The sequence below is a fragment of the Elaeis guineensis genome, chromosome 10, assembly GCF_000442705.2.
Source record: "Elaeis guineensis isolate ETL-2024a chromosome 10, EG11, whole genome shotgun sequence".
Lineage (NCBI taxonomy): Eukaryota > Viridiplantae > Streptophyta > Magnoliopsida > Arecales > Arecaceae > Elaeis > Elaeis guineensis.
Genome location: NC_026002.2, coordinates 25,533,104 through 25,605,192, shown reverse-complemented (window position 1 = coordinate 25,605,192; position 72,089 = coordinate 25,533,104). Strand labels below are relative to the sequence as shown.

Genomic DNA, 72,089 nt, shown 5'->3' with positions numbered 1-72,089 from the left:
ATTCAAAATTTGAAATTTGAAATTTGGTTGAAATCTCAAATTTGAAATTTGAAATTTGAAATTCAAAATTTGAAATTTAAAATTCAAAATTCAAAATTTGAAATTTGAAATTTGGTTGAAATCTCAAATTTGAAATTTGAAATTTGAAATTCAAAATTTGAAATTCAAAATTCAAAATTTAAAATTTAAAGATTGAAAATTCGAAATTTGAAATTTGGTTGAAATCTCAAATTTAAAATTTAAAATTTGAAATTTGAAATTTGAAATTTGAAATTCAAAATTTAAATTTTGAAATTTGTATATTTAGATATACATGATCCAAGTAGCAAGTAATCTAATTGGGTTGGTTGCCATAGCCGTCCGGTCATAGGAGAAAAGTAGGGTTTAAAGGCCCTCTCTTCCCATTCGATGGGGTCTCCTATGGCGGTAGGGGTGCCGATGCAATTATATCCCATGTCGATGAAGCAGCGAAAGGACTTAATTAAGAAATTTATCATGAATGTGTTAGATTAGATCTAAAAGAAAATTTATGATTTATTTTGAGTTATTTTCTGTTATGAAATGAGCAATAGAATTACTGTTTATGAAATGTGCTGACCCGTTTGTGAAATGAGTTAACACATTTGGTGAACAGAAAATAAAATCTTTCAAATTTGAAAATTATTTTCGAAATGCCAAACCCTGACCCATCAGCCCAAGTACTTAATTAAAAGAATTAAGTGTTGTCTAGTAGGTCTAGAATTGTGAATTAAGACCTAAGACAATTGCATAAACTTTTGGGTCAATGGATTAGATGAATTAGGTCCATAATTGGGTTAGACCTAAGGTTAGTTTAAAAAAATAGACTAATTGGAGTAATTGGTCAAATCTAATCAAAAGTTGAATTAGATTAGGTCAAGGATACTCTAGACTCAACTTCAATAGTTGTAGTTGAATGGGTCCATGTCTTTAACTAGACCAAGATGGACTTAATTCATGGCTACGCGGTGGAGCTCTATTTACTAAGTTGATCAAAATTAAAACTAATGAACCGGTTGGTGTCTAAGGTAAGTTCGGCAGTTTTGACCAGTGGTTCTTAAGCGGGAGCTACTCGCATTGATTCGATCATTGACGAGTTAATGGCAAATCCCCACCACTGATCTCACTTACCTGGCCAATCTGGTAAGTTAGATTTTGATTAGATCACTTGGTGATTAGAGCTCACCCATGTCATTAGGTAAATCAGTATGACTGATTTAGGTGCTCCTAATGCTAGCTTTAATTAAATCCTTTTTAATCTGACTTGGTGAAGTCAGTGGGAGGATTGAAATTGACTGGATGATTTCTTCTCTACTATTCTTTAATAAAATCCTTAAAATTATTAGGTCCCTAAAATGATTAAGTTATAATGATAACTAAGTCATAGCCTCCCATTAAGTGAATGATAATGAGTCCATTAGTTCAATGATCATTGGAGGCCCAAAGGCCTGGTGCTCATTGGCTAATGGAATTATTATTCATAATATGATAATTTGATTGAGTCTTTCTGATGGTGGTTAGGTTGGCCGGCCAAAGTCGGGCCTGATCATTTATTGGTCCGATTCACTAAATTAAGTCATGTTAATGGTTGGACCTAACCAGATCTTCTCAGTGGAGGCCAAAGCCTACTGATTAGGTTCTGGGGCAAAATAAATTACTAGAAGTTGTTTAGAGAAACAACTGGTTAAGAACCTACCCATAGATGCACATGGGTTGACCAACCAAAGTTGGGCTCGTGTGTAGTCTGTGTGGATTCTAGTACCCATTAAGGAATTAAAGTAATTCCTCGAATTGGAGGATGAGGCTACCAGTTCGTAAAAATATTAGGAAAAACTTTAGACTAAAGTCCAAATCTTTAGTATTAATTTATGTACTAATAGAGGTCTCATTTTCCTTTAAGCAGCTATGGCCACTACCCTATCGCTCCGGTCATTATTAGATAATGACAAGCTCATGGGACCCAATTTCGATAGCTGGTATCGAAAATTAAAAATCGTCCTTGAGCATGAGCGGATCCTTTATGTAGTAACGGATCCAGCACCTGAGGAGCCAGCTCCGAACGCTAGTAAAGCGATCCGAGATACTTACTTGAAGTGGCTCAATGACCGCACCACCGTTCGATGTATTATGCTGGCAGCAATGAATGATGAGTTCAGTCGAAGGTTTGAGAACGCCCAACCACAGGAGATGCTTCAAATGTTGAACGACTCTTTTGGCACGCCTGACGACGTTGAAAGGCACAAAACTAGTTGTGCTATTTTCAATGCTCGGATGAGGGATGGGGCCTCAGTCACTGATCATGTACTGTATATGATCGAGATGATTGAGCGCCTAAGCAAATTGGGCTTTCCTCTGCACGAGCAGCTCGGTAAGGATGCGATCCTTAATTCCTTGCCCAAGTCCTTCCTCCCATTCCTTACTCATTTTCGAATGACAAAGCCTGCAGTAAACTACCACGGATTGTTGGGGTTGCTGCAGAACTTTGAGAAGGATCACCAACTCCATAAGGAGTTGGTGAATGTAGTGGGAGGGTCTTCTTCTCGTCGTCAACCCTTTGGGAAGGGGAAGAAGAACAAGAAGAAGAAAAATAAGAAGGTGCAATCTCATGCTGGGACAGTAGCACGGGGTCAGACCAAGAAGCGCAAGCATGACCAGAGCCAGGCGGAGTGCTTCTTTTGCAAGAAGCACGGGCATTGGAAGAGGAACTGTCCTCAATACATTGCCTCCCTGGACCCGAACAGGCCAAAGAAGAAGCAAGGTAATTATATGATAACTCCTTGCAACTTTTCGATTTGTGATACTACTGCCTGGATATTGGATACCGGAAGCCCTTATCATATTTGTAATTCGATGCAGGGTCTGCAGGTCAGTAGGAGATTTGATGAAGGCGAGAGGTTCCTGAATGTTGGAGATGGAAGCAAAGTTCCAGTTCTAGCTTTAGGAATCATGAGTCTTGTAATCAATTCTCGTAATGTAATTCTGAGTGAATGTCACTATTGTCCAAGTTTTTTATTAAATATTATTTCTGTAGGCCTTTTGGCCATGTACGGTTATGATTTTTTAATAAAAAGAAATATTTGCAATATCATTTTGAATGGTGTTACAATATTTGTTGGACAAATAAATAATGGAATTTACTTACTATCACAGCCTGTTAATGTGGTTCAAAAATTCGGTAAACGCTCTAGAATAGATAATGTGTCAGAAGTCTACCTTTGGCACTGTAGGCTAGGTCATATCAATAAGAACAGGATAAACAGGTTGGCTCAAGAAGGAATTCTTGAAGTTAGTGATTGTGAATCACTTCCAACTTGTGAGTCCTGTCTTCTTGGAAAGATGACCAAGTCACCTTTTACTGGAAAAGGTGAGCGAGCCAGTGAACTCTTAGGTCTGGTACATTCTGATGTATGTGGACCCATGAGCTCAAGTGCAAGAGGTGGATTTTTCTACTTCATAACCTTCACAGACGACCTATCTAGGTATGGGTATGTCTATTTAATGAAGCATAAGTCGGAATCATTTGAAATGTTCAAACTATTCTGAAATGAGGTAGAAAAACAAACTGGGAAGTGTATTAAAACTCTTCGATCTGATCGAGGAGGTGAATACCTTTCCAATGAGTTTCTGACGTATCTAGGGGAGAATGGGATTCTCTCTCAGTGGACTCCTCCTGGAACACCACAGCATAATGGTGTGTCTGAAAGGAGGAATCGGACCCTATTAGACATGGTTCGATCCATGATGGGGTTTGCTGGTCTGTCGATCTCTCTCTGGGGATATGCACTCGAATCGGCTTGTTACCTTCTAAATAGAGTTCCGAGTAAGTCTGTAGCCAAAACGTCATATGAGATATGGATAGGACGTAAGCCAGTACTCTCGCACCTTAGGGTTTGGGGGTGTCCGGCTTATGTTAAACGTTTAATTACAGATAAGCTTGGACCTAGGTCTGACAAGTGTAATTTTATAGGGTACCCAAAAGAGACCAAAGGGTATTATTTCTACCTTGCTGATGAGCAAAAGGTGTTTGTCAGCCTTAAGGCAATCTTTTTAGAAAAGGAGTTCCTTAGTGAAGAAACTGTTGCCTCTAAAGTCGAACTTGACGAAGTTCGACAGGTGGAAAAACCGACACATGTTACTGAACCTGAACTGAATTTGATTAGATCAGATCCGGAGCCCATTGATTATGCACCCTTAAGGCGGTCTGGTAGAGTACCACATCAACCGGACAGATACTATGGTTTCTTGGTCCGGGATGGTGATCCTATCGAACTTGATGAAAATGATGAGGATCCGATCACCTACATGGATGCAATGCAGAGACCTGACTGTGAGAAATGGCTAGAGGCCATGAAATCCGAAATGGAGTCCATGAAGGTCAACGATGTGTGGACATTGGTTGACCCACCCGAAGGAGTAAAACCCATAGGGTGTAAGTGGGTCTTCAAAAGGAAGAGGGGCGCAGACGAAAAGGTGGAGACCTATAAAGCCCGTCTGGTTGCCAAGGGATATCGTCAACGTTATGGTATAGACTATGACGAGACGTTTTCTCCTGTGACAATGCTCAAATCCATTCGGATTATGCTTGCGATAGCTGCCCATCTGGACTATGAAATCTGGCAGATGGATGTGAAGACAGCTTTCCTAAATGGAGAGCTGGACGAAGAGGTGTATATGATACAACCTGAAGGGTTCACATCCACAGATGAGTCTAAGGTGTGCAAGCTACAGAGGTCCATTTATGGACTTAAGCAGGCATCTCGGAGTTGGAACATACGTTTTGATAGGACGATCAAAATGTATGGCTTCGTTAAGAACGGAGAAGAACCCTGCATTTATAAGTGGGCTAATGGTCCAGCAGTAGTATTTCTTGTATTGTATGTGGATGACATTCTCTTAATCGGGAATGATGTCCCTGCATTACAGGGAATAAAGATTTGGCTATCGTCACAGTTCTCCATGAAGGATCTGGGAGAAGCTTCCTACATCCTAGGGATGAGGATCTATAGGGATAGATCCAAAAAGTTGCTTGGCTTATCCCAGTCCACGTACATTGATACTATGCTGAAAAGGTTCAGCATGGAAAATTTCAAGAAAGGCTATCTACCGATAGGCCATGAAATTTCTCTCTCGAAAAGGGATTGTCTGACAACACCTCAAGAGAGAGAGCGTATGGGTAGGATTCCATATGCTTCGGCAGTGGGATCTATCATGTACGCCATGACATGTACACGACCAGATGTGGCATACTCACTAGGGGTAGTGAGTAGATACCAATCTGATCCAGGAGAGAATCACTGGAAGGTTGTTAAAACCATCCTGAAGTATTTGAGAAATACTAAGGACCAGTGGCTTATATATGGTGAATCGGACTTGAGACTTATAAGGTTTACAGACTCTAGTTTCCAGTCTGATCGAGATGATAGCAAGAGTGTGTCAGGATTTATTTTTACCCTTAATGGTGGGGCTGTCTGCTGGAAGAGTTCCAAGCAGCACACTGTGGCTGATTCAGTATGCGAGGCGGAGTATATTGCTGCATCAGATGCTGCCAAAGAAGCGGTGTGGCTGAGAAAATTCATCACCGAGCTCGGAGTAGCACCCTCCCTTGTTGGTCCAGTTCTGCTCTACTGCGACAGCTCTGGAGCCATTGCTCAGGCGAAGGAACCAAAGGCACACCAGCGGATGAAGCATATTCTGCACCGCTACCATCTCATCCGAGAGATCGTGGATCGAGGTGACGTCGACCTTCAGAAGATCGACGGAAAGGAGAACCTGGCCGACCCATTCACTAAAGCCATTGCGGTGAAGGAGTTCAATGACTACAAGTCGAAGATGGGTATTAGATACTGCACCGATAGGCTTTAGGCTAAGTGGGAGATTGTTGGGAATAGTGTCCCAAAGCCAATCGTCAGCCTATTGACGGTTGTGCTCCTTTTGTATTAGTACATGAATTATAAATAAATAAAAATTATTTTGATATTTTTTCATCATAAATGTTTCATCTTCTAATGAACTCCTGTGTTGTGGTGAAGTCCTTAGGACTATTTAGACTCGACAAAGGAGGATTTGTCGTTTAGTCCTTAAACATGTTCGCGATCAAATGATACGTTGTTACCAAGGACGACAATATTTATCGAGCATAGGTCGTTGTGTGCCATATGGGTTGGTTGTCCTCATAACCAAAGAGTGTGGAGACACTGGTATGGCATACAGGTGAGATGTAATGGTACATCTGCACTGAATGTGACCAACTCCGGAGCTATTTCTGCTGTCAAGATTTGCTCCGATGGGATATGGGTATAAATGTCCCTCCGACCTGAGACCGCCACGGTGACTTGCAAGCAACTCACTGCACTTAGGCACTGGACTACCTGAATTTCTAATTCAGTGACGGAAGGTTGCTGGGTGTAGTCAAGTACTTGACTTGTCGGTGCGTGTGTCAAGATGGGATTGACCACTCCAGTTTAGGAGCTGTGTACAGTCGTGTTTCAATTTAGCAAAACCTTGGCCAGGGTAGTCCTAGTGAGGAGTCACAGGACTAATTGAGTTGAGCATGATTTGGATGATATGATCAGGGTTGACAGTTTAACTCTGAGTCATCCTAAACACAGGGGTCAAAAGGGATAAATTATACGGTAACCATATTCACGTAGGTTCTAAATGTTGCGATTGTGATTATTCGACCTATCCGGTCATCGGGTACCATTGCTAGATGGTCACTTTGATTAGTACAAAAATTGGTTCCTGTGCTACCGACTTAGGTTCGAACCTGCGGGGTCACACACATTAGAGGTTCCTTTCTGATCTGATGGCTGATTATGAGTCTTATCTATCTGGAACTCTATGATTGAGAATTAGGATTCTCTAATCATGAGTTCCACACATTTTGGGTACCGGGGTCAAAATTTTGAATTTCGAATTTTGAATTTGAAATTTGAACTCTTTGATCAGGTTTTCATATCGATGGTCTCTGATGCCTGATTGCCCATCGGATTTGGACTCAACATTTATGAGAGATTTAATTAGTAATTTAATCATTAATTAACTCAATTTGATTGAGTAATTATTTTTGGATCAAGTCCAATTGAATTGGATTCAGTTTGGATTGACCCGATTAGGTTAAATGTTGACCTAATCGCTAAGGTGGTTTAGTCCCTGATTTGATCAGGGGTTAGATTTAGTTAATTCCTGATTTGATTAGGATTTTATTAAGCCTAATTAAGCCTAATTATGTTGGGTTTAATTTGATCTAATTGTACTCAACCTATTTTAAACTAGGTTGGCTCAATTTGAATCAAACCACCTTGTTTTAAATTCCCTGCGTCACCCAACTTCCTTGCACCCATTTGAATTCACGAGAAGAAACTTCTCGTGAAATTTTTCTCACATAAAACCCTTCCCCACATCCTCATTTGTGCGCCATATGGATGGATAAATTAATTAGTTAGCCATTCAAATTCAAAGCATGTTTGAATTTGAATGGATAACTTATCACTTGCCCTTTCATCCTTATCCATTTTGTGCGCCACATTACTTACACGAGAAAAGGTTTCTCGTGAAACTTTTCCACGCACAAAGAGCCACGCCCCTTCTCTTCTCACGCCCAAAAGGATAGGGATAAGTTGGTTTTCATTTGAATTCAAATTTGATTTGAATTCAAATGTGTAACCTCTTGTCTTTATCCTCTCACGCGGATAAGACACGTTCGACATTGTTTTAAAAAGAGGAGAAAGGTGGGACGTGCGTAGAAAAATTAGGAGAGAAACTTTGGGGTGTGAGGAAGGCTTCTGCATAAGGTGAAGGTCCAAAACCTTCCGAGAGAAAAAGAAAGAAAAGAGAGAAAATTGGGCATAGGGTTTTTGGTGTGTACCCTAGGGTTTCTACCTAGGGTTCGGGAAGTGAGATTGGTGTGCCACGAGTATCGTGAGTCCACCAAATTTCAGAGAGAGATCTATCAGCTTCTCAAGTAACTGTGCAGATGATCTGGAGAGTCTGAGAAGTCGGCACACATCGATCGAAGGAGTTCGATCAACATCTGCCATCAAAAGGGTGAAATCACGAACTAGCATTCGTGAGGAGCTGATCAGACGGGAGCTTCGTGTGGACGATCCGCAGAGGCCAGACAGTTGGGTGGCTGCGACGTGATGATCAGAGCCCTCCGACGGTGATCAGATTGCGATGATCGACTACCCGCAAAAGGTGATGTGTTCTGAACACAGTACTGTAAAACGTTTACTGATTCAAATTTGAATTTCAAATTTAAATGCATGCTGTTGTATCATATTTAGATCCTAGTGTAGGGTTAATTAGTATTAATTAATGAGATTAATTAATAATTTCGCTGTAAAATAGTAATTTTGAAAAAGTTTTAAAATTACCATTTTGCCCCTGCACTAAATTTTCGCTTCAATAGCAACATGAAGATGAAAGTAAAGAACAAGCTATGGCTCTAGTTGGAGTGGAAACTAGATGGGTTAGGTCGGGTTAGAGGTCAACCCATGTCCAACCCGAGGCTCTAAGATCTTTGCATAAGATCAAACCTAACCCAACCTTCAACCCAAGCTCCTGAACCGAAAGCCAAGCTCATATCATTTTTTGAGGTGAGGATCAAAATTGGATCGATTCATGTTGGGTTGGGTCAGTTGTTTCCGTATAACATGTGCCAATTAAACGAACCATGTGTGAGTATAACATGGATCTAATTTCATATGATTACACAAATTCTAGTAAGATTTGTATATGCAGATGTATATATACCTAGGCTCGAACCCATCTTAAATTTGAGTTCAGTCAGGATTTTTGACCTAAATGGATTTTCAACATCAAGTTAGATTCTAAAGGCAATGTTACAAGGTATAAGGTAAGACCTGTAGAAAAGGGGTTCGCTTAAAGGAAAAGCATTGATTGTAATAAAATGTATGCACTAATTTCCAATTCAACAAATTTTTTCAGAATTATTGTACTATTAGCGGACCATTTTGATTTAGAAATATGTTAGATGGTAGTAAAAACTACATTTTGAATTGGGATTTAGTAAAGAGACGTATATATGGAACAGCTTGAGGGGTTTGTAGTGCAAGACAAAGGCATGCAAATTGAAGAAATCTGTACATGGCCTTAACCAGGGTTAATGTTAGTGGTACTTTAATTTTAATAAAATGATTGCATCCATCAGATTTGCAGAAAACATTATTGATCAACATGTATATCAAAATGTTTATGAGACCAAATTTTTTGATTATATATATAATTGATATACTACTTGTCAATAGTGATTTAGGTCTCTCGTATGAACCTAAAGTTTTTCTAACTTGACATGAAAGATTTAGATGATGCTTCCATGGTAATAGGTTTGAGCAATTACTTGATCTATATCAGAGGGCATATATTTGTAGAGATCCAGAAAGGTTTAAAATATCTAGCTGCTTATAAGGTGAAGTTTCAGTGATTAAGGATGATATATTCGATCTATTTTAGTGTCGAAATAATGAGATTAAAAAAAGTTAGATGACAACCATCCCTAATGCTATTGCTATGGCTAGTCTGTTGCATAACATGCTTATCTATGTACTCATACTAGGAATGTTGGTGACATATCAGAGTAGTTTGGGCATGGATCTCTGGAAGTCTACCAACAAATTGATAAGATATCTCTTGGGGACCAAAGATTATAAGCTCAAGTATTGATCATTTGATCGATTGTTATGACATATTGATCCATGATTTACGATTTCTCTTTCAAGTACAATTATTATGCATTATTTTTTGGGTTTTCTTGTAACGACTAGTCTTAATGGGATTTCTTGAATAGAATCAATAGATTATTTTGCTATTTGCAGAGATTTTTTTTTTTTTGACTTCTCAGGAACCAATCATATCCAACCTGATATTGATTGGATGGGTTCAGGTTGTTTCCAATATGGATTGTGTCAGTTCTAGTTCCAAAACTGAGAACTGGTTGGGATGGGTCTGATACTTAGCTGGCCCCTAACTTGAACTAACCCAAATTGTGTGCACACCGAATTCAAACCATCTAGAATGAATCTGATCGAGGTCTTATCATCCAGAATCTTATACTTGGCGCATGGAACCCACATTGAATTATCTTCAATAGTTTGTCTTTCCAACCTACTTGCAAGGTTCTTGATTGTTTTAGTAACCTTGACCTCGATGTGTCTGCTTCTTTGCAGCCACACGCGAATCCTTCGGTTCCCTATTTAAGCAGCCATCTCTTGCAACTTTTCCCTATTCAAGCAGTAAAGATCTAGAATGTAGAATTCAGAAAATAATTTTTTTTTTAAAACAAAGCTGACCAAAATCTAAAAGAATAGGTGGACCAAAAAAAAAAATTCCCTTTTCCCCCTTTAAATTGGTCAAGGAAAAATTGTGTACTAATTTGTAGATATATCTTTGTATACAGTAAATTTGAATCATTGGCTTGGGTATCTTGAAGTGGGCTTTCTGGCAGGTGAGAAGCAAAACTGGCATCGCCCTTCTCCTTAGCACTAATATTTCTTTTCTTTATTGCGAAGAAAAAAGAGGTTACCATCTTTATGTATGTCAATATTTGATCTTTTCAAGTGTTATCAATAACAAAGCCCAGTTGGCAGTTGGCACCAACAAAAAAAAAGAGGTAAAAAGCATGATCCAGTGTAAAGCATGTGGAGATTTTTCAGTTTCATTTTCTTCTAAATTCTCTTCTAACACCAAGCTTTCTTTTTGTACAAGGTAGGAAAAGGTTTCATCCTGAAGCAGTAAAGTTGCACCCAATGTTTCACACCCGTTGCCACTGGAGGCTCTCAAGCAAGTAGGAAGCTGTTTCATCGAAGTCTCTCTTTTTAGATGTAAAAGCTTCAACTGCTGGTGGTCTTAACATGAGGATCAAACTCATTACACGACCTAGAATATTATAAAAATAGTTCGGAGAAAAGGATTGTCATACATCATATCCCATTCGACTTTAGAAAGTTAGATCCATTAATTGTGACCACTTAGACTATATAGCCCAAGAGTCCATTAATTGTATAAGCTAGATAGTACTCTAAGAGGATTTAATGTCAACCTAGTCATAGTTAGAACACATCTGATGGCATGGTCCACCATTAGAACTGATTTTTATTTTAGAAGATTGATGATAGTGATATTACTTATTTTGGTGGATTAAGACCTCTTTTTTAAACCTTAGTTGAACTCTAAGGTAACCTACTTGTCCTTACCAATATGAGAATGTCTAGAGCCTATAAATCCCCTTTCATATATGCTAGTATTTGTCATCTATTTAATTAAAATTTTTTTCGAGTACCTTTTCACTCATGGATGCTTTTTAAAATTCTTCTTTTTTTTTGGATCGTGAATTCTGCCCTAGCTCTAGTGGATTTTAGGATAGAAGTAGCCAGTTAGTGGGGCACTTTCCTATTGTGTTTTTCAAAATAAACTAGTAGATTTTAGGGAAAATTTTTTTGGGTATTGAGATAAAGAACTGCTAGTTATCCTTAGCTTGTAGTTATTTCATAAGTTTTAAAATTCATATATACTATTGTATATCTATAATTAATTTAGTTACTTGCTTATGGTAGTTTCATCTTTTATATTTGCTTTGAAACTCATATCAAACCTCTAGCATGTATCAACAATCTTTTTTTCCTTAAATGACAATTTTTGGACTTTTAAGAAGTTGGATTAGGTTTCTTTGGATGGCTCAAGGTTGAAGGAGTGGGGGAAGAAAGGGAATAAGGAGAGTTTTTAATAGAAATCTAGCACAAGTAAGGCTTAAAGAACAATAATGGTGGCTCTAGATTTGTTTTTTATATTTCCCATCTTTCTACAAATTACACTTAAAAAAGAAAGGGGACAGAGAGGAACATGAATTGATTTTGAAGAAAATCTAATTAAAAAAAGAATATGGGACAAAAAGATGGTTCCCCCATTTTCCTTCATTTTTTAGACTTTTGTTGAAGAAAATTTGTATAAATATAATAAATTTATTTTTAATATGGTCCCCTTTTTTGCCTATGTTCTTCAAGCACCTAGCTGAGAGAAAAATAATTACAAAAAATCATCTCTTTATCTTCTATCCCCTATCTCAGAAAGCAAACTAATGTAATTAATAGCTCTTTTGAAATTTTCACCTTTTAATTCCAATGTAATATTATATCACTAAGATAATAGCAAAAAAGATAAAAAATATTAGTCTATTGCAAGGTTCCTCAAGTTGACTATGAAAGCCATTGATGGTGATTAAGGACTTGATTTTAAGAAGAGACATCCCATGAGAGATCAAATTCTTTATTTTCGATCTTTTTCAATAGGTAATAGAGGAGAATCATGACATTTAGATGATTTTTTTTAATTTTTTAAATAATCAGGATCCTATCTTGTTGAAACCTCATCTTAAACTAAGAGATCTAGTTGGAAAAAAAAAATAGAGAGAGAAAGCAACGAGAAGATTAAAGTAAACAGCGAGCTACAAATCTAGTAGGGTGGAAATTAGATGGGTTAGGTGAGGTTAGAGGTCAGCCCGTGCCCAACCGAAGCTCTAAGTTCTTTGCATAGAATCGAATTTAACCCAATCTTTAACCAAAGCCAACCTCACACCAGTCTTTTGAGCTAAGGGTTGGCTTCGATCAGTTCGGGTTAGTTGGATCAGTTTAGTCAAGTTATCCATATATGTTTCCATACCATATATATAATATATGTGAATTAAATAAAATATGTGTGAATATAATATAGATTTTTATTTCATATAATTAAGCAAACACTAGTAAAATATGTACATGTAGGTGTATATATATCTAGTCTCAAACCCATCTCGAATTTGAGTCCAGTCAGAATTGTCAATCTAAATGGATTTTCAAAACCAAGCCAGAATCCAAGGGCATTGTTAAAAAGGGTAAGGGAAGACTTGCAACAACGAGGTTCATCACTTAAATGAAAAAGCATTGATTACAATGAAATATATGCTCTAATTTCTAAGAAAACATATTCTTTTAGAATTATTATCTCATTAGAGGCCCATTTTGATTTAGAAATATGCCAGATGGCAATAAAAACTTCATTTTCAATAGGGATTTAGTGGAGAGATGTATATGGAGTAGCTTGAGGGACTTGTAGTGCAAGACAAGGTATGAAAATTAAAGAAATACATTTGGCCTTAACCAGGCATCATGTTAGTGGTATTTGAATTTCAACAAAATCATTACATCATTTGGATTTATAGAAAACATTGTTGATTGACATATATATCAGAAAGTTAATGGGACCAAATTTATATTTTTTATTTTATGTGTGAAAGAATATTACTTATCAATAGTGATTTAAGCCTCCCGCATGAACCTAAAGGTTTTTTCTTAGAATAGCTTTTGACATGAAACATTTATGTATTGCTTCAATAATAAAATGTATGAGCGATTACTTGGTCTATATTAGAGGGCCTATAATTCTACAAATCTAGACAGGTTTAAAATATCTAGCAGCTCGTAAGGTGAAATTTTGATCATTAAGGATGATATATTCATTCTATTTTAGTGCCCAAAGAATCAAATTTAAAAGAATCATATTAAGGCCATCCCTTATGCTTTTATAGTGGGTAGTCTATTGCATTGCATGCCCATATATGTACTTATCTTGGAAATGCTTGTGAGATATCGGAGTAAGCTAGTCATTGATCTCTGGAAATATACCAACAAATTGATGAAATACCTTTTGGATACTAAAGATCATGAGCTCACATATGGATCAGTTGGAAGTGATCGATTGTACAAATGCAAAGTTTGCTAGGGGATTTGTTACCACATCACATTATACTTTTGTTTTGATAGGTGTAGTCTCATAGAGGAGTGCCAAATAAATACTCTTATTGCTACTCGTACCATGGGAGCTAAATTTATAGGCTGTTATAAGCTAAGATTTATCACAAGCATTATAAATGAAGAATTTTATCTTTCACATTCTCATTTTCAAGTACTTTCAATGCAACAAAAAGGCATCATCTAAATATTAAAATTTAAGCACTTTAAAAGTATAATTAAAAAAATAGAGTCAAGATTTCAAAATTTGAAAACCCTCACCTAAAATTAACCAAATAATGCCACAACAACCTTATAAAGAGTTTGCAATCAAAGGAAAAATATTCCATGACACTAATCTACATCTATGCAAATCTAAGTTCTCCATGCTACTTCCACTAATGAGACTGTTTTCAGCCAAGAATGTGCTTTTTCTTATTACGGCTGCAACATGGGTTGTCATGTCATACAAATGGTAGGCTACTATATTACCAAGAAGTGTGAATTGATAAATAGCTTCCATTTTATGTTCTCAAGTTTCAAGAGCTTATATATTTTGAAAGTACATATAGAACCATATTGGTAAAAACCAAATTGCTCTAGTTTTGGAGGGTCAGTTTCCTTTATCTCAAACTTGAAGAGACAATTAGCCCTTAGGCTTGGTCATCAAAACTAAATGGAAGGTAGTTTTTCAAAAGATCATCAATACAAGTTATATAAATCTTGATGCCATTATGTGACAATGGAAACCAAATGAATTACTTTAGTGCAAAAATGCTAGCAATATTTAAGACACCATTAAAATTTAAACTGAACTATAGAGATATGAAATATTCTTTACATACCATTAAATTCTCCATGTTCCTTCGTTCCTCCATTTTTCTTCATTCAAGAATCACTTAATTGATGTTATGTTTCAAGGACATTCAATTAGTATTAAGATGCCACTAGGGAAGGAGAAGAATTATGTTTCTATTTCTATTAATGTAACTAAATGTGAAAACTACTATGAGATGATCTAGATTTAGTGGCCAATGGCAACTAAAGGAAAAAAAACTTCTTCAAGACACCCGTTACCTACTATGGTTATTACTAGTTTGAAATGACCTATCTTAGATGGGTATAAATTTAAAACTTTGGAGCAATATTCTCAAACCAAATGAAGAACTTAGAGAACATGTCTTCCACCTTCTCTTCCACTGCCATTAAAATCTTCATCACCATTGCCATGCTCAGTTTGCCCATGGCTTATGGTATAAACATTTTTTTTCTAATTTAGTCAGCAAAATAGAAAGAAATTGAAGAAATATTAAAGGCCTAAAACACATCATTCTTTCTCTTCTTCTTCTTCTTAATTATCATTTATGAAGCATATTGATATTCTTGCATGTTAATCATGATTGGATTCTATATGTATTTATGAGCATGCATGTCAATTTATTTATTTACTTTATTTTGTTGCAGCAAAAGAAGATCTTGTTTGCATTGGATTATGTTCAACCAAATGCCACGAGGAATGCACTAATTTTGGATTTCACAAAGGAATATGTCTCAAGCCAAATGAAGATTGCTGTTGTTCTTATGATTTCACAAACGCTCCTAAATCTCACCAATTCCATCCTACCACCTTGGAGAGCAAGGGAATGTAGTGGTTTTGCATGGCATTAATGTCTACTATATTAATGAACTAAAAAAATTTCTGCTATGTTAAAGTTTCTATAATAAGAACATTTGGTAGTCACTTTGTCCGATCTTATTTATATTTGACAATTTCGTGGAATACCATTCATCGTAAGAATTGTATACAAATGCCGGTATTTCTTTTATGTGAAACTTCTATTTTACACCAATAAAGGTTTTAAAGTTTTAGCTGATTCCTACTAAATACTAAGAGACCTACCATTGCCAATTAGAAGTAGCTTATATTTATAGAATATTTATAACATCTCAAAATTTATGTTATTCCCAAAAGTATCCATGTAATGTTTCAAAGTATACCCTCATTACTCGTAGTATGAAATTTGAAAAGTGCTTTAAAAATCCAGTATGCACATATGGGCTTCCTCTTCTTTGCAGTTTCATCTATATCTCATAACCTCTTTTCAAACAAGACTTTGCAATAAAGCCTACAATACCAATGACATGAAGTTTAAAACACAGATGACCTATACTTGGTTCTAACCATCAATTTATCAAGTCAACATTGACCATACTAATTGATCATCAGCTGCACCCAATAGGAGTTTGGAATAGGAATGGAAATGAGTTTATTCTATTTAGGGGCATGTTTGGCTGGGAAGATTTGGACTCTAGAATAGGAATGAGAATAGGTGACTCTTTTTCACTATTTTATTTGGTGAAGTCCCATTCCAATTTCAGGAGAAATGAGAATTCTCCAATCCCCTCAAATCTAGTCTCTACTCTCATTTAGTATTCAAATTTTATTTTATTTGATTCTAGTTCTGGTTATGAATCAAATGCATCAGAGCATATGACTATTCTAATTTCTATTTTAATCCATTCTGATTTCAATTTTGATTTGGACTTTGATTATGAACCAAATGTGCCCTGGAGTTCCCATTCTCCTCGTTACTGATGGCATATCTATTTTCTTATACAATTTTAAAAAAGAAAATGCAGCAAAGACAGCCACATGTATGCCTCTAAACATGAGAATTATTTCCTTTTTCTCTCTTTTTATGTTTGCCAAGGATTGTGCACCGCTAGCCCCATCCCAGAAAGTATCGCTAAGGATTGCTAAGGGTATTTACTGATAATCCCAAAAAAAAAAAAATCATCTTCTACTTTTTAGAATTTGAGTCCTATTATAAGTTCTTTTGTTAGATATAGGGACTAGATTAGAAGATTTCTAAGTTAATATTATTTGAGCACCTAAGCATTTAGCTTGCAAATGGTCACAAACATAGCTAACGATTTGGCTATTATAAATTATTGATTTTTTTATATTGTATTCATTGCAATTTTTCTTCTCCTCTAATAATCTCTTCCAATATTTCTTCTCTCTTATTCGGTCTCAACATTTTTCTCATCTCAAATCCTCTAGTTTCTTGCTGTGTTAATAACAAAACTAGGTGCTCAAGAACCTAAATAAGACAGAGGCATGCCAGATTGAAAAAAATGCAATATGAATCCATGGCTGATAGAAAGAACTATTGCCAATCATCTTGAGAGCCTCTTGTCGACCTTGTGGATCAAAGGAAGCCAACCATTTTTTTTCCAAATCACTTGATCACAAATAAAGACCCAAGTACTTCTCCGAAGAAATATATGTCCTATAATTCGGTAGTCTAGATAATACTACATGGTCTACTATATATTTTCTCTGAACTAGGCTGACTCAAGCTAGAGTTGTTGATGCTTAAGCTAGAGGGTAGATTAAAAATGTAGAGAACCCACTTTAGGATGGATAAAATCCTCCTATGATCTTTACTGCACAAGGTTGTACTAGAGAAGAATAACGATAATACCCTAGCCCAAATGGGCCAATACTAAATTGAGTCGGGTCTGCTGACCAACCCAGCAATCAAAAGTAGCCCAAAAAGGTGGCATTAGTTTAAAGCATTAGCCAACGAAAAAAAAGTTAATGACGGATAAGACCCGGGGAGTCTTCTTCCTCCCAAATTGATGGAGTTCGAATTCGAGAGGACTTAGTCTCTCTCTCTTCTGCATATTTAAAAGGCTCAAGTCTCTTGTAAAACCCACCACCACGTCTGGTCGAAATGCTGTCTAATGTTATCGGAAGAAGAGGAAAAGAGAGACGAAGGAGGGCCGACCTTGTGCTTCGGTGATCCGTCCAACTCAATTTCCGATGGGCACAATAATGGCTTCTATGAAGAAATTCCTAGCGATTCTCGATGATTTGAGCCTCAGATCTTAAGGAAGAGAAAAGACCCTCCCCTTTAATAGGACTGAGGGAGGAGTTTGACTCCTCTCCTATGGTGATGATGAGTCATTCGAGAAGGAGTCTTCTTTTTAAATTTTTTTTTCTTGGTACTTCAAGATCCGTGCATAGGGGTGGGGTATTACATTTCTCCTCTTAAAAAAAAATTTCATCCTCGAAATTTTTATAACTTAAGTTCTCAAAAATTTAGGATTAATTTTTACCTCAAATCAGTCATCCTCTAATTTCAAAATCGAATCTTTCACCATAATATCTGTCAAATATATTACTGTTCTAATCAGTTTGAAAATAATTCCAAATCACTCTACTTTCATTGCGCACTCTAATTCAAATCTATCAATGAACTGTCAAATCTAAGTTTCTAAGTAATCACATAATTAATATAAGTCATCATCCCAATATTCTTAGTGTCTACCCACCTACACTCATATTTAATTCAATATATATAATTTATCCACTTATGCTCTAACACCATATTAATTGTCATACCTCCGATCCGAGATCATAGATCAGAGATCACGGCAACTGCCGCACATTCATAGAAAACTCTCTCCACAACAATACAAGGCACCTCATCAGATATCAATGCATCACAGTGGAATAAAATTTAATAATTATTATTCAACTTTAATTTAAATAATTAAATAATTCAAATATCTTACACAATAAAATTTTATTTTTTTTGTTCAACTTTCAATAAATCCTGATCTAAATAAAGAAATCAAAGACTATCTCTAATTCACTTTTCCATATCGAAATCCTGAGTCAAACTAATCCTTTAGATATGTAAAAAAATAGAAACTCATCATGAACAAAATAGCTCAGTAAGTAATGTCCTCTTTGACTAGATAAACCAGCAATAATAATATAATAAAAATAAATATATAAGGTGCATCAATTTAAATATACAATACTATCAAAATAAGATCATTCAAATTCATCTTTTCAAAATTCATTTTCAAATTCATAAATCAATTTCTTTCAAAATATCCTATTCACCTTGACAGTCATGAACTAATCACAGTACCAGTGCATAACTCTCACTAACAGAATGTCGATATACTAGCATATAATTTCTACTGACAGAATATCTATACTAGCACATAACTCCCACTGACAGGATATCATATACCAACGCACAATCTCTATTGACAGGGTATTGATATACTAGCATATAACCCCCACTGACAGAATATTGATGAACCAGCACATAACTCCCATTGGCAGGGTGTCGATATACTAACATATGATCCCTATTGATCGGATTTCAATATATAATCAAACTGCGAGTCAAAATCTATCTCAATTTAAATTTTTTTGATAAATTTAATTTTCTATTTCAATCGAACAAATACAAAAGATCATTTAAAATCAAAGTCAATCGATCACAATCAACACTTTTGATAATGCGTCAATAGTATTTATAATAGATTTAACCAATAAATATCATACTTTATATTCATAAATCACAAATAATATGATTCAAAATTCAATGATGTAAATATTATATAATTTATCGATAAATCTGAAAAAAAAATCGCATTACTTACCTTGTGAGCCAATCCAATCAATGTTGAATTAATTCTAAGAATCTTTCTTAGAGTCTGTTATCCTTGTATCAGAAATCTATGTATCTTATTGTGTAAGAGCATAGACTCTTCTTTGGATCCGAGGTTGCAAATTTTCATCTTTTTCTTGTTCAGCTAGCGAGGTAGTTCAATTCTCCACATTTTATGGACAATCAGCTATTTTGAGACCTTTTTTACTACAACCAAAGTATGCATCAATATTCCAATGACAATCACTTGCTGCATGATTTCCACCACATTGAAAACACTAAATGTTATCAGACGATCCATAGTTATTACTCACTAACTTTTATTTGCACTTCCAATATGTTTACCACTCTGTTCTTGGGATTCGTTCGATCTGTTTCTTTTCTTTTGATTCCTTTCTCTTTCTGTACACTTTTATTCATTTTTTAATTATTAGTACTTTATTTATTACATCAATATAGATAGTCAACTCATATGGTACCACTTACTTTTGGATTTCAGTCTTCAACCCCATCTTGAATTTATGAACTCGTTCTCGCTCACCATTCACTAATCTCAAAGCAAATTTAGCTAGTTCTGTAAATTTAGCTTCATATTCAGCCACACTCATACTCCTTTGCTTTAGATAAATAAATTCTTATTCTTTTTGAATTCTTATACTTTAAGAAAAATACTGATTATTGAATGAAATTTGAAATTGCTCCTGAGTCGTTCCCGGCTCATCTTGTTTATATTTGCGTTCTAGTCGTTGCCACCAGTTGAATGCTTCTCCTTACTGTAAATAGGCTGTAAACTGAATCTTCTCATCATTGTGGCACCTTGGACAGCAAAGGCTTTCTCCATTTTCATTATCCAACTATCATCTTCCAAGGATTCAGTAGTTTCCTTGAAAGGTGGTGGAGCTATCTTTTTAAATTCTATGATGTTATTTCGTTGCATCAGTTGCTCTCCATGACCATGCTATTGTGGTATATCTCGATATGTCTGTTGCTGTTCAAGTAATTGCTGCTATCTCTGTATCATCCCAACTAGAATTTACATCAATCGAGCTATGTCCGATTCTTGATGCACTGTCAGAGTAGTTCTGACAGGATCAATGACTCCCTCCTACTGGAAGATGCCACTAATGGGTTGGAAAGTACCATCCTTTTGTTAGTTCGATGTCTCTTCAGTAGCACCTCGAGCAATCCTCTTTATTTGACGTGGAGCCATCTTAACAAGCTTCCCAAAATTTTATTTTTTAAACCTAATATCAACAAGTATTTAATCATGATTATTATTTTCAAATTAGAACTCTAAATCCTCATAGGACCAGCTACTCAATAGTTAACGGTTACGATCCCTTCATTAAGACCTATCAAAATCATTAAAGGATCTTTCTAAGAATCCAAAAAATCTTAGAAGAAAGAGGCTATCTAAAAAGATGTACTTTTAAAAAGAGATATTGAGATTTTTTAGGGAGAGAAAATCAAACTTTTTATAGAGAAAAAGTGGAAGTCTAGAAACAGAAAAGGAAGAAAATGAAGAGGGAAGAGAGAAAATCTCTCTTTTTTTTCTTTTCTTCTTTTCTTTTTTTTTCTTTTTTTTTCTTCCTATTTCTTTCTTCCCGTTCTTAGCAAAAAAGGAGACCGAGTGGTCCCTTCTTGTTTCTCAAGTCAGAGGCTATGGCTGATGTGTGATGGCCAGCAGTAGCTGGGGCTGCTGCGCCACGGCCCATCCATCCCAGACCAACGGTCGATGATGATCATTGGCGTCGGAAAATCTCAAAGAAAAAAAGAGCAGAACAAGGAAAAAGAATAGAGAAGTTATTTTTCCTAATTCTTTTGGTGAATCTCTGGTCAGAGATGCTGTCTAATACCATGAAAAGAAGAGGAAAAGAGAGACGAAGGAGGGCCGATGCTTACCTTGGGCTCCAGCGGCCTGTCCAACTCAATTTTCGATGGGCACAATAATGGCTTCTACGAAGAAATTCCAGCGATTCCCGATGATTTGAGCCTCGGATCTTGATTTAAGGAGTCTTCTTTCTCAAATTCTTTTTTGTTGTTGCTGCTTCAAGATCGGTGCATAGGGGGTAGGGTATTACAGAACCAATCTGATCCAACCTGATTTTGGTTGGATGGGTTCATTTTGTTTCCAACATGGATTGTGTCAGTTCCGGTTCCAAAACTGAGAACTGGTTGGGATAGGTCTAATACTAAGCTGGCCCCTTACTGGAACCAACCCGAATTATGTGCACGCTGAATTCAAACCATCCAGAATCATTCTGATCCAGGCCTTGTCATCCAGAATCTTCTACTCGGCGCATGGAACCCACTTTCAACTCTCCGCAAAAGTTAGTCTTTTCCCACCTACTTGCAAGGTTCTTGCTTGCTTCAAGTGCCCTTGACCTCGATGTATCTGCTCCTTTGCAGCCGCACACAAATCGATCAATTCCCCATTCAAGCAGCCATCTCTTGCAACCTTTCCCTATTCAGGAAATTAAGATCTAGAATGTAAAATTCAGAAGACATTTTTTGTTAAATCAAAGCTGACCAAAATCTAAAAGAATAGGTGAAAAACATTTCCTTTTCCCCTTTAAATTGGTCAAGAAAAAATTGCAAACTAATTTGTAGATATATCTTTATATATGGTACATTTGAATCTTTGGCTAGGGTATCTTGTAGTGGGCTTTCTAGCAGGTAAGAAGCAAAACTATCATCACCCTTTCCGTTAGCACGGACATTTATTTTTTTCATTATGAAGAAAAAAGAGGTTATTTATGCATTGGGTGCATATTATATTTTATGTCGATGTTAAGAAAATATATTCTAGACCCGAATCATATGACAGAATATGAGCCGTAGCATTTTCAGAAAAATCTGACCTATGAGGAGTATCTGATATAGATTGTCAATAAAAAGGATCAGATATTATAGCATCGAATCATACTTTATGTGAAGGTACAGTGGAGCAACTACAATAAAAGAGAGGCTACTTGGAAACTCGAAGTATAAATGATGATCAAGTATCCATAGCTTTTCGAAACTTCAGATATATTAATTTTGAAGATGAAATTATTTTAAAAAAGGAGAATGTAATAGACCAACCTTTTTGGATTCTTGGGGCAGCTTGAAGTGAAGCATGCCCAATTTCAATTAAAATCATATACTTGGCACATGAGAGGAGGGGAGGAAGAGGACTCCGACCATGAGTCTTCTTCTCTCTCGATTCCCATTAAAGATCGGGATTTAGCCTATCTAATTTGGAGTAAAACAACCCTAAAATGTATCTATAAATAGTGATCCTCTCTTCCATAGATTTCCATCATCAAATTTCTAGGAAATTGCCGTCGATTCTTTATTAAGTCTTCTTCTTGGGATTTCATCAGAATGATTGTCGATTTTTCTCATCTTACAATGTTGAACTTAGGTATAGGACCGAAGCCTTCACCTTCTTTCTTTTTTGGGCTTATTGCCGCCATTTGGAGCTGGCAAACCACCGATTTTGGACAAGAACAGGGTATTTCTTGTTCCAAACCTTCTTCCTTGTTTTGCCGACCACCGATGGCTATGGCCGTTGTCAAGGTCATCTCCTCATCGATGTCGGGCACTGTTGTTGGCTACTAGCATGAGTTCTACAGCCATGGCTGGATGAAGAGGGGAGAGGAGGGGGTTCAGGTGCCCTATTTTAAAGAAGAAGAAGAAGAAGAGAGAGTGAGAGGGCTATCTGTCTTCTCTCTCTCTCTCTTCTTTTATTTTATTTCCTCTCTCCCTAGCTAGGATGATGAATTTGTAAAAAAAAGACAAAAAGGAGGGATTTCAATATTTGAAAAACTTAAAATACCCAAAATAATGTCACAACAACCTTATAAAGGATTTGCAATTAAAGAAAAAATATTCCATGACTCGAATTTACACCTATGCAAATCTAAGTTCTCCATGTTACTTACATTAATCAAATTATTTTTGGCCAAGAATATGCTTTTCTTTATTATTATTTACAGATGCAACATGGATTGTCATGTCATACACATGGTAGGCCAATTACATTACCAATGATAAGTGAATTGATAAATACTTTCCATTTACTCTTCTCAAGTTGCAAGAGTTTGTATGAAAGTACATGTAGAACCATATCATCGAAAACGAGTCCGAAAACCACAATACACATAGAATGATACCATCAAAAACCTAATTAGGAGCGTGAAACCACAACCAACCGACCTAGATCTATCATGTTACCTTGTTTAAACCTTAAGCGTGTGTTTGGTTGACAATTGGAATCAGAATTGGGATTGGAATAGATTAGAATACAAATCAAAATGGCCATATCTCTCAATATATTTAGTTTGTGATTGGAATCGAAATGAAATTTAAATTTAAAGAGAGAGTAAGAATTGGATTTGAAAGATTAAGAAATTCTCATTTCCCCTGAAATCAAAATGAAAATTGGACTCCTCTAACGAAATGGCTAAAATGTGAATCACTCATTCCTATTCCCTTTCTACCTACTCATTCTCGTTCCAGAGTCCAAATCCCTCCAACCAAACATGCCCTAAAGCACTTGTTTCACCTTTTTACACAATAAGGGTTTCTTGCTGTAACTGATGAAGATTTGAACATGGAACTGCCTTCCTGCACCCAACTTGCCTCCATTTTGACGAGATTGATTAGTTGTTAAAACATACAACATGTTGAATAACGATAAGCATACATGAAAAATATAAATTACTATTGGTGAATAGAAGCATAACCAATGCTTGCTTTACCCCAACTGGTGGCTTAACCTGATGGTCGACAGCCTAGCCTTGAGACTTGGTGAGACAACTTATTCTTGAGGGTCGGTTTACTCCATTCAACTTTTGTAGGGTGTTGATCAGAAGATTTAATGGATCCTATTATTTTCAAACATGTTACATAATATGGCTGTCAAATCACTTAAAACCAATCATAGCAAAGAAGATGCCGTGGAGGGGTGAAGCATATATTATGTTTCCATTCAATTAAAGCAATTGATATATGAAATTCATATGAACAGAAATCCATTAAATAGTAGCTAATGGCAATTAAAGGAGATAAAACCTCCTTGAGACAGCTGTTACTGATCCGTAGTTGTTGCTTGCCAAGAAAGTATTCATCTTATACAAATATAAATTTGAAGCCTTGGTGCATTCCCTCCTAATTAGACCAAGAAGTTCCACGTAGCTGCCACCTCTTCCACGCGGAGAAATTTTTCATGGCTAACACAATTCTTGCTATAGCGTTCACATGCGGGACATGAGAAATTTTTTGTGCACCACATGCGGTGCGCGAATGCGTGCACCACGTGCGATGATTAGCTCATGGACAGTGCGCAGAAAAAAAAAAAAAAAATCACCAACCCCGCACATGAGCCAATCACTGCATACAGTATACAAAGAATTTCTCATGGGACATCTTTTCCTATTTCAGAAGTGCAGGAAAAAATTAAGCTACGAAGGCCTCTAAACAAATTATTCCTTTTTATCTACAATTTTTATGAAAAAATTTGAAAATCTTGCACCTCGATTGTACCCGATCCTCTACATATTTACGCATGCAGCTCTGTGCGTGCATGTTAAACCAAGGATTCGTTTTTCGTCACAGCAAAAGCGATGTATGTTTGCATTGGACTGTGCGAGCACATCCCAAAGTTCGATGCTGCATGCTGCAAAAATGGATATCATAAAGCAGGATAATTAATGTGTTGCACCACTTCACAAACTTTGTTGCTCTATTAAACGATCAATATTCTACATTGATCATTTAACACACTACTTGGGCTTTTCCTAGTTGTGGATGTTAACATAAGCAACTCAGGAATAATATATGCATGGTCGGAACCATTGAATTCCTGTATACAATGATATACGATAAAAAAGTATATAACCACAATACAAAAATATAGTGCAATGTTTAAGTTTTTATGAAAGATGGACATCCGTTTCTCTAACAGTCAAATAAATGCAACGCCATATGTTAATCTTCATATTTTGTCAAGATCTCTGCTCCTGTCCTTGTGATTAGTATTGTATGCTCAAATTGTGCGGCAGAGCTGCCGTCGGCTGTAAGTGCAGTCCAGCCATCATCCCACATGATGCACTCGATGCTTCCCATTGTAAGAATGGGCTCTGCATAACAATCTGATTGTTAACAACTGAACTAGCAGTAACAAAATACTCTACAAGCCTTCTAAAGTTCAGAAAATCATGCACACACGCATGCACTCATGTACATACATGCGCAGGTGCGTGCGCTCTTTCAAGAAAGAAGCTTACATTTGACTCTGTGAGCAACCTACTACCTCTCACCAAAAAAAAAAAAAAAAAGCAACCTACTACCAACTGCCTCAAGAGAAACTTCAGCTTGTAACCTTTATAGGACCATGGTATGGGAGGTGATTCTCCATGCTGTGGCTGTAATTGAGAGGATTGATCTATTGGTTTCCAATGCTTCACATCTTGATTAGCTATATGTAAGGCTAGAAATCTCATTGTGCGGCTGGCATGTTTGGAAGATGTTTTGTGCAACTTGGAGAGATTCAAACTGTATAATGAATGCAGTAGCCAAAACCATACTAACCAGAGAGCGATCAGTATTTCTATAATTTGAAGAGATACTCAAACTTGAGCTTTCTTCCTCACTGTAGATATCTTAAGGTCAAATAGCAATTTAAAGTAGGATGAAAATAGAGCACGATGAAATATTTCAAATGGCCTCTTGAACTGGTGAGAAAATTCGATCAAGAAACCATCACAAAAGAAAATCCAGAAGCTAAAAAAAGGACTACCACCCCAATAAGACAGAGAGGCAAGTTGGCAACAATGGGAGTATTCAAGAAAAAAGGTCCATCACTGTTTATATAAATATAAAGTGTTGATATTATTTCAATTATGTTTCTCCACAAGTGAGGAATAGTTCCTTAGATGTTCTGCAATGAAGAGTTTTCACTGTTCCCTTGCTGAGAGTAACTACAACCATTTTTTTTAATGTTAATGAATTGTTTTACAAACAAAAGCAAAATATTATTGAATTAATTTAACCGAGATTCAAAACTGATCACACCAAAGAATTTATATAACATTTAAAAAAAAACTATTATTGCAACAGATGATTCAAAGCTGATAATTTATTTAACTATTTAAAAAAATGCTAATTGATCCGAAAAATATGGCCTAAGTATCTTTTCACACAACCAACTTTTTTCATTATTTTTATTTCTCATTGTTTTTTTAATTTAAATTAATTAAAAAGGCTGAAAATTAAGTTTTAATTAAGGCTGCTTAGCTACCTCTAGGAGGTAATATACATTTTTACAGCTCAAGAAAAGGTGGTTTCACTAGGTTGTTTTTGACATTTCTTTAATTTTATGCACACATTTGGGTGGCCTTAAACATGCCTAAATTAATGCAAATGCTGCCAAAGACAAGATGGTACATGCACACATCCCCCAAACATGACAGAATTTCTTATTCTTGACTAGCACTTCTTAGTCTTGGCTGCCCTTTTTTATTATTTTATTACAAAAGTTCATAATTTAGAAAAAAAAAAATTAAAGAATCAGCAAAAGAGATATGCTCCAATATGTAGATTCTAGTTAACACCAAAACATATCATGACACCACACCTAAACAGAAAATTGTGGCATGATCGCCCTTGTTTTTCCATTTTTTTGGCCATTGTTGGCATAGAAAACCGAGGGTGGGAGGAGATTTTACCTTGGTGATTTCCTAGCTTGAAAGAGCCTCCCATCAGGCCAAAAAACTGAACTGGGGCTTCCCAAACCACCCTCCCTCTCCCGTCCATTATCCCAACATTTTCAACCTAACAAAGGAGGAGTAGAAGGGTTGGGAGACCCTTTCTTCCAAGGCTTTTGACAAATACCACCTAGGACCCGGCAGCTTGCGCTTGAAACAGAGCAATATCATATAGAACCGAGCAACACAAACCAGTTCGGGACCAGTTCGCTATTGACAAAACATCCACCACCTTTTCATCTGGACTTGGAATTGGCATCGAAATTCTATTGACTAACTAGAATTACACCCTGTGAACATCAAAACTAGACTTCTATACATGCTGCTAACAAATTGCAAAAAGAAAAAGGAAAAACTACAATGGCAGAACTATACAAGTATCAAGGTTAGTCCCTAGAATATAATTAATCAAGTTTTACTCCATATAATTACCAAATCTTATCACAAAGCTTTCAAAGAGACATCATGAATTAAGCAACAGGAGAATTGCACAAAATAAGTTCCAACTTAGCAAGCATGTTGCCGTTGGAAATTATATTGAATACCTAGAACTGTACCTCGTAGAACCACAAAACTAGGCTTCTACACTTGCCACTAACAAATTGCAAAAAACAAAATGAAAAATTATGCTTGCTAGTTGTCCAAGTATCAAGTTTTGTCCCTAGAATATAAATACATCCCTAATCAAGTAGAACCACTAGTAACATGAATTTTAATTTCATATAATTACCAAATCATCATAAAGTTTTCAAAGAACTGTCATGAATTAAACAATAGCAGACTTGCACTAAATAAGTTCAACTTAATAAGCATGGCTGTCTTTTCATCTACACTTGGGATTGGCATTGGAAATTATATTGGTAGCTAGAATTACACCTCACAGAACAACAAAATGGACTCTTATACATGCTACTGACAAAAGCAAAAGAAAAAAAAAAAAAAAAGAAAATGTAATTGCAAGCCCGTACAAGGATCACACCATGTCCCTAGAATATAAATGCATCACTAATCAAATACAATCACTAGCAACATGAATTTTAATTCCATATAATTACCAAACCTTATCACAAAGCTTTCAAAGAACGGTCATGAATTAAACAATAGAACAATTGCACTTAATAAGTTCAAGTTAGCAAGCATGACCACCTTGTCACCTGGACTGGGAATTGTCATTGGAAGCTATATTGATTAACTAGAATTGTAGCTCACAGCACAACAAAATGGACTTCCATACATGCTGCTAACAATTGCAAAAGAAAAACAAAAGAAAAATTATAATTGCAAGGCAGTACAAGCATCAAGTTTTGTCCTAGAATATAAATGCATCATTAATCAAATAGAACCACTAGTAACATGAATTTAATTCTATTTAATTACAAATTTATCATAATAAGAGAATTGTACTTAATAAGTTCAATTTAGTAAGGATGATGTATGACTACGTACCAATGGTAAAAGTTTGACCTTCAATCATAAATCCAGGATTATCATTACCTGTCAAGCACATAATTTCTATACTTGTAAGAGCAAAACAAGATCAACTAAGGATTGCTTTGGAAACTATAGAAAATTAAGTCATGGTTTATAATTATCACTACTAGTGCAGATTAAATTCTTCCAAGCTGCAAGGTATTTTGAATGACTATCTTTTTCAAATTTGCAATCCACAAGAGGTTTTTTCTTAAAGGTCCCCAACTAGTTTATATATCTTTTCAATAAAATATCAGAGTGCAAGCATACATATGCTATCTTCCAGTGTAAAATATTAAAATGTTACATTAGCATTGTCTAAGACAGAAGTCTGAAGTCAAAGACAATTATTAGCAGAGACGAATACCTCTACAGCTTCTACTATAGATTACCAACACAGTCCACAGGTCCGTTGGCTCTCTCCAGGAACACTTTATGGTGCATCATTCCAACATGATTAATTGTGGTTTCGCACAAAGTTTAACAGCCTTTTATATCATCCCTGTCTTGTTTCATTTTTAAACACTCCTAACTTTGAAGTAATCTTGATTTGAATTGTCCTATAAAAAGATTGCTTCATTTGAAGCACAAGAAGCTCCTATGGTGGTTACCATTTTTTTGTTGCATGAGAAAACCTTTTAAAAGCTTTACTTAAAGTTTATAATCTAAATCCCTAATCCGAGCTGTGGCCATTAAGGAAGAATCAGTGCTTGTCCACAAGGCTTCAACCTGGTACATTTCAGTGTGGTGATTTCTCTCATTTATTATCATCATTATTAGGAGCTTCAGATCTTCAGGTCTACCTAAGGCACTGAATTTTTAATCCCATCAATAATTTTATTCACTTGTTCAGAAAATTCAGACTGCACAATTGATGCGGCTGTCTTTTTGCTCCTTCAGCATGCGATAAACACTGTAAGGGGCACCAACCTATGTTCTTCAGGATATTTTTTCCATCTAACCAGCTAAAACTTCCAACAAAGGTTCCAGTTATTTCCAACTTTATGGTAAACTTAAACATAATAAGTTTGCACAACCAGGCAGTGATTTTACAGTAGAAAATAACATGGGTAGCCAATTTTCTCGAAGAGATTATACCTCATTATATGTTAACACCCATTTCCATTGTCAAATTATGTGCAAGCAAAATCCCATGAATTCTTCGGAAGTCATGCCTTAGGGATTGCAGTGTGGTGTGATGTCAGATATTTTGTCTAAAACTTTTACATCTCTTGCTGAATTTCAGGCAAAAGACAAAGAGAGGCTGCTCATAAGGTTACAATCTCAGATAATTTCTCAGAATAAGTATAGAAATTGGGATGACTTTTATACACCAAACTACAGGCCTACTTTGTGTTCCAGGAGCTAGAAAAAATCAAAATGTTGTTGATAATATAGTAGAAGTGCATCAGAACTGAAGCGAATGCTTAAGAGCAAGGTTCACCGTCTCGGTACAGGACCCCGTATCGATAAAATTCTGCTTAATGTTGGTACTCTCCGAGATGGCGTACTAGTACAAGACTAGCATGATACGGTATGGGCAGTATGGGGTGGTACGGGACAATATAATATTCCATACTTGAGAGACTATTTCACATGGATCACTAAACTATCCCAAACTGGGTGGTTCGAGGTTTATCGAATTGGACCGAATGGCTACTGAGATCATTTAACCAGTCAATCTAGCTCCCAAGCCAAATCATTTTTTGATAAAAATCCTTGCAGAACCTCTCCCTCTCTCTTGCTATTCTCTCCTCTCCCAATCTCTCGATTTCCGTCTTCCTCTCTCCCTCTCTCAATTCTACTCTCCAGATCTGCCTCTCCCCTCTCTCTCGATGCTCCAGCATGACGATGACATTGCAATGTTGATGGCTCCACGATGATGATGCCCGCCAAGGTTAGGATTCCACGGTGAGGAGGTAAGCCTCTCTCTATCTCTCTCTCAATTCCACTCTCCTAATCGTCCTTTCCCCTCTCCCCTCTCGCTTGATGCTCCGAAATGACAATGAATCTGTGATGTTGTCAACTAGGGTTAGGGTTCCATGACAACGAGGATGTCTCTCTCCCCATATCTCCCTCCTCTCTCTCCCTCCCTCTCCTCCTCCCTCATTTCTTCCTCCTGGTTCCAATACACCTCAGCTCAGTATGGTGTGTACCAGTACTGTATCGATCTAGTCGCTGGCTAGTATGTCCCCTAGTACCAATCGTTAGTTGCTACTACATTTATCGAGTCTCCTAGGTCGTTTGGCTTTGAACCTACAATTTTTTAAAACTCTATAAAAATGTTTGGGACATTTAGTCTAGTTTATCTACATCTCAAGAGTCTTCTTTTTTTTTTTATAGTATCAATGCAGTCTTGCTGCTTCCATACATTGAACAAAGCAAAATGCTCACTTTGAAAGCTTACACAACTTTATCATTCAATCCAAACACTGGAAAATTTCCGGTCACTTGCCAACTGGGCCTTGCTAATTTTGCAAATCCAATGTCCTGCATGACATTTTAATTCCAATAAGTATATTTATTCTTTCTCCTTTTTGCTAGAAAAGATCTAAAGTAATTCCAAAATTTATTAAGGCCCTAATAGTGAATTGCATTTTAATTGGATTATTTGGGTTGTAAAATGTACTTGGGAGACAAATGGTATCTATCAAATTATGTCATGAATCTTCTTTGTCTAGACTCCAGAGTCTAAAACATCCCAGGTCCAAGGGGATGTTGGAGGGTCCCAAGCCAAATAAGCTTAAACTGTGACCATTAAGAGAGGCCTAACTACCTGCCAGTTCTTCATCCAGGTTTCATAGGAGGCCCTCCTCTCTTAGCTAAAGCCCATTTGGCCAAGAGTGACATAATGCTCTAAGGGTTCACATCAGGTTGACACCCAGTCAAAGACATACGTGCATTTCATTTATGGAGCCTTCTTGAATCAAAGCCATGCTCAATAGACAATCTCATTTCAATGAGAAAAGATTTGGACAATGGTGACAATTCTTAAGACCCCGGTACCCACATGATCAGTCTTCACTACAACATTGCCATTAACTTTGTACCAGTCTAAACAGCAAATACATGAGGATGCTTTCGTGAAACTTGCAGTTATTAAGCTTAAAAATATCTGCATTCTCATTTCACTCATCCACAGCCTTGTAAGAATGGTTCCAATGAGTCATCTAGTCACTTGATGCAGATTTCTAGGCTTGACTATCAAAATAGGTGCACAATTATCAGCTATAATGGATGAGCATCTAACAGTATTTGTGGATTCTTATATATCAGATTTATGTAGGAAAGTAATGAGCATCAATTGCCTCACATCATGCTTTTCTCAAAATAAACTCCGGTTCCAGAAAGCGATCACATCTAAAAAGGCAAATAAGCAATTAACGAGATAATATTAGTGGAAACAGAAAACCTAGATTGTCCTTAAGTTTATTGACCTTAATAACATTTATTTTCTCATTGTATGCAGAAAAAACAAATCATTAAAAAACAGTATACATATTTCGAGGTCCAGTAAGATAAAAGGTATATAAAGCCAAGAGATAACTCACGGTGATGCAATATTATTGGTTCAGAATGAAATACTTTTCCAACACCATGGCCAACAAAACGCTCTACGACACCATAGCCGTATCTTTCAGCATGGTCACTAGGATCATTAAAAATTAGATATGTGAACATATATGCAAGTTAATGGCAAGAAGCACCAGCCAAAAAAAATCAGGAATGACATCATCAAGAAAATGATTATACGTTCTTGGTAAACAAAAGACTAGTAATTAGTTGGTTTTTTATGTGAAGCCACTTTTACTTACATATGCAATCCTTTTTAGAGATTTGTGTCCACAGTTTACAAAGAATTTGCAATCATTAATATATTTCACATTTTTTGTGTCTTCATGCCATCCAGACAGACCACCCCAAGCTGGATTTATTTCAAACAGTAATACAAGGACCAGCTTCAGTTCCTCTTCTCTGGCTGTTCATATGGATTTCCTTTCTTAAGCCTGATGTTGAGTGAAATATTGCTTACACCCAACTTCTGAAATTCTATGACATAACTTTTAGAAGCAGATCAAAAATGTACATGGGAGTAGACCAGCTGAAGCCCACTTTCGTGAAATTAGAGCACAATGTCAGTCTGATAGCTATTCAGCACCAATTGTGATTGCCTGTGCTTCAAGGCTAAAAATAGTATGGATGATAGGATATGTGGACACATCACAATGGCTGTTTTAACCATGTTTTGGAGACACTCACATAGACAAACCATAAACAGACACAAGCAGGTAACCATTATTGGTTAATAATGTAATATGGGAAACTTACAAATTTAATATGTGGCTTTTGGCATTTTGTTGCTTTGGTTATAAAATTCTCTTCCCTATCATCTTCCTTTTGTCTTTCCCAAGATACGGCATACCATACTAAACCAGGTGATATGGGGTATACCATATCCAATTCAATACCGATAAATGATACAAGGGATGTACCAACAAGCAGTATGCTGAACCAGTCTCCGTACCAAACAACCGACAAAGTGACAAGGTAGCACTAGTACGGAGCCCAGTATCGAGACCATGTGCCTTTCCCTTTCCTTCTTTTCAACAGTCAGAATGCTGCATCAACTTACCATTGTCCCAATTTTTGTTTTTTAGTTTCAGAAAATCCATGACATGCTCAAGTAGATCATCAAATCTACCATTAAGATTTTTTCATTTTATATTGTGCATTTAACTAATTAGACACTCTTCAAATATAATATTACCCAAGGTTTTATGTCCCGACAGGACAGAGGGCATCCTGCCCGTCCCATCCTATTCCTTGAGAGAACGGGACCAGGACGGGCTCAAGACTCCGAAACCCATCCATGCAGGGAGAGAAGAAGAAAAAGGAAAGGTGAAAAAAGAAAACAATGGAAGGAAAGAAGAAGAAAAATGAAAAAAAGAAAGGAAAGGAGAGGGAAAAGAAAGAAAAAGGAAAGGAAAAAAAGAAAGATAGAGGAAGAGAAAGAAAACAAGGAAGAAAGAAAACAAGGAAGAAAGAAAGGAAAGAAGAGAAGAAAGATGCAGAATATCCACCAATATGCATAACTGAGACTACTGTTGAGACGTGATAGGACAGCGACGCATCTCAACATGTGGAGAAACCGTCACACCTTTGTCCCACGGATTTAAACTCTTGATATTAACCCTTTTCGGACATTTCAGAGCAGTGGTTAGCATGCTTTCATAAAGACATGATTAAAACTTATTTTTTTGGTGGGTCAATAAATGTGCCATTAATAACTTCACATTCACAATTTATGACTACTATCTTTATCATCAGAAAATTCACATTGACATTTCTACTTCATAGTTCAAGTTGATACAGATTAAAATTGATATCATTTGCTTCTGTAGTTCTGCTTCACTTAGAAATTGGGCATAAGGTATATCCATCAAGCCCTCAATCACTTATCTTTTTCATATCCAGCACCAGTTTTGCTATTATCATTGTCCAAAATCTTAATCTGCATTACAATCCTTGCTTCCATAAAGACATTAATACGATCTAATATCTCGATGATGTTAAAAGATAGAAACTCAACCATAAGCCAAGTAAATAGAGCATAACATTTTCTTGCCACATTCATCATTATGATGAAAACTCGTCCTTAGAGCTGTTGACTTGACCAGTCCTCTGATAAAAAGGATCATAAAAGTGAAAATGGCATATGAATACTATTTTAGAAAAGTTAAATGTTCTTTAGCTCATTCTTTGCCATCTAAAAGGTGTTTTTGTAACTATGTACTGTTGTATATAGGTAATAAAGATCAAGCTAAAACCCAAGGTGCATTGTGAAAGGAAAAGATCCTATTGAAACAACAAAAGCTTTCTATGCATGTTTTCCATCTACAAGAGAGAAATCAATCCATAGTAATGCCATCAGCTGCCTTTTTCTCAAAGTGCAAAAAACTGATGGAAACAAATTGCGATATTTCAGGTTTTTTTTTTCGGAACGTAGATTCAGATCGGTAGAAAATTTAACGATGGAAACAAATTGCGATATTTCAGTTTTTTTTTTTTGGAACGTAGATTCAAATCGGTAGAAAATTTAACTTGACTAAATAGTCTAACTTTCCAAAATAGATTCAATTTTGTCTGAGGATGCTGCCATTAGCCAAAGTAGACTTCTCCCACTCTTAACATGATACAAAAATGAAGTGCTTTCTCAATAATTGGCCAGAATGCATAACAGTAAACTATTCAGGTAATAACCAAACTTATATAAAGAAAAATATATAGAAGTATACATGTGCAAAACTTGAATACGAATATCTATTGAAGTGCTAAGTGCTTTTAGTATCATTTTGTGTGACAGCATCATTTTGTGTGACATACTTTGGAGAACAGAGACTAAGATATATGACTGTTCTTTACAATACTTTTGAGTTTCAGCAATATTTGGGTATATGATAAAATGTATAAGATCTTAAGATTTGAAAAATACCTTAGCATTTAAAAGTTACAATTTTAACTAACCCAGAAAAGCTGAAATTTGAACTAATTATAACCTTTTATATTTATTTTTTACTTTTTATTTTCATTTACTAAATGATGTTCATGTAAATAAGGCCTATCTATCTGTTCCAGTGAGCTTTCTGCTCAGCCATTGAGCTGGACCAACTTGCTAACTGACCTACAAATTGACCTAGGAGGAGAATTGGACTAAGCAAGAGAACCAGCCTAAGGAGCCCACTTTTTGAACAGCCCTTTGAAGACTATAAATAGAGGGCAAAGGGGGCAGGATGGAGAGGAAAAGGAAGACAATTGATGGATATTCAAGATCATGTCATGATCCATCAGAGGGCCGTGGAACTTAGGATTTTCTTTGATTTAATTCTTGTCATCAACTTGTTTCTTTTTATTTCTGGTTATTTGTAGTCTTTAGTATGTTATATTGAATCAAGGGCTGAGGTTAAAAGATCCTTCAATTGACTGGTGGATTGGCTTGATTACTGTACCAATCAGTATTCACAGTTCATGGCACTGTTCATACTACAGTAACTATAAACAGTGTCCCTTACTATGAAGGGCATGTTAGACAGTCTAAAAGTCTCATAAGGCTTTCTTTTTTCTTTAAACGTGGGAGATATACTATCAGAATTCTATAAATCAAGCAAGGTTCACCAGACCAATACCGAGGGTTGCATCAGCTAGCAACCACTCGGTACAGTACTGGTACATCCCATCCCAATCTGAACATAATGAAGTAGGGAGAGGGTGATGGAGAGTGAGAGGGGGGGGCAGAGAGAGATGGGGAGGGATGAATAAAACAGGGCCCAATGGAGAGGGGGGAGAGGAAGGAAGAGAGAGAGACCCTAACTCTAACCCTAAGACGAGAATCATAGTAGGGAGAAAAGACAAAAGGGAGAAAGAGGGATGGGAAGAGGAGGCCTAAACCTTGCTTGGTATTCAAACTATTAAAGTGTTTTAGTGAACCTTTGCTCTAACTTTGAAAATTTTATTTGATCAATGATCTAACATGAATTATTTGAAAACTTCCTTGAGACAATGTATTTTGATCCTTTCATTGAACCTCGTTGAAAATTTTGGTTTTCCTTAAGTGAAACCACTCTTGGAGATTCCCATGGTAGTTTGATCTATGTATTATGATTAAAAGTGATTTTCTTTCTGCTAAAAACTTTGATTCGTGCCCATGGTAGAGATTTACTTGCTGAGCTTTTTAGTGCACTTCATCTAATTATACAATCTCAACATGTCAGGGGCTATAATGGATCTTTTGTGGGAAAAAATTGGACTCAATGACTCAAAGTTGCCATTTTGGTTCTAGTGTTATTTAAGTGACACTAGCTGCTAGTAGGCTGCATTTTCCATACTTTTGAAGGTATAGTATTACATGTAATAAGCTATGTTTAAATTTTTAAGTGTATTTTCGTTGAGCATTAAGGATTAGAAATTTAGAATACAATTTCAATCGTGCCCTATGTCATCACATGGCTTTTTTTTCTTTTTCTTTTTTGAGGGTTATTAAATTTTAATGTTATTTTTTATCAACTCTTATGTTTGCATGTTGGGATTCGAGCAAGTTCAAACCCCAAGGTGAGATGATTTCAAACAAAAAATGAAATTTGCATTGCTTGTAACAGTACCTTACATGGTATCCCTAATTACGTACCTAATTTTCTTGCCAATCTTCTTAAAGCTAGCACCATCTTTACAGACAGATATGGCCCTCTCCAAGCATTCTTCTGTTACCTGATATGGAACAGAAAATCCAAGCATTCAAGTACTACTTTTTATTTTATTTATTTTGTGTAAATCAAAATAAAAAGTGGAAGAGTGCTGCAGCTATTTCTGGATATCACAAATTTAGTTATAAATTCCAATATAATGCCTAATAATGGTTTTCACTTCCAGTGGCTTGGGGGCAAAATTAATCTAACAAGCAATCCAATTGATTTAAGTATGTAACTATGTATTAATAGCAAGGTTTTAAATTCCATAGGATGAAGGTGTCCCGATTTCTCTATAGAACAGGACACCCCACTGTCTCATCTTGTCCTGGCAACAGTCCAGCTCATGCATCCCCATAGATATCCATCTCTCTCCTTCTTTCCTTTTCCTTTCCTTTCCTTTTTCCTTTTTTTTCTTTCCTTTCCTTTTTCTACCTTCCATTCTTTCCTTTCCTTTTTCTTCCCTTGCCTTCTCCCTTCCTTTTTTTTGTTTTCCTTCTTATTTCCTTTCACTTGTTTTTCTTTTCTCCATGTTTCCTTCTTTTCCTTCTTTCCTCTTTCTTCTTTTCTCCCCACATGGATAGATTTCGAGTCTCAAACTCATCCCAGTCCCATTTTCTCATAGGAACAGGAAGGGACAATCAGAACGCCCCCCATCCCACTAGGATGTAAAATCTTGATTAATAGTTTCATGCATGCAATAACAGAGTAAAGGATTATGTGAGTAAGCAACAACCTCTGTTTCAAGTTCAGTTAGTGTTTAATAGTGTGATAACCAGAAGAAAATAGCACTGGACAAGCTTATAGTCATATAACACAAACTTATACCAGAGTACTGAACAAGTTTATAGTTTTATAATAAATAACTTATAATTTTATTAGCAAACAGCTTAAATTCTTTTCTAGTGGAACGGGACTAGTTAGTTAATAATGATTGTTATATGTCAACATGATAAAATATATAGAATTGTCTGACAAATCAAGAAAATTGGGAAGGACAGAGAAGTGAAAGACAATAGGAATTTCTGACGTTGTACATAATAGAGCTAAGATATAAAAGAAAAGAGGCTGCAGAAAAATACTAGGATCAGGAATGTTTATCATTTTATTTATTTATTCTTTCTGAGTTATGTCTTGAGAAATGGGAAAATAAAGCATGCAAGCATGCAAGCATCCCTCTATATACGTATGTGTATATATAGTTATTATATATTTATTTATATTCATCTATATAATTTTTTGTATATATATGTATATGCATCTTCACAAATATTTATATATCCATATAAGTATTTATATATGTATGGACATATTTACTAGCAAATGGCACATGCAATGTACATTTCAGGAAAAAAAACTGACAGATACAAATACAAGTTATTAGCTTGTTAAATGACAATTTTGGTATTGAAAAGATGACAATTTTGCTTATAAATATGAGTAAATCAAAAGACAACACAACAATTTTGGTATTGAAAAGAAAGCCCATCAACCTGGCTAATCCAATTTCAGAGTCATAAAGCTGGTTTTTTGGGTCCCATTTGACCAAACCAGCAACTTAGACCTTATGCTTACTGAATTTCGAAGTTATGATGTGGATTTAGGCTTGAATGCCTATGCAGTTTGGTTCTGGATTCTCTAACCCAAATATCTTCAAATAATGATTCAGGTCTTAACCAACTAGAACAACCCAACCATATGGAAAACAGACTCATACCGAAGGTGGTCAAACAAGAAAGTAATTAGTTGAATATATGAAGCTTGACAACTATAACTACTCAAATTGGGTCTCTGAGTCACACTAGACAAGGACCAGACCAAACCCATTTTCCACTTTTCACTATTATCTGTTGCACACTGAAATTTGAACATGAAATGATTTAAAATGGATTGCAAACTAACCTTGCTTTCAGAATTAAACTGTCAACTTTGTGTCCAGATTATCTTTAATACAGTTCAAATGCCTAACTTTACATCATCAAATCACTGCTTCAAAAAAAGGTACCACAGCTACTGAACTAAAAAATTAATAGAATTGTATAAAAATTGTTGGGAATGAGGCTAGCATTTCATAGAAAAAAATAGCAAATATCTTTTAGATTTAAGATTGTCACTGCTAACAAATTCTTATGAAAAAGTAAAGAGGCTTCCTTCAAGAAGGCTTTCAAAAACCCACCCACACTTTCAGGTTGACTGGAAAGATTGGAAAAAATCCACAATGAAAACAGTGAATAAAATTGACAGACAAGAGAGCCTAAAGAGAGACATGTTCTCAGTTTTTAGGGCAAAGACAGCTAGCTGGTTTCTAGTTTCCTCTCTCCAGAAATCTGCAACTTGTCTTATAGTGTCCACTGTCCAGCACCACCCATTTTCAACAAGTAAGGAGTTATCTAGAGAGGGCCTAAACCTGATTCTGAACCATTCGGATTTAGTTCAGGTGGATCATGAGACAAAGGACCGCTCAAAGGCCTAAGAGAAAGGAAATGATATAAACAACAAATCCAAAGCCCAACTCAGTTAAAGAAGAATAAAAATAGAAATCAGATTTAAGATTTTAAATCACCTAAAAGAAATACAGCCCAACACAATTTACATTAGTGTATCTGCTTCTGTAAACAAAATGGCTTCTGCAAATTGAAAACAATCAATACACTTTTCCCAACTGAATAAAATCCAACTTGAATTAAACAAGAATTACTCACATTGATGTATAAAACTGAAACAATTCAAGTACATCGGTCTAGGAAATTAATTGAGATACAACATGCACAGAATGCATCATAATTCAGCAGAAACTGACATCGTACCTTCACAAGTTGCTTTGTAGGTTCATCAACATTCCCACACAGAAATGTTTTTGAAGTGTCCCCATGATAGCCCTGAAGGACAAATAATGAGCAATTTATCAGAAAATAAGCACATCAGTCAATCAGCACCACAAAGTTCCTATAATTCTCCATTACATCTGAAAAAACTTCAAGATGACAAGAAATGCATATGAGACATTACTTTCTTCATTGAACAGTAGTTCTACTGAATGAAGAAAAGAGCTAATGCATGAAGAGCATAACCAAAAGCAAAACTATAACAAATGAGGACCATTTTCAGTATGCTGCTTGAATCCTTTCCAATATCCTTTACCTTCCCCACAACTATATCGTAATTGCCAATAATAATTCTATTGGATCATTCATCCTGTTCTTTCTATCAGATGGTTTCAATTGCTTTATTGAGAACTCCTCTGTCTTTGTTTCGCATGGGTACCATCTATATCAGTCATCCATCATCCTAAGCATATTTGTTTGAACTTTGCCTCTCTCCTCAACCATAGATCTACCTTACTATTCTCAAATCTAATATGCTTATGTTTACTGAAAACACTCATACATATATAAAGATAAATATTTTAAGAAAACAGTAGCAAGAGACAATAGAGAATAAAAAAGAACAAAACAAGATCTGAGTGAAGCTTTTCAGCTCTCTTCAGATCTTCTTATGATGTGATATATAGAAACTTACATTTGGAACAGCTAGTCCAGTAGTCATATATCCCTAGGGGTCCTATATATTTAAGAAAAGTAGTCTAGTGAATTCATCAAGAAAATTTCTACATATATGGTGATGTCAACCATCAACAATTGAGGAGGCTGACATGTCCTAGCCACAGGGATGGAGCCAAGATCTGGCCTCTCTTTTTTTTTTTTTTTTTTTTTCGGCGGGAAGCAGAAGCATATTATATCTAGCCTAGGATATTGTTGCATATTCTGCCTGTACAACTAAGATTAAAAGATTCATCACCGAGATCTGAAACCAACACCACCCTCCCACTTCAGTTGAGAAGCTTCATACCTCTTCCTCTCGGTGGACCTTTCTAGGCGAGTAAGCATCCTTTACAAGGGGAAATGCATCAGTACGGAATCACGTCAGCTGTGGATATAGACTAGGCTACAGAACAGTCTTAAAGTATCCATGATACATAAATACATCCATACATATCCATACATACATGGCGGACGCATGTATTTATGGATGTATTTTTATTGAGAAAAACTATGACATTATTATAATAGTCACTCAAAAGTTTTAATCTTTCATTTTATTATATTTTACTTTTCCTTCTCATTCTTTTAAATATCTTTTCCTTCCAGAATGCTCTTCTAAGAATGGGATAAAGGAATATGCACTGATAGTACTAACCAACTGTCGAAAAAAGTTTTTAAAAAAATTATTCCATTTATATGGACACAAGTTATATTCATGATCAAAATAATGATGATGATGATGACGACGATGACGATAATATGATATTTCGTACCGGCCCGAATCGGTCGGGACACCCCGTATCGAACCGAACCAACGGGGAACCGGTTCGGTTCGGCCTATTTTTTCGGAAAACCACGCGAACCATACCGAATCGATCGATTCGGTATGGTATGGTTCACGTTTGAACCGCTCAAAATCGAGCAGTATTGCTCGGTTCGGCTCAGTTCACGAGCGAACCGAGCTGTACCGACCATATGAGCAATGGGCACATGGAGGGGAGTGGGGGGTGGGTGGGCGAGGGGGTGTTTGTGGTGGGGCTGGGCTACCAATAATTGAGTAGCCTCACTGCCTCAGTCCGAGAGCCGAGAGCACTCAGACTCTCTGGCGCTCTGCTCTCAGGCTTCGACGACAAGTGCAAATGAAGCCCAAAAAAAAAGAGAAAAAATCAAAAAAAAAATCGACAACATCTTTGATAGAGCGACATATTTCGATCGAGAGTAAGGTAATCCTTCATTTTGTTACTAAATATTTTATTTTTATCTTTTTTTGGCAAAAAACAGCTAAGAAATAGAAAAATAAAAAAAAATCATACCAAAATTTATGATTTTCATATGATTTCATTATATGTTGTAGATCATTAGATGATCTATATGATGACACTAAAATCATTAATTTTTATTAATTATTTTTTTAAATATGTATATATTTTTAATAAAAAATATTTAAAAAATTAAATTCAAAAAAAATATAAAATCAAAATATTGTTTAGGATGATTCAATATGATGAATAATTATAATAATATTTTATAATTATTAAACTATCATATTTTGTTAAACTTGCAGAAATGAGTAAGAAAGAGCCAGAGCATGACATTGGCTATTTGGTTGGGAGCATGGTGAAATACTCTCAGCTCGACATCATTGGAGATGCAAATGATGCAGCACAGAATTCAAAAGAGGGATGACTAGGTTGAAAATGCATTTAGCTAGTGGTTATCGAGATGTGGCCATGTGTCGGAAATATCCACAGAAGGTTCAACAGCTTATGAAGAAGCACTTCATTGATTCTAAAGCAGCAAAAGAAAAAGCAAAGCAAAAGAGGACAGAGGCGGACTGTTGAGTTGGAGAGCCAATTTCCTATTATTCCAGAGAGTCAGAGGATGCCTCTGCTCCAGATGACGAGGAGGCACAGATTGAGACTGCCATTCAGACAAATCTGGATGATCAGTACAGATCGGAGGAGATGGCCAGATATAAAGAACGATTTGGACCGTCATTCTATGAATCAGGATCCGATTCTACGATCGCTGGATGAGAATCTGAGTTTAAGAGGACCACCTCTATCAGGGCGCCAGTCAGTAGAGGCAGGAATAGTATTTCATCGATATTGGAGGCTTTTGGCAGTAAAAAGAGGTCCGACAGAAATATTTCAATATGAGCCACCATTCATAATTTGAATCGATATGCTTTTTCTAGCAAGGATTCAAAACAGTAAAAAATTGATACTATGCTGAAAAAGATAAGAAGAAGGATATGTGATGAGCTATTAGATTATGATTTCATTTTAACCACATTCCAGCGAATACAGTGGACAATACTTACTATTGGTCTACCATTTTAGCCATACAGTCTGTCAGCCCCGGTATAGATCCTCCAGCACCCAGGATATCTATGGTCAGCTTCTTGACAGTAATAAAGAAGATTTGAAAGATGGATTTCTTCTTACAAGAATAAATGGCCCATACACGAACTGACGATGATATGTAATGGTTGGATCAGTCCTACTAGATAGAGTATCACAAATTTCTTGACATATTATGATGAAAAAATATTTTTTTCACAAATAATTAATGCTTCATATAGAGTGCACGACGTCGCATACATCCTTGGACTGATAGAGGAGGTGATTGATTCAGTTGAAGAACAGAATATCATACAGATCATCACAGACAATGGACCGCAATATAAGACCACCGACGAGTTGCTAATGGAGCATCGATCGCATATTTACTGGATATCATGTGCTGCACATTGCATTGATCTCATGTTGATGGATATTGGGAAGCTTCGTAGAGTGCAATAAGCAGTAGATACAATCCAGTCTATTACTAGATTTATCTACAATCATACATGGATACTATCATTGATGCGAAAATATACTGGAGAGAGATCTTGAGATCGGATGTCACACGGTTTGCCACAGACAACATAGCACTTGATAGTCTTCTGCAAAAGAAAATACTCTTGCGTCAGATGTTTGTCAGTGTCGAATGGTAGGAGAGCAGATAAGCGAGGGCCGGTACTGAGAAAAATTATGTGGAGAACTTGATGACCAATCGATCATTCTAGTAACAAAATAATAAGATAGTGAAGGTTATCAAGTCATTATATGAGGTGCTTCACACCGTGGACAGTGAGAGATACCCCCAAATGGATATTTTATATCACATACCGAAGAAGGTAAAGAAACAGATCAGTGAGATAGATCCAAAACATACCCAGAATTACATCAACATCGTTGAGCACCGCTGGGACTATCAGATGGATAGGAATTTGCATCTAGCCGATAAGCATGAATTCAAGAATTATCTGAAAATTTTTCTTTTCTTGTACTAGTACAAGTTTACTAAGTTATTTATGATATTTATTTTTAATTTTTCAGCTTACTATTTGAATTCGAGATTTCAGTACAGCATATCCAAGATAGATATGAATAATAAGCTTCTCACTACTCTCTGTAATGTGATATATAAGATGGTGTCCGATCCTGAAATTACATATATATGTTTGCAAGAGGTATGTTAGGTCAATTAAGATGCAAGCATTTAACTTACTAATATATTTGCTAATAAAATAAATATATTTTTCATAGATAAAATAGTTTAGAGAGAAGACAGACAGCTTTGGAGTTTCATCGGCTGTCGTAAGCAAAAAGAAGAATCAGATAAATTACATATCAACAGTGAAGATTTTATTGATATTAAATGCCTACTAATATCATAAAATCTGATATGTAATTTTGTTTAATATTCTTGTAGCCAAATGATGGATTCATTTTGGACAATCTGCACAAAATTTGAAAAGTGTGGCCATCCGCATTCTTTCCCAGACGATCTCCTCTAGTGGGTGTGAGTGCAATTGATCGGCTTTCGCTCTTATCTACAACAAACAAAGAAATCGTCTGATACAGAAGCGCCTCAACGATCTCGTTTATGTGCACTATAATTTGAGATTGAGGCTAAAATATGTACAAGATGAAATACAGCTAAAGTACATAAATCCGACGATAGATGATAATGTTATTCATGATGAGGATCCAATGATTGGATGGCTTGCAGGCCAACAGCAGGAGCCATAACTTGATGAGCCAAGATTCCCTCCACGACCAACCAATGTAATAGCTAGAGAGATCAGGATGGGTCCAGGATAGTGGGCAGATACGAATATTCCACATAGGATTTCAACTGATCAGCCACAACTTGAGGGATCATAAGGGAGTCATTCATCATGTGACTCCATGTGCGAGACATCCTCCCAAATGTTTGAGCAAGAAATGCTGAGACGAGGCCGGTCATCTCAAGCAGGAAGAAAGCATCCATCCTCTCAGATACAGCAAACTCAATTAGAGAGGGGCACCGAGGGAGCTCGAAAAAATAAAAAAAAAGAAAGACAATTGTAGCACCTTCAAGTGCAGAAATCAGCTGACTCAAATTCAAAGACCAAGGGTAGTGAGAGATGATAGTAGTCATAGATCTAATGATCAAGAAGGGACTGGAGGATATACGAGACCACTATTCATGAGATACCGTCGCAGGATGGTATTCGATTCACTGGTAAGTCTCAATTTACACATGCTACACAAGATAGGAACCACGGTGCATGAACTGATAGACCCCGCGAGCATTCAATTTCATATAGATGAAAGCCTTCCAGAAGTCATCCAGCACATTGTGCAGCTGCATATGACCTTGCACGTGGAGTAGGATCTATGGATGTATTCGGATCATCCTCGTATTATGGATCCTATCATCCGCAGACAGCTTATGATCCATATGGATTGGTGTATCCGAGACATCAACTTCCAGTGGCTACTATCCTATGCAGCCTGGAGCATCTTATGGATCGAATTTTGCTATTGACATATTTAGATGAACGCCTCCACAACTATAGTATTATCTCAAGGATACCTCTCAGAATCAGAGTTTGAGCGAGAGCTCTGAGATGTCTTACAATCCAAAGAGAATACCTTATGGGATGAATCTTTAAGATTACAGTCCTACTTCTTTAGAGGGATGGACTGATGTTCCTCTAGAGTATGCGAATGATCTGGATATCTACGAGCAACACAGACACTCAATAAGATATTAGATCAGCAGAGATCTTAAGGTTAGTATATTATTCTTTGTAATTTGTACCTTAGATATATTTAATACATTATTTTAGTCTTTTAGACTTTTTCAATTTTTTTTTAGATGGTAGAATTGTTATATACTATAAATAAACATTAATTTGGATATAAAATAATTTAAAAACTAATAAAAAATTATTTGAAATCAAATTAAACTAAAAAAATTTAAAAAAAACTTTGAGTAGCGTACCGGTACAAAATCGGTACGTCACAGCGTACCGATACACGATATGGTACAATTTCTGATACCGTACCGTACTGATCGGGACCGGTATGGGCCTCGATACCGGTTCCTGAAACCTTAGATAATATAAATGAAGTAACACATATCTTTCTCAACAAAATATTTCAGAGGCTTTAAGACATTGTTGATGGAGACATAAGTGAGCCAAAAGTGAAGCAGGTGATCCATCATGGGTGATATAGGAGTATAATGTTTAGCAAGGTTTTAAATCCCGTGGGACAGGACTATTCCAATTTTTTTTATGGAACAAGACGTGCCGTCCGACACTTGAGACAGAGGATGTCCCAAGATGTCCCGATCGGGATACTGGGACGCTAGCGGAACAGTCCTGTCCCGACACATGGAATGGTACCCTATCTGGATGTCCTGCGGGACGTCCCTCTGGGATCTGAATCCTCAATGTTTAGTATTCAGAGAAAATCAAGGTGAAGATAGAGAAGACAGAAATGTTCAAGTTTGGTACTATATAGGAAGAGGCAGCAGGAGGGGCGTGCAAGAGTTTGGGTTGAAAAGGGATCCAATCCTTGTCTTATAGTTTTTGTATGATATAGCTCAGAAAAAAATCCAAAAGATGTTGACTCCTATTAATGAAGAAAAATGAAAATGATGTTTTGATTCATTTTCTGATCACAGGATCTTAAAACATCATGCTTTGACGGGTGATTGAGGTGCAGCATTATGGAAGAAAACCATTGATGGGGCCATCTTGAAACTTCAGGGGATGTCATGGCAGGTAGATTAGAGGCCAAATGATCCCAGGAGAGGAGTATACAAGTATAAGTCTAGGACTTTTTTCTTTGGATTGGAGGGGGTGGGGGTGCACTAATGTGGCTCTGCCCTCTCCTGATTGTTCGATTTTCCTGGTATTCATTTGCTTCAACTATGTCTAACTCTAGACACAAGGGAGTGAATTCAATAATAAAGTGAACATATCAACTTCCTTCACTTTATTCCATCTATGTTCCTTCTCAAAAGCAGAATAATCTAGCAAAGAGTAATGTTTGATATAAGGCCACCGAAAGCAGGTAATTGCTCAGATCCAAACCCTTTCTGAAGCTTGGGTTGGGAGCCCAGCACTAGCCAGACACATACCATAACCTGCACTACCAACATTGCCCAAATCAGGTCTAGTCCAACCAGGTTACTAATCAGCACCTGCTAGATAAACAGCAATATGCTTGACCCAACATAGACATGACTCTAAATATCAGTATGAAATTACAAGTACAAATAATCTTGCCAAATCTACCTTCGACTCTCTACTAGATCCAAACAACTCGAACTCTTTTTTCTTTGATTAAATGGTTAAATCACCATGAGATCAACATTTTAGTTGAATAACTTTGTCCAATCTTCTATTCAGTATGGTAGTATCCAACCGAAGATGGCCTTTCTGTTGAGCGGTATCATGACATCATCAGAGCTATAGCAAACATACCTCTAATCTAATGAGGTGATCTATGACCATATTGTATGCTACACTTTCCACCTTTTTACAGACAGTCGACTAGGGCCTATCAGTGTGGAATAACTTATGATTTGAAATGTTACATGCATTCAATTATATTTATGAATGTATTCCATGAATTATTGCATTCTATGAGAAAGGAGATTGAAAAATGAGCAGAGATTTGAGAGGAGGAAAAAAAAATCACATCTTGGAGTAATTCAAGAGATATCTTTTCCTGTCCATCTTTTTATAATATTGTGGTGTACCTTGCTATGTAGAATAATTATGATAGATATGTTACTGAATGCATTTAAGATGGGAGTTTCTTTTTTGGGTTCTAGATCAGATTCAGACCTTGAAATGGTTGACTCAACACTTCCAAACTCTACAACATGTAATCATGAATAGATTGTTTAAACATGAGAATATAGTTCCTCTAGAAGCACAAAAGAATTGGGTCATTTTTTGCCTGAATTGTTCTATATTTTTTTTTTATGGCAACAGTACAGAAGTTTTAAAAGTTCCATTTTTAAACAGGTTAGTAATAAGGAAAATAAGCTCACTTTCATTTAAGTATGCATACCAATACTGATGCAGCAAACTGAAGATCAGCTGCCAAGGCCTAAGGGAAGATGCAAGGTCCCCAAGAAATGTCTCCAGAAGTGCGCAAATCACTGTTCGATCTAACAGAAGGCTCAGATCATGAGATCAGCAAGCCATCAAAGATCAAACTATTTTGGAACATCATCTAACTGCTAGGAGCATAATCAGAGCATATTGAAGCATTCGATGCAATTGATGATCAAGATTTGGTCCGACAAAAGAGCTTAATTGCAGTCCAATTCCAGGTCCTTGAGGAGAGATGAGTTCTAACTAAGATTAGTATTTTCTTTTTATTTGGTTGTTATCTGGATAAGTTCAGATGTAACAGAAATTTAGATCTATTAGGAGTCCTTTTAGTGTCAAACAATATTGGAAGGGTTTTATAGTCATAATAGGTAAATCAAAATTCCTCTCTTGAGTAGGAAGCAATCTTATCTAGTTGCTTTTGCCTCTATCAATAACAGTCTATGTAAGGTGATGCGTTTTAGAGCTTTAATGGAGTTATTTTGTTTAAATAAAAAGTTTTGGCAAGGTTCAGCCCCTTTACTTCTTGTCTAATCCCCTTTTTCTCCTCTTTCCCTCTCATCCCTTCCTCCTCTAATTCCTTTCTTCATTGCTGTCAAATGATCATATTGCGGCCAAGAATTACTTCTACTTATCTCTGATTTTCAGTACAAGGTTCATATCCGTTAATTTAGTGCTCTCTTCCCTCATCATATCTATCTTTCACTATCTAAAGAAAATACATCAGATCTGCAGTCCATTGTTGACGATTCTACAAAAATCTGCACAAAGCTAGTGACAATCAGTGATCGTCCAATCAACCAAACATCCCTTTACCCAGGATCCCTACCTCCTTCAAAAGCCTCAACCAGAAAGAAAAATGATTTGGAGCACCCATACGGTTCATGAAGAGTCGGTTAGCCCAACGAGTACTGGCCCTGAAACTCCACACTTAGCCACCTATCCCCCCTCCACACACGCACACACACCCAAATGTCCCACTAATTCCCCTGAGAGATACCAATCCCCCTTACCACATGGTAGGAGGGACTTTTCATGTGCACAAACTGGTGCCCTTTAGCACTACTCAAAACAGCAATTATTACAATAAAAATAAACCTTTTTCACCCTGTTTTCTGTAGCAAAATGGAAAGATGATATGTTGACCTAAATCCTTTGCTGATTCCTTTCCTAGGTCCATCTGTGCCTCACAGTCACCCCTCAAGTGGTTCTGTGTCACATACTGTTCAGTGGAACTGTTACAGACATCTCCAGCCTAATTAATGAAAATAGCTGAAAAGGAAACGAAGCAATTTGAGTGCATGAATTGTCCTAGACAAAGATGTTTATTAGTTATTCTCAAACATCATCTAATTGTGAAATATAACCGATATTTTGAGTTTCGGTACCAAACCCACACCAGCACCAAACTGATATAGGTCAGTATTGCAAGGATGCCCCCATGTCAATACAAGGTACACTGTTGGAGTTGGCACAGCACCATACCATGTGCTAGTATATGGGCATACTGAGCCCCTATAACACATGACTACTGTACCAGGTCTGTATGGTACATCCTTTACCAGCCGATGTGGGTCGGTACTTAAAACCTTGAATATAGCTCAGCTCTTATGAAATTTTTCTATGAATTAATTTATAGGCAGACGACAACCCAAAGACAAATTAATCACAATGAAATGACAAGTCCTACTAGATGATTAAAGTCGCAAGATGTCCAAGAAATGCATTTATATTCCAAAAATGAAAAAGAAATGAAAGGAACCAGAAAAGGGGGAAGAACAACAACATACATTTAAGTAGACAGTAACATCGATGTTTATTATGTCTCCATCCTGCTCAAAAGGAAAAGTTAGTGAAACACAAAAGTTTATATCAAGGCTATAGTGAAAGGGCTTCATACTAAAGAAAAAGTGATGTCTTATTTGCTATACCCGTAGCTGGCGAGAATCAGGTATTCCATGACACATGCACTCATTTACTGATGTGCAAACACTTTTTGGAAATCCACCGTATCCAAGCGGAGAAGGATAAGCACCAGCTTGGACAATCATCTCATGCACCGCTTTATCAATTTCATTTGTTGTTACAGATGGCTGATAGAAAGACATAATCTTAGGAAGATATAATAGGGAATACTAGCATAAGAGGAAAGGTGAGATATTTGAAGAACCTGAAAATCAAGGAAAACATAAAGAGTGGGGAACAAAAAATTTCCACTAGGGCAATATAATGATGATGATGATGATGATGACGACGACGACGACAATGATTGAAATTTCAGAACAGAGAAAGCTGCTGATATGCATTCCTTAGTGCAACAGAAATACACTTCTAACTGATGACTAGTTGCAGTTTAGAGCTCGGAAAGCCCAGAATTTTTAGCAAAACCTTGCCACTAGGAAAACTTAGGTATTCTGCATTATCGACTGACATGATTAAGTTAAAAGAGCTATCCTTAGCCACTGCACAGTTCACACTGCCCAGCAAGCTATCATGAAAATGAGAAACTTCTTAGCTTCTGAAAGGTAAAGGTTTCCTATGAATTCACAAAACTAAATGAAAGAAGCTTGTATAAGATCTATTTTGGGCCAGTTTTATTGATGTTCATATCATCATAATTATACAACCATACATTCAACAGTTAGCTGTCACCTTGATAATCACAAATAGCATTTATTGTCTAGCAGGTCAAATATATGCACATATAGCATTTCCTATGCTTTGAACAATGTAAAACAATTGAACAATAAGTTCAAGGAGATTTCAAGATGTTTATCTCATTATAGGAGTTTAGTGGTTTATTTTTTCTCATTCTTTTTCTTTTTCTTTTGTGTATGGGGGCAAATAGTGACAAATTTTTCCTTTGGCATTTCATTCTGAATAAGCTGAAGTTGGATTGTTCTGTTGCAGGAAATTTTGTCAAGCTGAACACTAAAACACGTATCATTTCTGATACCTCAAAGCTCTTTGTTAGGGTATATATACTGTTCCACTCTCCCACTGGCATGCAGCACAAGCATGGCAGTGGCTGTAGTACAGTGCATGGCTGGGCATGCACATGCAGCACTTGCATGATTCTGGCTGTATGCCAGTGCTTGGCATGTTGCCAGCATGCCCTTACATGCCAAGCACTGGCACATCATGGTAAGGGCCAGGACGTATCATGACATTGCCAAGCCATCACAGCATTGGCAGTAGATACCTTCATCCTTCATGCAAAAGAAGCATGATTTCTCAGTGAGATTAGTACTCTTCCAGTGCAATTTTGAACTTGTGTCCAACCACATGCAGCAGTTTCAGAAAATCCTAATTAAATATATGTTGACAGAAGATTGGCAGCTAGCTCGACAAAAATCATGTATATCTAAAATAAAGTCCAGCTTGTTTCCGTATGTCTCTATGAGCATTAAAGCAGACCAGACTGAGGATCATTAAAAAGGAAAATATGTAAACTTTTACCAAGGATCTATATAAGAACATTTACCTGTACGCCCCGTTAAGAGGCCTAAAAATATAAAAAACCCTATTTTTTCAACATTTACAAAAGCCTCTTAATTCAAAAATTTTAGATTTCATATTTTGAAGCATTATATCTGCTTGTCAAACTGAAATAACCATAAAATTCATACTTACCCTGACTAATGTTCCTGCAAAGTCCAAAACACGTGCGGCAAGCTCACAGGAAGCTTTCATGCGAATAATGCCCTCATCATCATGTACTTGATATTCGCTAGAAATCTCAGGCAGTAGGTTTGAACCCACATAAGGAGGTCTAAGAATGTGTTCTGGCACAGGAAGGGGAGCAGAGACCTTTCCGCGCCTTAGTGAAGGCCTTTTCCTCTCTTTAACTGTACTTTGACGCTCCCGTAACCTTCAAATGGTCAAAATCACAACCAATAACAGTTTGCAACACTTAGTATGGCCACATGTGTCATTTAACTAACAGCTCAATCTAAAGGTCACCAACTGTGAGTAAATGATGAAAGATTATGCTCCAGCAAGTCAATAGACATCAACGACCATACTAGTCATACAAAATAATATCATTCATTCTGCACCCAATGGTCTACAGCACAGGACTTCTGACATGATGGCTTGGTTTATAATTCTAGACTTGTTATGGTTATTTGGCCGAATGCATAAAGCACAAATAAAGTATTTGTCACTGTAAGCCACTTTGCCATCATTAAATGGTCATCTGACCTTATTTGGTAATTTCGGAAATCCATGGCTTTCAACCAGGGCTTTCTCTCTCACACACATACACAATTTCTCCCTCTCAAAACACCATTATAATTGCCACTGCTATTGTTATGGCCAATTTCGCTAGTATTTCAAGTTAATCTTGGATTTTTCACTTGTATGCTTGTCCACATGACTATTGATGCATTATACATCTCCATGCACCTTCTTTTCTTTTCCTTTTTCCATTTTCATAAACATGCCTATCCCCCAAACAGTGATCATCATGTCACTGTTCCAATTTTCTTTTTTGCCATATGCAACTTGGTGGGCAGAAATTTACAATTTGACCAAAAGAATTGAGGGTTTTTATTGCATCCATCATTTACAATCTACATCTTTCCACTCTGGCTGTGGTTACCTTACTTTTTTCTTCATCTTCCACTATTTTGTGGTTGTATTAGCTTGGGCATAGGTGCGAACTATGCTTGCCTACTAAATTACAGTGGTGCCTACTTTCTTCTATATTGTCTTCCTTTACAATTATAACTTGAATGTACAGTAAGCTCTTCCCTTTTCTCTCCGGAAATTTATGTCATGCTCTTTTCTGATTCAGTATACAAAATATAATATTCATTTGTGGGCAACGTTCATGGTACCAACATGTACCATACCTTGGTACCGAACAGATACCCAATACACTGGGTATATGTTTATATGCCAAACCAACCCCCATACTAAACGTACCAATGTTGCACCAACATGGTATTGTTGTGGGGTCCAATTCCTGGATTGTGAACCTTGTTTGTGGGTGACTATGCTCAATTGCATGGTTTATAATTCATGCAGATCATATGTAGTTTCTCCTTATTGATCATAATGTTAGCATCATAGTTCGCACAAAACATCATAGATTGGCCTCACAAATACCATCAAATATGAACAAACCTATCAACCAACATCATACTGCTCCAGAGCCGAAGGAAGATGAGATGAAGATACTTTGGATGATTAACAAAAAAAGATCAGCCAAAAGGATTTGATTTTTTTTCTTTTCAAAGTGATGCCATTCCACATCCATAAAATGGGAGCATAACATTATCAAGCACTCCAGCGGTCCACTAAATAGATCTCACCAGTGAGCTAAACATGTAAATATCCATAGCATGTAGGTTTCACATTATCTTCGTGACCAGCAGCCACAATATCCAGTCAATCACATAGATGGAAAGAGGGGGGATGATGTAAATGGAAGTTGTCTTAGTCGGTGGGGACTAGGTGCAGCAAAATAAGGTATTCCAAAAGACCAATGACACTAAGAAACTTGTAAACCATTTGATTGACTAATAGATTGCTGAAGGGCTCAAAATGGATGTCAATATGTAGCAAGCTTGCAGAAAGAACATAATGGAACCCAACACAGAAAACAAGGGCAATGAAGGACAGCCGACAGCACCCTTAATTAAAGGGTTCAATGTGAAAGGTGAAGGTAAAATTTCAGAAGGGTAATTTCTAGAATGGTAACACTCTTATACCACCATTGCCAATCCTAGTAGAAAAGATTATCTTGAATGTTCACTTTCATGGTTGGTAACTTCTAGAAACTATATGTTTGTATTTGTCCTTCAACATGAGGATCTTCTTTTCAAACACAATTACCACAACCAAGAAAATTGTGATCAAACAACTTGATAAAGTTAGGAATTCTGCTGCAAAGAAAACATGTTCTTAGGGATCCTTGGCAGGATGCATTAAAAAAAAAAGTCTTAATCATGTCAGCACATATGAAATGCCTCAAATCATGTAATAATATGGTTTCACATTTTATTTCACAATGAAGCATGTCCGAAAATAGTCGAAATGCATATCTTCCACTATGCACGGCACCAACTGCCACACCAGATTGGTCTGGACATTAATGTTGCAAGTGGCCAGCAAAAGTGTTGATTATTTGATTTCAAACATGAGTATCACAAAGGCAAAAGATATGTTGCTTTCGATCATGTCATATGCTAAATCAGGTCAGCTTACATAATTATTTATTGTCATAATTGATACTAGTTAATGAAGCCAATCAGGAACTATTCTGAAAGAAGGCCTCATGATTGGCTTGTTTATCGGATATGGGGATGACCTATCACAAATTTTATTTCCTTCCATAGGTTTTTAATATTTTTAAGGATTTTTACAGGAATACAGAAGACATTAGTTCTTCTGAATTTGTTTATTGTCTCACTAATCTCACTAATATCAAGCAATATGCTACTGTGGTGGATGGTGTGGTAGCCACAATTCTAAAATCTGGATCCCCAGATCCCCGTACAGAAAGAAAAACAATAAAATATAATTCTAATAACTCCTCAGACTCACTCAATTCAAAACAAAATATAAGAATTTATAAAACTATTTCTTGTCAAATACTACTGGGCAGTTTACATCTATTGCCAGCTTAACAGGTCAAACCACCAATGGACCCTTCACATGAATTAGGCCTCTAACTTCAATTTTGCTTAACAAAAGAGACCCACAGACATTGCTACTATGGAATAATTTTTAATAATAAATTTGAAATGTAATTGGATTATGGATTCCAAATCCTAGATACATTAGGAGATCACCATGGAAACAAACCCTAGGATGCATATTTGAAGACCTTCTTCGCTAAGTGATTGGGGCAGGCTGCATTTGAGTTGCATTATTATTTATTTAGTCATGCAAGACATAGTATTGATGAAAATAATCTCATACTCTACCAACTATCTTAGTACAATACCCATACCTTCTAATTCGCATGGCCTCCTCCAACCCTGAGAGTTTTCTTGATTTGACAACAACTCTTTTGAATACAACTGATTTCCCTTTTTGATTAAAAGAATCAAAATATAAGATTAAGTTTCCAACAATTGACAATGTAAAAGGAAACAAGCTAAAGTTTGATGTAAACAACCAACAAATGGAGCGCTACGCTAAAGAACTAAAAAGTAAATGAATGACTTGGAAGAAACATGGAGATGATATGCAAATTTTGTAAGCATTAGCATGTAGTCCTGTCTTCTTTTCCACATAGGTGCATTTTACTGAAAGAAAGTCTTCTTTTATGAATCATAGCACAGGATGTAGGTGACATTTGTTTTGATAATAAAAAAAGGAAAGATAACATCAGTAAGTTATGACCATGGTTTGATTGTAGTCTAAAGTCTCAATTCAACAAGTGGTCTGTTTGCATAAACAAAAACAAAAGTTGTATGCCCAGTCTCTTTTTGATATAAAAGATGAGAGAAACCCATCAAAATCATTTCATTGAGAATTTGAAATGTATAAAGAGCAACAAGACAAGAACAAAACCAAACTTCTTTGTCTACAAGAGCACTCATTTCTAAGAATTAGTTGCACTTGAAAAAGAAAAAAAAAATTTCAAATAACAACAGAAGATTTATAGAAGCCTAGATTGAAACATAATGAAAGCTATCCTTAGTACTTGCCTCCTCCATCGCACAGGGTTCCAGTGATCTCCTCTGCACAAATGACAAACCAGTCTGGCCAAGCTCCACCATGGTGCATGACAAGGAAGAAGCTAATAGACCAATCTCTCTCTCTTTCTCCCCCTCTCTCTAAACTTCACTAGGGAAATGAGAAGGCAAAACAAGATTTACCCATTCCATAATAGTATAATACAAAAGTTGAAAAGAGAAGTTGAGAAAAGAAAAGGTGGGAAAGAAGTGGGCTCAGAGAAAGGGACATTCTTGCAGATAGAATAGACGAAGTGTATATTTCTCAATATCCAGGCTTTTGAGAAAGGACTAACAAAAGAAATAGGGTTCTTACACATAGTGAAAGCCACTATTCTCTGAATAACTAGGAGATTTTGAATTCAAACAGGTCCTTGCACCTTATCCTTGCACCTTATCCATGTACAAGTCCAAAAACAAACTAATATTAAATAGAACTAGAAGATCTGTAGGAGCCTTTTTTTTTGAAAAAAATTGTTGCTTCTTTCCTGCCAAATACACCACGAGATAGCCAAGACAGATATCACAAATTTGCTCAATCAATTCAGAACATTCTCTCTCTCTTTTTTGTGTTGAAACCGGCTACATTAAGAAGCCCTAGTATAGATACAGCCAAAAGCATCTGACAACATCAGATTATAAAGCGGATGTGGAATCACATCCAAACATGTCCAGATGATAGTACCACTACTAGTGTGCTTAGCTACATAGGAGGCCATCTAGTCAGCCGCACTATTCAGCTCCCTACACATATGCTTTACTAGGCAGCAAGAGCAACTCACAGTAAGCCTCCTAGCTTCAGCTAGCAACAGATGGAGGTTGTCAGGGAGCTTGGATCCTAAAGACAACCACGAGATCACGGTCCTGGAATCTCCTTCCAAGACCAGTCTATGTGCCTGCAAAATAGTGATTGCACACATCAAGCCCTCCCACGTGGCTCCCAGCTCGACTTGGGGCACTGACAAGTTAAACAGTAAAGAGCCACCTGCTGTGACAAAAGAAAGACCTTGCATCATGGATGACAAAGCCAATTCCACCGCATCGTCCTCTATCCTTCACGTTGTCGTCGAAGTTGATCTTGAGGAAGTTGAGGGATGGGGGTTCCCATGAAAAGTGGAACACCTAAGATGCTATAGCTTCAACAGCGAGATCTCAGATTTCCTTAGCTACCAACCCTTCAAACATCTGGCCCTCGCAAAGTCAGTGGCATCAGTTATGGCTCTCATCATGATCCCCAAGGGGATATCTTGAGCATTATCGAAGATCCAACTGTTCTTGGCCATCCAAATGCGAAAGGCAATATAACAAAAGTCAATCACCATCGCTTGACGCATGTCTCCTGCATAACTCGCCTGGCTGGTGAAGTGGATGAAAGCTTCCTTATCCCTAGTCTGAGTCCTGAAGGCCACCCAGCAAAACTCCCGACTCCACATAAGCTGGGCTCTCTGGCCAAGAAAAATAGCATGGTCAACCATCTCCTCCTCCCTACACTAATTGCAGAAGGAAGTGATGGAAACAACCCAATGGTGCAATAAGCTCCTGCAAGATAATCGGTCACATGCAACCTTCCAAATGAAGAGAGCTATTCTAGGGTGCACCTGCAATCTCCACACCCAACCTAATCTTTAGGTCTGACAAGTGCCCCTCAAAGCAGCACATACATCTCACTAACCTGCACACTCTGAGTGCTGGTTTCAAGGGAACTGCCATAGAAAGGACCCAAGAGCTGAGTTCACCTCCAAGACATGCCTTAATAAAAGCACCATCCCACATCCTCTCACCATCAACAACCCGTCACAAGTCAAGTAGTTGGAGGCTCAAGCTCAACTTGATTCAAAATACTCGAGCTTCAAACTCGACTCGAAATCGATCGAGCCTTAATCAATGGTGAGTGGTCTCAAAGCAAGCGGAGCTACAGCAATCAGGGATCATTACTGATAGATCTCCCATCATGAATCAACCACCAAAATCTAAAGGAAAGCATGGGTGCAATCGAGCATAAGGCTCTCCAAATAAAGGAAGAGTGTTTGCTAGACAAGGCCGGCTTGGAAAGCCTGTGCACACCATATTTCACCCGCATCAAGTCCACCCACAAATTCTGAGGACTTGTTTGGTTGACAAGAAGAGGGGAGAAGTGTAATCAATGGAAAAATGAAAAAATCCCTCTTATTTGATTGAAGTTTTCAAAGAAAAAAATTGGAAGGTGGTGTTCCCATGGGAATAAACTTCCTATGTTTCATGAAAAAGAAAAATCCATGTGGGATATGGGTTTTTGGCTTTCCCAGAGGAAGGGAATTGGAACTTTTTATTTTCCAAAAGTTCCCCTAAAGCTATGAATAGAATAGGATAAGGTCTTTTTCTTTATTAAGGATATAATAGGTATTTCATATAACTTTCTCAGTAAAGTAGATGCTAAACTAAACATAAAACACTAAAATATGCTACTTTCCAATGGTCAATCAAACCTATCAAAACCACTTTCCTAAACATCATATTCTTAGGAATCAGATTCTCAGGAAAAACATTCCACTGAGAAAATTTTCTTCCCACGAACCAAATGAGCCCTGAAAGTTAGTCATAAACTTGACAGCCAACCTCAAAGTAAATGCATCCTATCTGACTAGCAAAGACTGTATACCCGGTCCACCCCCTGCATCGGCTAGAAAACAACACCTCAGGCCAGCAAGTGAATCTTCCTCACCAAATCAGTGGTCCCCTAGAGACGTTCCTAATCAGCTGCTCAACCCCACCCAGCACACCCCAAGGGAGCATTGAATTAATCATCAAGTATGTTGGCAAGGAGCAAAGCACTAATTTTACCAGAACAACTCTACCCATCATCGTAGATAAGGCTTTCCATTTCCAACCCTCCAGCCTTCTGCACCCTCGGCACCAAGGGACGGCACTTGAGACTCCTCGATCCCCTCCATATGATTGGCACACCTAGATAAACCCATGTACCACCACGCTCCACCTTCTAGCATCCCCTTATTTGTTGCTTCAAATGACCGTCTATCCTTGGACTGCACATGATAGTGGATTTCCAAGCATTAATCCTCTATCTAGACATAAGGTAGTAGTCCATCAAAACTTGACGAAGCACAGCAGCATTAGCCAGAGGGCGCCCTAGCTACAAGCAGGCAATCATCAACGAAAAGCAAATAAGAAATAGGCTAGGCCGACTACACTGGCTCGTACACACTCAACATCTGACTAATACCTTCTCTCTCACTATCCTGTAAAGAGCATCAGCACACAGAATAAACAAGTACAGTAAGAGAGGACACCCTTGAGACAAACCAATGTTGGAGTGAAAGTACTCTGTCAGGGTGCCATTAATCAACAAAGCAAAGGAGGGCCTCTCAATACAGCATCTAACCCATCTGATCTAGTCACTAAGAAAACCCATCTACATCGGGCTATAATAGACAAACTCCCATCTGATCCGATTGTACGCACGCTCCATGTCCATCTTAATCATCATAAGGCTCCAAGTTTTGGGGCTCTCATCAAGTCATGCATCATCCCCTTGACAATCATGATATTATCAAAGATACTCCACCCTCTAATAAAGGCCCCTTGCTCAAGGCTAATCAAATCCCCAAGAATAGACTGCATCCTAGAGAAACTTATAGAACTAAGGTGTGATGCCTCATTTGCATCCGGCCTCTTGGGAGTCAGGGTAATGAAGGTGGCGTTGTAGCTGGATGGCATAGTGCCCATGATGACAAACTGCCTCACTGCCAAACACATCCTCCCGAATAACGCCCCAATACCTCTTGAAAAACATTGGGCAAAACCATCAAGCCCCAGAGCTCTATCATCAGCCATGAAACAAATAGCCTCCTCAATCTCCTTCCTCACTTGCCTCAGTGCCTTACATTTGTTATGACTAACAAAGAGGCTTCCAAGATGTGGACCAAAACCTCTACATAAATTGGTATTTATGTATACATTGACATGGAATTATCATTATTCAAAGAGAGGAATGAGAAAGAGATGGGGATAAAAGAAATCTACCCAGCTAAGAAACCCTAGTGGCATTAAGTTGTTAGGATATGCATCTACTCCTATTAGGAAACAAAGAGCAGTTGGGGTCTTAGGATTGGATTGTGGGATTTCATGGGAAAGGAATGACATTTAGTTTGTACTACAATGCTCTTGACTAAATCTAAAGGTTACAAAAGCTTGTTATTGGAAATTGTTTGTCTATGTCTGTATGTATATGCATATATGCACACACTTCTAAGTGTGCATTAAATTGGCCTTCAAAATCAATCTAGTAAAGCTCGAATAGAGCATATGCTCAAGGCCTCAATTCATCTCCTGAATCAGTTTTTGCAGGTAAGCTTAATGTGATTGAAATGAATTTTCATTTTAACAAGACACTGAGTTGATATTGTTCCAAGCCTCATTTGGTTCTGGCTTGATTCAAGATATCAGACTGTTTGAACTGGGCTTGTCTGTGACTCAACTCAAAACTACATTCACTCAGGATCAATCAACAAGGTAGTGAGCTGACCTTGGTCTAGAATTTCAGGACAAACTTCATTTCAAAAAAAGCTTGATCAGACCCAAGATTGACGGAACCTTAGCACAAATTTTCATCTTTCCCAACATTTCTCGTATATGAGATTCTAACTAAGATTAGTAGACTTGCCTACTAGCACAATTTATATATTAAACAAAAGAGTTCATTACACTCCTAAATGTGTGCCAAGTTTTAAATTAATGGTTGCTCTATCTTCCTTTGTTTTGTATGAGCATTACGGACTATCTTCTTTTTATTATTGAAGATTACACAAAAGCGTCAACACTATAGATAACCTTACTCACTAATAACAAGATTGAAAGCCACGACTGCGAATCAAAAGGAAACGAAAAAACAACAAAGAACAGATGATTGCTCGAACTCCATACCCTGGCCACTTGAAAACGAGGTTCTGAGAGGCTGACCGAAGAGGAAGGGCCTCTCAGGAGGGTCTCTCGGAGAAGAGGACAGCGGTGTTGCGAGTCTCGATCCGCTGAAGGGGCTCCTCAGCGGCATTTTGGGGAGAAAACAAGCTCAGGACCAGTGGCAAACAGATGGAAAAATCCAACCTTTCATTTGGGTTCGGGGACGAATAGACAGAGTTCGGGGGCAAGGATAAGATACTTTTGGTGTGCTTACGGAGAGCGAAATACAAAGCTACCGCAAATGCCACGGGGCTGAAATCGAGAGGATATTCGTTGCAACGGTGAGATCACGTCAAAATTATTATAAATTAATTAAAAATCAATTATTAATATAAAATATTATTTATAAAAATTAATAAAATATATAATATTTGATGAAATATAAATATTTTTATTAGATCACGATAAATTTGATGTGATATCACGATTGCAATGAATATTTTCTTCCTGATAACGGGCATGGATGTCCTTGCCTTAAACTCGATCCCAAAAATAAAATTAGATTATATTTATTGAATTATTAAAAAAATAAATTATTACTAAAAAAATTTTAAATATCTATTAATTTTTAAATTGATAATTACTATGGTTAACGTCATGGGCACATATTTATAATTCCCTACCCTCCACAGGTTAGGATCCTATGGTGCATGCATGTTTGGATGGAAGATAAGTCATCGCTCTCGAAAATGGATGAATATTGCCATCATGTTAATGTGCCAACTATTGTACCAAGTATGGTAGGGGTCATCTATCCAAACATGCACTAGCATCTACACTACATTACATGCACTCAATCTCACCCTCCATAATGAAAAATATGCCAACATTTATACTCTCATATTCTGAGGATGAGAACTGATTTCAGGGGCTGAACAATCAAACTCTGATAGGGAAGCAAATAAATTAGATCGGATCGGATCATGAGTGACTCCGATCCAGTCTGATTCTTTGATTGGATCCGAATATTGAACCCAAATCCAGTCCAATAAAAGATCGGATTGGGTCCATGATCAAATTTCTTAACCCAAAAAATCATTCGGGTCAAGTCGGATCCATATATAATCCGACCTCGATCCATGAAATACGGATTCGGTTTGGATCTGAGTCATAAGAAAGAATAATAAAAAAAAAAATTGTGTAAGTAATGGCATGGGGTTCACTTACCTCCAAACTTTTTTTCAAAAGGTTATATGTATTCTAACTCATGCTCGATCCAAATTAAATTGAACCAACCTGAAGCAATATGAGTTCCATCTGGTAGTATTGGTTAACATCCTAGGAGTTGTCCTCCTGGTTTTTGGGAGGTATTAGATCTATAAACTTTATTAGTTTGAGTTTTTGCCAGGTCTATCTTTAGGCGGAGCATAAATTTTGGCATAAATACCATAAAACTAGTGCTTATGACTGATATTATTAGTATTATTATTATTATTTATATATTTGTTAAATCATATTGTATGATACAAATTTTTATAAGTTTTTAACCAATCCACACACCGCACTTCAACTCCGTTCTAATGTACCAAATACTTTTTAAGGATAGTGGTCGGAGCTTCCACTCCCCTCATATCACACCCTCTTTTAAATACTAAAATAAACTACAAAAATAGTTATCAAATTTATTACAAATAAATTGATTATTTATACTATAACCATCATCAAACGCCCCTTATCTTGGTTAAAATATGTTCACTTGAACTTAACAAATATTAGTTGATCAACCGATTCAAATTATAGCTAACAATAATGTAAGCATATCTTATACTCCTGAGTATTTGGGTCTAGTATTCGGTTTGGATTGAGTCGAGTCGAGTCGGATCATTTATCTCAATATCCAAATCAACCTAAAAGTCTCCACAGGTCAAATCAGGTCGGATCAAAATTTAGTGAATCCAGACCCGATCTAAAAAATAGAATTATCTAATTTTAAAATCTGATCCAACTTCATGAATCTTTTAAAACAGTTCAGATTGAATCGGATCGGATCATGAGTTAACCCGATCCATTTGCAGCCTTAAACTCTGAGTTAATGAGAAAAAAATTTTAAGCAGCTCCAAGCTTGATTCATAACAGCATGCACAAACTCTACTTCAACTTAGGATGGTGAGGCTCATGCTTGATCAGGCTCAATTCGTTATATATTTGTTCATTTGCTGCTAAGTCTTAGCCAATCATTAAATAATAGTTGAAAATCCAAATGTCATCTTGCCCTCGGGACAAAAGAGAAACTCATGTAGTTTGGATACATGAAAGAAACATATTGATAAGCCAGCCTATTTTTGGGGAAAGAACATTAAAACCAAGAAGCAAAAACGACTAGTAGTTTTTTTTTTCTTTTGCTAGAGAAATGACTAGTAGTTTATTGCAATATTTTTAAACGTGCATCTTATCTCTTCCTTTCCTCCATGTCTCCTCCTCGAACCTCTCGGTCGCTGCCTCCACATCCTCTTCTTGGGCCTACCTTCCATCCTCGCAAGTATGTCCTTCCCTGCGATGTTAGATATCTTTCTTCTAAAATGACATAATCTTATTTTTAATGTTTAATTAATGATTTTTTGCATATTCTAAACAAATAAATTAAGTTTGATATTATTCGAATCGAGGCACGCTATAGAAAGCACTTCCTTTAAAGTAGACTTTATCCCTACCCAGATGCAAACAGTTGATGGTGGTCTATTCCAAGATACAACAAACTACTTTGTATTCTTCTTGAAGTACACTCCAATGAAAAAAAATCATAGTTGAATCTAAACTAGCCAAATCCAGATGTATTGAAAATTAGCAAATTTGATTGAAACAATCTCTCTCAATCTTCTTTCATATAAACATAATCCTCTTCTCAAATGCTTAATGTGTGCACTTGAGTTTATTTAACCAATGCTCTCAATTCTCTTCTATAATTTAGTGTTATTTTGAATGGAAGGGAATATTGTTCTGATGGATAGGAAGTATGATTTATTTTCTATCTATAGATGTGAAAGGATGAGTATGGTTGGATGCTTAGGTATCATTTTATTAGATGCATACCTTCATATAATCCATCCTCTCATCAAGGGTCATGTCCCTTGGAATCACCATCAAACCGGATGTATCTTTTTGTGAGAATGCATCTTTACTAATGGAAGTCTCCCAAATGACTTTCCAAAGAGTCCGTTTGTAATGCATCTGTTTGAGATATCTTGTAAAAAGAGAAAATTTTTTTATGTGAGAAACAATTAGAGATTGTTCGTAGATCTTCAAAGAATTTTAAGAGAGGAGAGAAAAATAAAGATTAACTAGAGGCACGTAGCCTTCTCGAACCATCTATCTAAATCTTGATGGTCGATCCTCTAATCTTCAAACACTTTGAACAATTTGATGGCAAAAGAAATCGAGCCATTAGTTAAGAAAGGTTGGACCAACTTCTTACTGCACTTAGTTATCTACTTTGGCACAAGCAGAACTCTGGGAACTTTTCTATGGAGAAAAGCTATCATAAACACTATTCTGCATAAAATTATGCCAACAATCCCAATGTAGGGAAATTCATGCTTGTGTAAATCATTGGACAGCCACTTAACACTTTTGAAATCTCTGTCTCCTCTGCTACCGGTTGTCATGTATTAACCTTCTTGTAACTCTTGCTATTTTTATCTTACAACAACACCATTATATGAACCTCCACTATAATTTGCGCTCATTCGCTAATTCATTTTAATAAATTTGTAAGGAATGTCCACTTTCCCCCCAAAAAAAAACATCTTAAAAAAAAAAAAAAAAACTTTTCCTTTTCTGTCTCCTATCATCACTTAATGGTGGATCTATGATGCTATGATGCATGTGATAGTTTCAAGTAGAATTATTATTTGATGGATCCACGAGTACTACAAAAAAAAAAAAGGAGGGGGGGGAACACAGGTCTCCTTGATGGATTGTTATGATACGACCATGGCAATACTCAGAAAATTCAAACACAATAATGACATTATAAATATGGGGTTTTCTCTTCATAATTGGACATATAGTCACATCCAAGGGACTAATTGAACATGGATAAATAATTCCTATTATGACACTCAGAAGAAGAATTAGCAGTTAATGTATTTTAAGCAATTTTTTTTTTGAAAAATAAATATCTGAATCTTAGTTAAAGGTTGGATAAATATTGAAAAGGAAAATAAAAAAGACAAAGGAAAGAGAGATTTAAGGAATCTACAAACAAGAAAAACAATCCTTATTCAATAATAGATAACAAAATCATCAGGACACGACACGGAACACACGTCAACGGGCATATAAAAATCCTAGAAACTAGTATAGATAATCCTAAAATTTCCCCATGCAATCAAAGTCTTTCAGATAAAAGCTATGCAATTTTTCTGATAAATACTCCAACTAGAAATATTCCTAATTTAAGTATGAAAGTTCACTCAAGCTTCACATATAAAATGATAGTTTTACAGGCTCGCTCGCAAGTCTCTCAAGTCAATGGTTCCAAAGTTGGTTAAGACGATCAAGTCCATCCGTCGCATTACGGCTGCTAGTTCATTTTTCACTTCACTATTTCACTGTTGCCCATCACGTATTCGACTAGGTGGCTGACCGAGCCCAGGAACCTTCTTGCGGTCCGGTTTCTTCATATGGCCTGCACCAAGTCGTCAGGCAAGCGTCCTGCTATGTAAACAAATAGCTTCTCGAGTGATCATTCGGTAACCAAAGATAGAATCAAAGTATTATACCCTATAAAGCCCCTAAATAAAGCATTCGACTTTTTTCATCGTATCGTTTGAAAGCAGAACCTTGTGGCTCTCCCAAGCCCATAAAGTCCCTTCCAACTTTCCATAACCCCACGACGTCGCTGGCTGCTACGAGTCTTTTTAGCAGTAAAGAAAAGCTTAATTGAATATAAGAATCAAAAAGTTGGTGAGCTAAATTTCTAATCTAATAGAGATGATGGGCTGCTCGACTTTTCCACAACCCTTAGATATTTAAGGGGGACTCTACAAAGCTCTATACCCCAAAACAAAGCATAGGTAATCACAGAAAGGGACAGCAAAGACTTGGTTGTCACCAATTAGTGTCTCTCTCTTAAAAGAGTCAGAGGAGCAGCCAGCCAATGGTGTCAGCACAGACTCTGTAACATATTGATTCTTGGATAGTGATCAAGTCATCAAGCATTACCCAAGCATCATTTCTGATAAAAATTTGACCAACAGACAAACTAATGTGATCTGATTTTTGATTTTGACATTCAAAACAGAATAATTTAGACGTGATTGGCATGAAATGTTGGGTCAAATTCACAGGAGGAGGGTGAAAGACAGCAAAACAAGCAATTATTTTTCTAAAAAAAAAAATACAGAACATGTATCACATGGGCATGCAACAGATTCGTACCAAAGCTAGATGTCACATCCCCCTGCCTGTAAATAGGCATCCAATCCTCCCCTCAGCACAAATCCACCGAGTTCAGAAAACCACCGAGCACTGCTAGAGTTTCCTATAGCTATATGGATTCCAAGCCATTCTTCCAGCTCCTGCTTCCTTACACTGCTCTTCTCTCCCTTTGGCAGCTCCTGCTACTACCTTTGTTTCTCCTACCACTCCTCCACTCATCATCCGTACCAGTTGCTGCTGGGGCCTCCACACCACTTGAATCCCAAACCAGAGCTCTCCTCCACTGGAAATCCACTCTTCAAAGGCCACAAGCCCTCGGTTCATGGACTCTCTCCAACAACACATGCATCTGGTTCGGAATCACCTGTGGTCAGAATGCAAGCCAAGCCATCACCGAGATCAGCCTGCCCCGTGCCGGCTTGTCAGGTACGCTTGACGCCCTCAACTTCTCCTCCTTTGCATCTCTCACCAGCCTCCACCTCCGACGCAACCACCTCTTCGGCGCCATACCGCCCGGCATCGGCGCCCTTTCCGCTCTCACTTCTCTCGATATCTCTCACAATCTTCTCTCCGGCAACCTGCCACCTTCTCTCGCCGATCTCTCTCATATCTCCCAAGCCGATCTATCTCACAATGAATTCACAGGTGATATAACCGCATGCTTCTCTGCCAATTGGACAAAAATCGTCTCCCTTCGACTCCAGTTCAATCATTTCACTGGAAGGATACCTTCTGAGATACTCTCCCTTGCAAATCTCAAGATCCTTCATCTCTACCAAAACCAGCTATCCGGTTCCATACCTTCAGAAACCGGTAGTGTCAGGAGTCTAGTTAGTCTAGACTTGGCCAACAACAATCTCACTGGTTCCATCCCTTCAACCCTTGGTAACTTGACTGATCTGAAAACTCTTTACCTTTACGGGAACAAACTCTCCGGTCAGATTCCGGGTGAACTAGGAATGCTTTCCAGACTAGAGGAATTGAGAGTTAATGACAATTATCTGATAGGTTCCATCCCTCCTAGTTTTGGAAACCTCACCAAGCTTACCAACTTGCACCTCCATACTAACGAGATCTCAGGCACCATTCCATGTGAACTAGGAAATCTGGTGAACTTGTTTGTTGGAATGATCTATCATAATATTCTGACAGGTTCCATCCCCCCAAGTTTAGGAAACCTGACCAAGCTGAGGATCCTAGACCTCCATACGAATAGGATTTCTGGCACCATCCCTCAGCCTTTTGGCAGTTTGAGAAGCCTCACTCATCTGCGCGTATTCAACAATCAATTATCTGGCTCTTTGCCTCATGAGCTGGGAAATCAAACAAAGTTGGCTTCCTTAGATATAGGTGACAACGAGTTCTCAGGAAGCTTACCACCAGATGTTTGCAAAGCAGGCGTGCTTCAACGTCTTGTTATAGCAAACAACCATTTTGAGGGCCCCCTTCCAAGGTCTCTGAAAAATTGCACCACCTTGTTCAGAGTTCGCCTCGAAGGAAATCGACTCCAAGGTAATATCTCCCAGGATTTTGGGATATATCCAAGTCTAGTCTACATGGATATGAGCTACAATCAACTGTATGGAGAGCTTTCACAAAACTGGGCATACTGTCAGAATTTGACACTTTTGCAGGTTTCCGGGAATCAGATTACTGGAAAAATACCCACTGAGTTTGGCAAAATGCTGCAATTGGGTGTCCTGGAGGTTTCTTCAAACCAGCTAGTTGGAGAAATACCAGGGGAACTGAGTGGCATGAGCTCATTATTCAAATTGAATTTGAGTGGTAACTGGCTATCTGGAATGTTGCCCTCAGAAATTGGAGAATTGTCCAATCTGGAAGTTCTTGATTTGTCTGATAACATTCTAAGCGGGTCGATACCGCAGCAACTAGAGAATTTATCCAAGTTGCGTCTGCTGGATTTGAGCATAAATGGATTCAATGGGAGCATTCCACCACAAATTGGTGAGATAGAAAGCTTGCAGGAGCTACTTGATTTGAGTCATAATTGCCTTGCAGGAGAGATACCATCACAACTGGCAAGTTTGACTTATTTAGTATCTTTGAACTTGTCACACAATAATTTATCTGGTGCCATACCTTCATCTCTGGCAAGCATGATAAGTTTGACTTCTATAGATGTATCATACAATAATCTAAATGGCCCTCTTCCTCCAAGTAATTTATTTCAAAATGCTCCAGCGAAGTGGTTTGCCAATAACAAAGGCTTATGTGGCGATGTGCCAAGTCTGCCTCCTTGTGGCCTGGTCATGGAGAGTAATCATGATTCAAGGAAACACCACATGACACCATACGCTACTATTCCTCTCTTGGGCACCTTTATTCTTTTGGTTATATCCATCATTGTCATTGTGATGCTTCGCAAGAAAGAACCAACAAAAGAAGAGGATGATGGAGTTATTATTGGAGATCTGTTTTCGGTATTGAATTTTGATGGGAGACTTGCTTACCATTACATTATTTCTGCGACTGAAAATTTTGATGAGAAATATTGCATTGGAAAAGGAGGATGTGGCAAAGTATACAGAGTAGAACTTCCAACTAAGCAGGTGGTGGCGGTGAAAAAATTTCACACAGTGGAAGAAGGGATTTTTAATGAGAGAAGCTTTAGGAATGAAATCCAAGTATTAATGGAAATTCGACATTGTAACATCGTAAAACTTTATGGGTTCTGCTCGAGCACTCGTTGCAATTTTCTTGTATGTGAGTATATTGCGAGAGGAAGTTTAGCTACCATCCTACACAATCAAGAAACGGCTATGGAATTGGGATGGGATAAGAGAACTGACATCATCAAAGATGTGGCCCATGCTTTATCATATATGCACCATGATTGTAATCCATCCATAGTACATCAAGACATTTCGACTAACAATATATTGTTAGATTCTGATTTTAAGGCCTATCTCTCAGACTTTGGCACCGCAAGAATTCTTAAACCCAATTCATCAAATTGGAGCACAGTTGCAGGAACATATGGATATGTCGCGCCGGGTAAGTCATTTCTCCATATTGAAGCAGCTTAATTCACCACTAACATATATATTGCATATTCTATATTATTTTCTATTAGATTTTTTTTTTTTTTTTTTTTGATTTAGTTCATCATTCGTTTAGAAAAGCAATACCTGCCGATCAATTTACAATTTCTCAATAAACCTATGGAGATTAAAAGCAGCATATTTTCATCAAATTAACCTTTTAAAAGACTATATACATATGAGCCTAGATTTCAAAATGTAAATTTTGTGGTTACAATCAATTGCCAAATTTCTATCACTATTAAGTAGAACTAACAAGTAATCAAGTCAATTTAAAAAAAAAAAAAAAAAGAAAGAAAACTATTACTAAGTAGGAACTTCAATTAATTTATCATAGTGCATGAGACTAATTATTTTTTTTACCTTTTTTGCAGAACTTTCATACATGACAAGGGTGACTGAGAAATGTGATGTGTATAGTTTTGGTGTAATAATACTAGAAGTATTGATGGGGACGCATCCAGGTGAGCTAATCTCCTCTTTATCAACATTAGACAGCCAAGGAACAATGCTAAGAGATGTTCTCGATAAACGCATCTCACCTCCTCAGTCTTGTACGGCAAACGAAGTGGTATTACTAGCAATAGTAGCATTTTCATGCATACAAAATATGCCACAAACACGACCAACCATGAAGAAAATATGCCACTTATTTGCAGCTAGCATCTCTCCAGCCTTCTGCATTCCTTTCAACTCAATCAGATTAAGCCAACTAGTGCATTCTCGATGTATTTAACTACTAGTTCTTTTGTGGTGCATATTTTAAATCATACTTCTTTTATTACTCTAGAGTACTACAATTTGGCGTGAGAGCAACCATATCACCATCATGATGGTGTGTTACCATGATACAAACATCTGAATCTGATATTATGGCGCCATAAAACAATTAAATTAAAAAATCTATGCTGTTTTTTATCTCCCTTTTTCATGTGAATTATCTACTACTGATAGATAGTCCATGGTGCCATCTTATTCAATGCATGCAACTAATTCATGTGAATGCAATAGCTGATTAAGTATTTGATAGTAATGGTTTTTTAACTCACCTCCCCCTCCTACTTCCCCCTCACCCCCAACATTAGATGGTTGCTAACTTGCTATACCATCATATGCGATTAAATGATTGATTTAAGGGGTCCTAGTGTCTGAGCGACAGCTATAATACAATCGCATATAATGTACAAAATGGATATAAGTGGAAGGAATGTTTGATGGATAGATTTGCTGCAACTCTTAGGGCCTGTTTGGAGAGGATAGGAATGGCCTAAATGTTATAGGATCAATGAGTCCTATGGGTAAACATCTTGTTTCCTTTTCTAGCTACTATTAGGGTAATTGAATTATGGAATAAAAGACCAATGAGAAGTGGCTAATCCTATAGAAAAAATATCTTTCAGAACTTATTTGGATGGCTAGGCTCAAAATCCCGAGGATTCGTGGGTTAAGACAGTACAACCATTAAAAAATATTGAATTAGAAGTTGGGTTAGGCTTATATCTACAACCATCTAAGACTATTGTTTGTATGGGCTGACCCGAATCCATGCGGGACATGGACAAGTCCAAATCCTACTAGTTGGTAAATTGACACATTCTTTCCCGAGTAGGCCCTTAACCTTTTAGATAGAATGAGATAAGATCTTTTTTTCTATTAAGGACATAATAGGTATTTTATATAAATTTTCAAAGTAAATAGATATAATAATCAAATATAAGTCATTTTAAAATATGTCACTTTTCAATGATCAATCAAACATGCAAAAATTACTTTTCCAAATATCATATGCCTAGGCATCAATATTTTAGAATAAAATTCGAATACTAGAGAAAAGTTTGAAAGGCATCCTATTGAACTCATCTCTTTATTGTCAACGTTCAAGATATGCTGGATCAGTGGATCTCTCTACCTGCAGCTAAAATGGAAAAAGAAGTGCTATTGCTAGCTACAATGGGATTGTCATGTGTACGTGTTATACTGCAAGAAAGACCAACCATGTCATTTATTTGCAACTGAAATTCTTTGGCTTTGTCAGGAGTCTTTCAATTCAATCAAATTATACAAATTAGTAGATTGCTTAATATCAATTTAGTGTGGACAACTACAAAAATCATACCTACTTTTGTGCTACATGATCAATGACAGCTCTCTATTGCTCCCTAGTAAAGTTGTTGATTCTTATCATGTGCAATCATAAACCAGATATCCCAACCTGTTGTTATGGTTTCAGAAGGCTACTCAGCGTGTACCATTTACATGAATGATTTGAGGAGAGAGATGTTTAATTGACTGGCTATGATCCCACCAAAATGAGATGTATAGGTATAGAATGTTCTTCGTTACAGTTTATTTTTCTATATGAATTAATTATGATGCAACGAATGGCCTACAATCCTATTCATTCAATGCATGGAATTAATTTAACTTGGAATGATTATTTGACAATAGCAATCCCACTACATGCAACTAATTCATGTGCCACCAATGTCTAACAAAATTTTTGGGTCGATCGACGGTTTTTTTTACTCCCCAAGATCTATTTATTACTGCACATACCAAAAGGATGGAGTACTGTTGCTATCCCATTATATGCAAAATAAATAACTGATTAAAGAGGTAGGAGAATTTGATGGATGACTGTGATACAACTGCCAATTATTAAACAGTTTGGTACTTGATTTTTCAAGTTTGGTGAATTACAAAATAAGTATTTTTATGCCTTTATCCAAAGCACGACATTGGAAATGCTTCCAATAGATTTCATATACTACCGCAATCAACTCATAATTAGTTATTTCTATAAAAAGTTAACAGTAAAATTATGATGTTCAAAACGAATACCACTTATGTCCTGCCCAAAATTTGAAGCATACTCATCTCGAATACCATCCTAGAATCCTATAGTTCTGAAATATCCAATGACTGCTTTTGTACCTTTGAAAGTGTCATAAAGATAATCCTATAAGCAGAAATATGTTTTATTAAGACAAGTATTTGCAGATATAGTTCTGCAGAATAGTTGTTCTTTGACTAATTTTAATCAAAACAAAGCATCTGATTTTTGTACATTGATGTGTTTCAAAGTCACTCAAATTAACAAAGGTCCCCTAAACTAAAACAGATTCCATTAAAATTATCTATAGCTATTTATATCTACATCTCTAACTAGCACAAAAACATTAGAAGACCAATTGATAATGATGATGCTGATGAGTCCAATAAATACAACAGAATTGATGATCATGAAGCTATTTGTTGGAGATGGGGTT

At 36.8% G+C, this 72,089-nt stretch overlaps 2 protein-coding genes across 4 annotated transcripts; one reads left to right on the top strand and one right to left on the bottom strand.

Moving 5' to 3' along the window:
* Nucleotides 1-24,989: 24,989 nt before the first annotated feature.
* Nucleotides 24,990-60,578, bottom strand: LOC105059914 (methionine aminopeptidase 1B, chloroplastic). Of its 2 annotated transcripts, XM_029260412.2 has the most exons (11): nt 60,344-60,578; nt 54,694-54,772; nt 51,366-51,603; nt 49,664-49,825; nt 49,523-49,564; nt 39,548-39,619; nt 36,683-36,762; nt 32,052-32,149; nt 28,477-28,524; nt 25,856-25,916; nt 25,179-25,404 (listed from the first exon to the last, which is right to left on the bottom strand). In XM_029260412.2, the coding sequence occupies exons 1-10, from the start codon at nt 60,468-60,470 to the stop codon at nt 25,894-25,896; spliced, it is 969 nt and encodes a 322-aa protein (XP_029116245.1). In that variant the 5' UTR covers nt 60,471-60,578; the 3' UTR covers nt 25,179-25,404; nt 25,856-25,893. The 2 variants fall into 2 exon arrangements, with proteins under 2 accessions (XP_010941728.1, XP_029116245.1); XM_010943426.4 differs by lacking the exon at nt 25,856-25,916 and having other exon boundaries at nt 24,990-25,404; nt 60,344-60,577.
* Nucleotides 60,579-65,663: 5,085 nt separating this feature from the next.
* LOC105059987 (uncharacterized) lies at nt 65,664-71,175 on the top strand. Of its 2 annotated transcripts, XM_019855618.3 has the most exons (3): nt 65,664-68,773; nt 69,195-69,284; nt 70,703-71,175. In XM_019855618.3, the coding sequence occupies exons 1-3, from the start codon at nt 65,872-65,874 to the stop codon at nt 70,834-70,836; spliced, it is 3,126 nt and encodes a 1,041-aa protein (XP_019711177.1). In that variant the 5' UTR covers nt 65,664-65,871; the 3' UTR covers nt 70,837-71,175. The 2 variants fall into 2 exon arrangements, with proteins under 2 accessions (XP_019711177.1, XP_019711176.1); XM_019855617.3 differs by lacking the exon at nt 70,703-71,175 and having other exon boundaries at nt 65,667-68,773; nt 69,195-70,687.
* The last annotated feature ends 914 nt before the right edge of the window (nt 71,176-72,089 follow it).

Excerpts from the sequence above, each read along its gene's own strand:
- LOC105059914 (XM_010943426.4), bottom strand. The coding sequence starts at position 60,470 with ATGCCGCTGAGGAGCCCCTTCAGCGGATCGAGACTCGCAACACCGCTG. Across the intron at positions 49,826-51,365 it reads TTGCAGGAACATTAGTCAGG|CCATCTGTAACAACAAATGA; the intron begins GTAAGTATGAAT and ends TCTTTCTATCAG. Across the intron at positions 32,150-36,682 it reads AAGATTGGCAAGAAAATTAG|TGACCATGCTGAAAGATACG; the intron begins GTACGTAATTAG and ends TAATGATCCTAG.
- LOC105059987 (XM_019855617.3), top strand. The coding sequence starts at position 65,872 with ATGGATTCCAAGCCATTCTTCCAGCTCCTGCTTCCTTACACTGCTCTT. Across the intron at positions 68,774-69,194 it reads ATATGGATATGTCGCGCCGG|AACTTTCATACATGACAAGG; the intron begins GTAAGTCATTTC and ends CCTTTTTTGCAG.